Source organism: Ixodes scapularis, unplaced genomic scaffold, assembly GCF_016920785.2.
Source record: "Ixodes scapularis isolate PalLabHiFi unplaced genomic scaffold, ASM1692078v2 PGA_scaffold6__148_contigs__length_123643588, whole genome shotgun sequence".
In the NCBI taxonomy this organism is placed as follows: domain Eukaryota; kingdom Metazoa; phylum Arthropoda; class Arachnida; order Ixodida; family Ixodidae; genus Ixodes; species Ixodes scapularis.
In genome coordinates, this window is record NW_024609881.1 from 98,596,069 (window position 1) to 98,668,157 (window position 72,089).

At 45.3% G+C, this 72,089-nt stretch overlaps 2 protein-coding genes across 2 annotated transcripts; one reads left to right on the forward strand and one right to left on the reverse strand.

Moving 5' to 3' along the window:
* Positions 1-7,262: 7,262 nt before the first annotated feature.
* LOC120849144 lies at positions 7,263-8,750 on the reverse strand. Its single transcript, XM_040221290.1, has one exon. It carries the CDS (start codon positions 8,748-8,750, stop codon positions 7,263-7,265), a length of 1,488 nt encoding a protein of 495 aa, XP_040077224.1.
* Positions 8,751-12,322: 3,572 nt separating this feature from the next.
* LOC115309614 lies at positions 12,323-44,173 on the forward strand. The gene is given in 3 exon segments (XM_040221289.1): positions 12,323-12,331; positions 42,194-42,299; positions 43,815-44,173. Coding segments are annotated over 3 exon segments (474 nt in total).
* The last annotated feature ends 27,916 nt before the right edge of the window (positions 44,174-72,089 follow it).

Here is a 72,089-nt window from a genome sequence, read left to right on the forward strand (position 1 = left end):
GGCTATGCTAAGTCATGCTACCGACTGCCGCATTGCAACTGTCACAGGTTCGGATGTTAAAGATCCCATTTAAACAAACAAATTTGGAATTTGACTTGGCCCGCTGTCCAGGTGTTAGGACCACACCTTGGCGATAGACATCCTGAGAGGCGGGAGGAATTGAGAGCAACGCATGCCGACGTTACGAAAAGTATTTTATGTAAAATAATTCAAAAAGTAAGGAAAGGCGCACAGGACGTACACACAGTCGAAACAAGGAAAGAAAAAAAAATCAAAAGTCGAATCGAGGTTGTCATACAGTTTTGGAGGGGAAGAGCCGAGTCAGCGTTCCAAGGTGCAGGTGGAGGTCCGGTTCGTTCCGCCGCCAGTCGGGGTCGAAAAGCCATGGTGGCTTGGGTGTCGTAGTGACGCACAACACTCACTCACAAGCACTCACACCCCTCTCCGTCGAATACCTTCTCGGTGTTCGAACAACCATGCCGACGCGGACCTGCTCAGCGCCGACCATCCACACCGTCGCAACCTTGCCCCGCGGTGTGTTCCACAAAACCTCGCGCGCGCGGGCTAAGCTCGTGCTCCTGTCCTCGGCGCTCGCGCACCCCACTCACAAACACGGCAACGGACAACAACATAACCATTGAAAAGCAAAAGTAGCTATTGAATTCTGTGACACTACCCCTTATTTCAAAAAATATTCACGCAGGAATATTTAAAAAAATAATCACAAAATTCAATGCGCACTATCTTTTCACGTTTTACCACTGCTATTCCTCAAGCACGTCCTGAAACAATGCAATTAGTAACAGTAATTCACCCCAACCATTCAAAATATATTCATAGTCCACATAAAAAGAAACAGTTTGAATCTGTGCTAAAGAACTAACTCACTCTACAGCTTTCTCAATACACACTAATTCTAGACCAAACAGAAGACACTTCAGTTAGGTACACACAGATTCGAACGTATCAAAAATTACTTCGTGACCCAGCTATCGAGAAACTCCGATTCGCTTTTGAAATGTATTTTCGTAACACATCAGCAATCCGAAAGTTTGACAAGCAAAGATAACACTCAGTTTTGCAATACCATAACAAAAATTAACGAACTTACGAAAGCGAAAACAAAAAATATTTTCCGATTAATTAGCACAACCGGTTACGAGAGAACCCAGTCTTAATCTTTCGATGACATAGGCAATTCACTGATTACTCATCTAACCTCCAAGCCTTGGCCTTCTGTCTTCCCAGCTTACCGTGACTCTGAACCAGATCTCAGAATTAACGGTAAACTTCGCATGATCTCTCCCATTCCAGATGATCCAGATTTTCACGTTAGCATAGCATGTGCTCTGTCTTTTGGATGAACTTTCCACTGCATGGTGGTCTCGTCGCCTGATGACCTTTCCTTTGCGCTGCCTGAGCAACATTCTTTGCGCGTTTGACTTGCATTTCAAACGAAGCACGCGCTTACTTTTTTCACCCATAGATTCATGCTTCCCTCTCTCAGCACTCGTTGTGCTTTTCTTATGATCTCTACCTACAACGACGGGTGCACCTCAGTGTCCCCTGCGTTCGTCAGGCCTGAAGCTTCAGCTTCCGTAGTCGATCTGGGATAGAGTTCTGAATCTCCAACGGACGCATCCGCGCCTCTCATCTGGCCACCAATCTTTACCATTGGATTGAAACCGTTGACACTTGTCGGCTCCAAAGCTTCCCTCCTTTGGGAGCTTTCACTTTGTGCTGTGAAATCCTCAAATGCCTTATCAGCACTTTTTTGTAGGTCCTCCTCAGCTTCCAGAAGTGCTATCATCTCTTCCAGGCGTTTGCACTCCGCCTGAAGACGAGCCGATTCCATCGCACTCTCCTCCCTCCGCTGATGTGCCGATGCAGGTGCAAGAAATAACTGCTCGTTGCCTTGGCACTTGTCACAGGATCTGACACATCGTTTGACGTCCGCCTGGAGTCCGGGCCAGTAAAACTCGCTGACGATACGGAGTGCGGTTTTCTTTGCCCCTTGGTGTCCAGCCAAAATGCCGTCATGAGCCATACGAAGTACTCCGTCCCGTAAGTTCCCAGGGAGCACCAACTGGTAGAATTCCCGCTCTGATGTCCGAAAAACTCGGTGCAACAGTCCCCGGTGCATGACAAACTCTTCTGTGTCCTCCGAGTTTCTGTTGTGTCGGCAACATTGTCATTTTGTACATAGAGCATCCACATCGCGATAAAGATCAGATTTTGGGTTCGAAGCGCGCGGCGTACGCATCTCTTCTTCGTGGTCGCTATGCCGGCGACCAGGGCTGCAACATAATATTGGCGACGAGGAGAAAACCATAAAAAGCCACCATGAACTTCGGGCTCACGCCGCCGCTGCCGTTTCTGCAAACGCCAGGCCAGCCTCCCGTTCCATGGCCGCAATGGGAACAAACGTTCCTCAGGTTTCTTGAGGCTTCTGGCGCGGACGAGTTCAAGGCGTCGCGGCGTGCAGCCATCCTGCTCCACTGTCTAGGAGTGGAGGGACAACGGCAGTACAACGTCGTGGCCACGTCGACACCACCTCAGCAGCAGCCGACCACAGAGGCGGAAGGCAAGTCTGCGACTGCGGGTGCAACGGAAGAAAGCAAGCCTGCCAGTGGGGATACCTCGGACGAGTTCACAACTACGCTCAAGCTCGTAAGGAGAATTTTCGCAGCCACAACTAACGTACTCGTTGAGCGACATCGATTCAAGCAGAGATTACAGCAGCCAGGCGAGCCGATGGAAGGATACATCACGAGCTTGCGCGAGATAGCCGCCAAATGCGAGTACAATAGCACCACCGACGTGATGATTCGGGACCAGCTCGTATCAGGCATTTCATCTGGCAGACTTCGGGAACGTCTGCTGTTTGAAGGAGCACCGCTGACGCTAGAAAAGGCCGTTTCAATGGCAACGCATTACGAGGACACCCAGCGCAACCTGAAAGAATTTGCAGCTGAGGGGGCGGTGCATCGCGTTACTGACAAGTATAAAAAAAATGAAGAGGAGGTGACGGAGCGTCGTTGTTACCGTTGTGGCTCGGCAAGTCACGTGGCAAGTTCAGTGAGCTGCAAAGCGCGACGAGCTATGTGCCGGAAATGCAAAAAGACCGGGCACTTCGAGAAGGTTTGTAAAAGCACCACGACGCAGGACCTGGACGTGAAAGAAATCAGCGAGACTACGAATTGTGACGTCGTGCTTCTTCAGGTGAAAACGGACAGCGGACAACGTGGCATCTACGCCGATCTGGAAGTAGAGACAGTGAGTCTACGCTTTCTGGTAGACACAGGCTCTTCAGTGTCAATCATCACAGAGGACATTTATCGGCAATGGTTCCCCGAGCGACTGGCTTTGGCACCGCCGTCTGTCAACCTGCTGGACTATTCGGGATGCAAGATCGAAGTGAAGGGACGATTCCTCGCCAACGTTCGCTACAAAGAGCGTTCGACTTGCGTACTATTTTACGTGGTGGCGAAGGGGACGACCCTCATCGTATTAGATGCAATCTGCAATTTACAACTTCAGATTGAAGGAGGAACCTTGCAATGTCTGCACACGCGAACCGATGAGAACGCGCTACCTGCTGACATGAAGAAACAATTCTCACACTTATTCACCGACAAGCTGGGTCTGGTGAAGGGCTTCGCTCACCAGGTCAAGAGGCGGGAAACAGTTAAGCCCGTGGCGGCAAAATTGCGGCGGCTGCCTTTAGCATTGCGGGACGCCGTGTCCGTGGAACTGCGCCGATTGGAGCAAGTTGGAATCATTGAACGGGTCGAAGCCTCTGAATGGATATCTCCAATTGTGGTCGTAAAGAAAAAGGACGGCACTATCAGGCTGTGCGTAGATTTGCGCGAGCCGAACAAGGCCATTTTAGTGGATGGATTTCCACTCCCACATACAGAAGAGCTTCTTCACCAACTTGCAGGGTCGACTCACTTCTCGAAGCTAGATTTGGCCTCGGCTTATCACCAAGTTGAACTGACAGCAGACAGCCGGGAGCTGACGACATTTGTCACTCATGACGGACTTTTTCGTTTTCGAAGAGTATGCTTTGGGTTGGCGTCAGCTCCGGCGGCGTTTCAGAGAATGATGACCACGATCCTGGATGGCTGTAAGGGGGTGCTATGTTACATTGACGACGTGATCATATTCGGCAAGTCCGAAGCAGAGCACAGGGGAAATTTGCAGGAAGTTCTACATCGCATTTCTGCTGCTGGACTTCAGCTTAACCAGAAATGCGAGTTCAACGTGCAAGCGCTCGACTTCCTGGGACACACCGTGAGTGCAGAAGGACTAACCCCTCTTCACTCCAAAGTAGAAGCGGTGGCAAAAGCTCCCGTACCAAAAGATGCAGCTGCTTTGCGGTCGTTCTTGGGACTTGTCGGATACTACGCAAGATTTTTGCCAAATTATGCAGAAGTAGTAGAGCCTCTGAGGAAGCTGTTGCGTCAAGAGGTCCCATTTATATGGAACAAAGAAGCACAACAGAGTTTCGAGCAAGTCAAGACATCGCTCTCAACATGCGGTGCTATTAAGATGTTTGATCCTGCACTACCGGTAGTTGTCACTGCAGATGCATCCATGCATGGGCTCGGCGCTGTGCTTCAGCAGGGTGTTGGCGATGACTTGAGAACAGTGGCGTTTGCCTCACGAACACTCTCGCCGGCTGAACGGAAGTACTCCGTGGGAGAGAAGGAGGCCCTTGCCTGCGTGTGGGCGTGCGAGCATTGGCACGTGTTTCTCTGGGGACGGCGGTTCAAGCTATGCACGGATCATCAAGCGCTAGTAACTCCCCTATCCTCTCAAGGGAATGGCCGAAGGCCACTGAGGATCTCAAGGTGGTCATCTCGCCTTCTTTATTACAACTTCGAAGTTGCATATCACCGAGGAAGCGACAACAAAGTAGCAGACGCTCTGTCAAGGTTGCCATTACCTACCGGTGATGAAGAAGAGGAAGAAATTGTATCATTCGTGTCATCTTGCATCACAAGGCATGAACTACAAGAGGCAGTACAGACGGATGAGACATTACAACTTGTCATGAAGTACATTTCAACCAGGTGGCCAGACAAGAAAAGCTTGAAAAGCTTGACTTCCAAGTTACTCGCATTCTTCCGGGTGAGAGACGAGTTGGCAGTGGTGGACAACTTGCTGCTGCGAGGAGAACGACTGGTCATCCCAGCGTCGCTGATGGCCACCATGATTGAGCTGGCACACGAGACCCATCCTGGCATTGTCAGGACCAAGCAAAGGTTGCGCGAGCGATATTGGTGGCCGGGTCTCGACCAACAGGTGGAGCAAGTCATCAGGAACTGCTGTGAATGCCAGTCTGCAGACAAGTCTGCCAAACCCGTCACAGCACCACTTCAGCCAATTCCGCTTCCAGAACGGGCCTGGCAGAAACTGGCTGTGGATATTGTTGGACCATTCAGCAGAACTGGGAGTGGACACGAGTATGCTATTACCTTGGTAGACTTTTACTCAAAGTGGCCAGAGGTATGCTTCGCATCAGTTGTGACAACGCAGACGGTGATTAAATTTTTATCTGCTACGTTTAGCAGAGAAGGCTACTCAGATGAAATTCTGACGGACCATGGGTCGCAGTTCAAGTCGGCAGCCTTTGAAGACTTCCTGAAAGAACGAGGAATTTGTCACCGCTGCTCGTCGGTTTATTACCCACAGTGCAACGGGCAAGTGGAGCGGTTTAACAAGGTCTTCAAGGGGTTCATCCAGACGGCAGCTCTGGAGCACCGGCCTCTTGAAGTGGCCGTCCTGGAGTACCTGGGCGTTTACAGGTGCACACCTCATGCCACAACGGGGGTGCCGCCTGCTCTGCTCCTGCATGGTCGAGTTCCTCGGTCGAGGCTGGACATTGTGGGGTTCCCGTCATCAAAGTTCTTTGTGAACCCTAGCTCTGAATTAGCTGACCTCAGAGCGCGAGTAAAGCAGCGGCAGGCTTACAGCAAGCGCTACACAGACTCCAAGAGGGGAGCAAGGGCGCCCACCTTCAAGCCGGGCGATTTCGTCAGGGTTCGCAAGCCAAGCATACCGAAGAAAGGGACATCGCACTATACGCGCCCAATGCTTATTACTGGTACACATGGACCGAGTTCTTACATCCTCAGCGACAACCGGACCTGGAATGCGTCGAAGCTTTCCGGTTGTGGAGAAGCGGGGAAGCGCCTGTCGACAGCATCACAACAAGCGACGTCAACGCTAGAGTCGCTTGTTGATATGCAACCCGTGGCTTCTTCGGCGACAACCGAGACCGCGGAGATGGATTCCGTTTCGGCTTCAACACTACCGGCGGTACCCGAGACCTCAGTGGCTTGTTCGGAGTCAGAGGCAGCTTCGGCCCAGGTCAATACAAGGACAACGAGAGCACCTCTACTGAGGAGAAAGCCTGCCTGGCAGAGAGACTTTGTAATGAACTAACTATGTTACTGTTATTTTTTTGCTATCAGTTACACTGTTTCCTTTTTTATTTCTTTGCATTTAGTTTCTTGGGTCGTTGTTTTTAGGGAGGGAATATGTTGTGTCGGCAACATTGTCATTTTGTACATAGAGCATCCACATCGCGATAAAGATCAGATTTTGGGTTCGAAGCGCGCGGCGTACGCATCTCTTCTTCGTGGTCGCTATGCCGGCGACCAGGGCTGCAACATAATAGTCCTCCTCAGCTTCCAGAAGTGCTATCATCTCTTCCAGGCGTTTGCACTCCGCCTGAAGACGAGCCGATTCCATCGCACTCTCCTCCCTCCGCTGATGTGCCGATGCAGGTGCAAGAAATAACTGCTCGTTGCCTTGGCACTTGTCACAGGATCTGACACATCGTTTGACGTCCGCCTGGAGTCCGGGCCAGTAAAACTCGCTGACGATACGGAGTGCGGTTTTCTTTGCCCCTTGGTGTCCAGCCAAAATGCCGTCATGAGCCATACGAAGTACTCCGTCCCGTAAGTTTCCAGGGAGCACCAACTGGTAGAATTCCCGCTCTGATGTCCGAAAAACTCGGTGCAACAGTCCCCGGTGCATGACAAACTCTTCTGTGTCCTCCGAGTTTCTGCAGTTGGCTACCTTTTCGACACGGTCGAACAGCCCCTTCAGACTGCTGTCTTCTTTTTGTAGTGTCGCAAGTTCCTCGGGCTTCGCAGGTGCACCTTCAATTATGGGCACTCTCAGCGGGGTGGCGTTCTTTGCCGCCTGTCTCTGGGACCTTGTTTCCATGGCTGCGGTGGCACGAATCTCTATATCTTGCTTCTCATCGTGAGGCAAACCCACTTCAGGTTTCTCCGCTCTATTCCAGCCAGCTTCCGGTTCGCTGGGAGCGCGCACGTTAGGAGGTTACCCAAAATCAGGTCATATAAAGGGTTCTCCATACACTGAGCCACGACGTTCCCACTGTAGAAAGGAGTCTCAACATGCACCCTGGCCTCAGGCAAGACCCTCGCAGTCCCGTCCACCAAGTACACGAGACTCGACGTTCCGGTAAGTTTGTCGTCTGGTACGAGGCTTCGGCGCACTACGACAGTGTTGCAGCCTGTGTCACGTAACACAGTGACAGCTTGTCCGTGTAGTTTTCCGGCAACTACAGGCATGTCCCCCATCAGGCGAGAAGTCCCGGACACTGCGTTTACCACTGGCACCTTGGTGCCGTCCCTTAGCTCGACATAGCCACCTTTCACACGACCGAATACTGCGTCCAGCTCCTTCCTGCTTGCCTGAACACAGGAAACTTGCGATCCTCCGTCCCGGTTCCAACATTGACTGGACGTGTGACCGAACTTTCCGCAATTTCGGCAGGTCCCAGCTTGGCTGCTTGGTTTCTGACCGCTTTTGCACTGTGCCGCTAGGTGTCCACTTCTGCCGCAAAGAAAACATTTCTTAAGAAGTTTACTGGCCTTGTACTGTTGACCGCTCGATGTCGGTCGAGATCCACTTGCCGTAGAGTCTGGTGTAGCCTCCTCTCTCCTGGCCGGCTCCTGTTCTTGGGCCTCCAGATAACGGTCTGCGAGGTCAGCCATTTCGCCTAGCTGTTTGCTCTTTCCTTCTCTTAAGAAAAGCGACATTTTTGACGGAACGCTCCGAACGAACTGCTCCGTGAGCAGCAAATTCCGTAAGGCGGCAAAATCCTTCGCCGTCCCGGACAGGTCGACCCAACGGTCAAACAGGCTAGACAACCTCGCCGCATATTGTGTACCGGTTTCCCCCTTTTCCGGCTTAGCACTTCTAAACTTGTCTCGGAAGCCGTCCGCAGTTAACCGAAACCTCTGCAGGAGCGCTTTCTTTACGTTATCGTATTCGACAGAATCCTCCGGGGTTAGCCTAGAAAAGACTCCAAGTGCCTCCCCTGCCAAGCATACGCTAACCGCAGTGGCCCAGTGTTCGCGGGGCCACATCTGCCCGCTTGCTAGTCTCTCAAAGCGCATCAGGTAGGCATCAAGGTCGTCTTTCTTCTCGTCGAAGGTGGGCAGCCAACGCTGAGGACTCTTCCATAGCGTTGTCCCGGCCCCGTCTTCGGCGGAGCTACTGGTAACAGGTATCGGCGACGCGTTCTGTAATTCTTGCAGCCTGATCCTCAACTCTAGGGTTCGGTGCTCCGCTTCGACACTCCTCTCTTGCTCTTGCGCTCTCGCGGCTCTCGTATTCTCCCTCTCTTGGTCCACCCATTCCTTCAGGGCCGAACCCTTGAGCCCGAGTTCTTTTCCGCAAACTATTAGCTCATGGAGCTCCATGGCTGAAATCGCGCGGACCCTTTGCTGGATAGTCTGACTCTAGAACCTCTCCTCTGCTCCCGATCGGTAAGCCGGGTTGTGTGCTCCCGCAACGGCGTCAGCCTCACAACGCGCTCCCTACGGCATGGCAAACTCACTCGCTCACCCTCCTCCTCTCAGGATAGATCGTCACAGTGGACAGCAGGTCCTGTCGCGGACGCCAGTTTGTCACAGGTTCGGATGTTAAAGATCCCATTTAAACAAACAAATTTGGAATTTGACTTGGCCCGCTGTCCAGGTGTTAGGACCACACCTTGGCGATAGACATCCTGAGAGGCGGGAGGAATTGAGAGCAAAGCATGCCGACTTTACGAACAGTATTTTATGTAAAATAATTCAAAAAGTAAGGAAAGGCGCACAGGACGTACACACAGTCGAAACAAGGAAAGAAAAAAAAATCAAAAGTCGAATCGAGGTTGTCATACAGTTTTGGGGGGGAAGAGCCGAGTCAGCGTTCCAAGGTGCAGGTGGAGGTCCGGTTCGTTCCGCCGCCAGTCGGGGTCGAGAAGCCATGGTGGCTTGGGTGTCGTAGTGACGCACAACACTCACTCACAAGCACTCACACCCCTCTCCGTCGAATACCTTCTCGGTGTTCGAACAACCATGCCGACGCGGACCTGCTCAGCGCCGACCATCCACACCGTCGCAACCTTGCCCCGCGGTGTGTTCCACAAAACCTCGCGCGCGCGGGCTAAGCTCGTGCTCCTGTCCTCGGCGCTCGCGCACCCCACTCACAAACACGGCAACGGACAACAACATAACCATTGAAAAGCAAAAGTAGCTATTGAATTCTGTGACAGCAACTATCGAAAATGTGGCACTACACTCAAACTTCTTTTAGCATACTGACAAAACCGCGGACTCCCCTCATAGCTAATGTGCTGAAAGTCCTGAACGGCGCATGGGCCAGTACGTATTGTCGCACTCTGTACAGGTCACACCCATTGCAGGTACCGAAAACCTGTGACTGGATACAAACGTGTCCTTAAGAGCGAATGTGCAAAGTTGTAGCTTTCTACCTTTCTAAGATAGGTACTCGATGGAGTAATTTTATCTTAAACGTGCTCACGTTATCTTTTTAATTATTATCCAGCTAGGGCCTACGAAAGGACGATTGGTTTGATCTTCGTTCTATCGCTTGCAGTAGCGGCCGAGTTGCCCTGGGTGTGTGGTCCCAGAGAGATCTTCATGGAATGCGTGAGCAGCAGCTGTGCCGAACTCAAGTGCGGCATGGAAGGCATGCCAGAAGCCTGCACCATGGACTGCGCCAGCGGCTGCTTCTGCGCTCCAGGCTTTTACCGAAAGGGGCACAGAGAATGCGTTCCCCGGAGCGAGTGCCAAATCGAGCCCCTCAAGCCCATGCCTAAGGCTTGAACGAATTTCAAGGCCGTTCCGGACCTCACTTAAGAGAGTGAACTGCTCCTAAATAAAACCTAGATTGTAGGCGAAGCATTTGTCGTGCCTCCGTGTTCTTACTTGGGAAGTCGCGCGTGCCGAAGCGTAAGGACTAAGGGCATGGTTGGTTTGTTTCCCCAGAATCACTAAATGTGGCAGATTATTTCTGATCAATGAAGAGAGAACACAAATTCAACTTCTATGGAAGCCTCAAGAACGCCTAGGAACAGAGGCTAAAATCCCATGTGAAAGGACTGCACAGCATGCTTTTCCATGTCAAAACAAGCTATTCCCTCGATACCGTTTTATTGAGATACACGTTTTTCCCGACATCGAACTCAGGCTATGCAATCAGGAGCAAGAATTTGAAAGAATGAAAAGTCTGCATGCTATAAAAATCAAGGGAACCTGTAGGGTAACACAGGCAAGGATAAGAAAGAGTCATGTTTGATTGCGACTCTTCTGTTCCGAATGAAAGAGCTTTAAGCAATTCGAATGTTTAAATCACCATTTATGAGTTAAATGGTCACAAAAATGCACGAGAAGAGAAATACAAAGAACCATGACAAACATGCAGAAATTGTTTCTGAGAAAACTTTCACATATTCCTAAACCTACAGCGCTTCAGCAGAAAAAAAAAAGAGAGACTGCTTCCGTCAACAAACTGAGAGCCACGGCTGACGCCGGGGCGGAGCAGGGAGGGGGAGAATGAAGATAGGAAGTATCTTAATATGCTCTATCACTGTAGGCGCTTGCTTCCAGTATCTTTGTTGTGGCATGGGCTGCGAATAGGCTGAATTTACATTGTTATCTTTATCATTCATTCAATATTGAGAAACAGGGGGGAGGAGAAGACGAGAGGCTGCGGGTACGTCGGAACACCAAGCTCTTATTTGAATGATTAGTGAGCAAACCCAGAGCCGTATATAGAAAGGATTTGGTGAAATCGAGATGGGGTAGAGCCAAGGCGTGCACCAGACGCAGAAAGAGGTATTGCCATTCTATCATGGCCAACCAGAAGCCGAAAATAATCTTCTAGCGGTGGTAGCGGGAAACAGATTTAGTAACTGCGAAGCAGTTGAACGTAGCAAATCTTCATGGCTGAAACTGTGTTATACCTGATGTTTCTATTATGAATACGCAAAACAATTTAAGAAACGAATGTGCCGCTCAAACTCTTGTTTGGTCGAACGGATTTTGTCCGCTCGGACGGCATATTCCCGGCCCTCGACGCTTGGCGTACGGATAAAGTCAATCGTTCTGCCTCTCGCGTACATATTATTTTGTTCTGTACTCTTAACTTTTTATATCCTTTCCACCATGATGTTTTATGACCGGAATTGAAACATCACGCGCACCATATTTTCAGTCACAGTGGTTTACTCCGACGCACATTATTAATTTTGTTCCTCGCGACCTCCGCGGCGTCTGGTTGGCCACATTCGAAAACCTGAATGCGTCCTGAAACAGGCCCTGCCCGCTCTCGGCCAATGGCGCCTCCTCAGTTGCCTCCTGTACTTCCCTATGGATGGCCAAACTATCTGTGTAGACCTAAATGTCTCTACTGCACTCGTCGAATGTGTTTGAATGCGAGAGGCAAACGCCGGACGCCAGCGTTCCGCCTTCTAACGCGTTCGAAGAGTGCAGCGGTGACAAAGGCAGCTATAGCTTTAGGTCTACCCACTAATCCTTCCAATCAGAGTTTGGCGTTCTGACGTCCCCTCTCCTCTTTCCCTTTCCCTCAGTTTTTCGGCGCATATCGTCATCTTGCATTTGAGAACCAAATGGTACAAAACACGTCACCACAAGATAATTATTACGCATAAAACGTATGCTCCATTTCACGAATCCAATCGCAGCAGATACTACAATCGAATAGGGCCACTCAACCAGCGCCAAAAGTGTGTTGTCATTGTGCTGGTCAGCTTCGTGCTTTTTCTATTATTGGCTAAGCCAATCATGTTTAGTGAACGGACCATGACCCTGTGTTGTTGTTTATGTTGTTTTATTTTTTTATATTTTTTGCGCGGGATTGGTTTAGGCGTTGATAACAAACGCACAAAAACGGCGGGCCCTGCGATGATGGTCTCTTGGCTCTGCTTGATTCCCCGATTCGTATATTTAATCAGTCTAGCAACATGGCACAGGTCATTTTGTCCCCAAACTCGAGTTGGAAGTCAGGGACATTGGTCTCAAGTCACCCACTTCTTGGGGGTTGTTACTGAAGAACCCGTCGGCGCTGAAGCATCCGGTCTTGTAGTCCTCGGTGCACTGCGTCCAACGTGTAGGAAATTTGGAGGACAGTTCGGCGCGAGAGGCTTTGTGACAGTCACCCCACCAGCAGCGCACTACAGCAGAGGGTAGAGGACGGACGGCTAATCTGCAATGCAACGAAACGTAATGAACCCGCAAATCAGTACTGTGTTATGAATGTTAAGCATCATATAGTCATCCCAGATAGATTAACATTAATAATGCCACAAGTGTCACTAGTGCTTGGCGTATCGTCTGTTATGGTAAGGGCGGTTGAGTATGTTCGCTATAGCTAGATGATCTCGTAAGCTGAGGTAAAACAGGTTTGGGAACCATATCACGCTAAGTTTACGTAGCTTGATTATTTCAAGGTCGTGGCATTTCTCTTTTATTTAATTCAGATAGGGCGCTAATTTCGGACGTCGAGAAGGAACCATTTGAACGGAGAAGTGCAGCGGGGACGGTAGTCAATTGTTTCACTTGTTTTTCACTATGATGAATCGATATTTGGATGAGTTTAAGGGAAGCCTTAAAGGGACCCTGCAATCATATTTAAGCGTCTACCTTTTTTGCGGTTTCCACGTCCCTCGGGCTTCGGGCAAAACAGCGGGTACGCAGAGAGTAACTAAATATGAGTGCGTGATATTTTAACCGGACGACGCGGAAACCTCCTTGAAGTACGGGGGCGACCCGCGGTGCCGAAAACGCGCGATATGTGACATCTTTGATCCTGGGCTTACTACTGGTCAGAGCCGCTAAAAGTCTCTTTTTAGTCGAAATACAAAATATAAGTGGCGCAAACAGTTTCAATGATTTATGAAAGTAGTTTTTGTTCACTATTTTAGATCAGAAAAGAAACAAATGCAGTTTAGAAAGTACAGAAACAAGAAAGGATCCGTCGACATACCCGCCACCAAGTGGTAGAAAAGGCGGCGCATATAGAATGGTCTAGTAACGATCGACGAGCGTAGAAAGGTCCAAGATGTACGCGGTGTCGCTGCGGTCGTACGGACTGGAAGATCTGACCGGTTCCGAGCGTTCCCAAGGCCTTCGGGGAGCAGTTTTGGCTTACCATTTGGCCTTTTGGCGGTATAGCAGCGCGAAGTGGCACCCTTCTGAACTGCTCTTTGCCCAGTGTTTGCTGTCGTTTGTGACCAATGAAGTGTCAAACCGAATTAGGGTTTAATCGCGTAGCGAATGCAATCCGAGCCGCCCTGGCTACCCGCTTCATACAGCCTAGCCAGAACATGCTTTAGTGGTACCCTCTCGAGCCGTCGACATGGAGTGCCCGCAGCCGTGACCGCTCGTTGAGCTCAATACCCTTCCTCTAGTTCACGGCCTCTCAAGCAACCAAGGACGTCATAAAGAAGGTTAGTTTTTGCTTGTGCCTATAAATATGCCTATAACTTTTAAATTAGAGGGAACATTTGAGAAATAAAAAGTTAATTAAGTTTCTACGTTCAGTGCGTTCAGGTTCACTGTGAATTGAAAACCAGTAAAAAAGTCCTTGCAGGGCCCCTTTAAGGAGAACCTGTTGCCATTCCGATCGGTCACGTTGCTCGAGGTTTGTGTAGGCGAGAGGAAGGGAAAGCGACAGGACCTTCGGGTAATGCCTGGTTTAAGGTACACAGCAAAGTTGATTTAAAGAGTTCGTGCCTAATGCGTCTATCTGAGAGCTCTAGTATTTAAAGAAAACTGGTGATGTAGTTTTGAGCCCAGAAACTGGGCTCACCCAACTGTCGGCAATCTTTTGGGTGCGAGGAGCTTTCCGCGGCAGACTTTCGCAGGTTGTAACGCTGTCTTAGTATGCATCTTGGGGGGGGGGGGGGGGGGGGGGGGAGTGGAGGTGTTGCTGCGGGTGTCGCTTGGGTGTCACACTCTCGGCATGTGTCATGTATTCATTGACGTAGTCGATGCTCTCGCTGAATACCGGGCACGGTGCTGCCGGGCGCGGTGCTCCCGGGCTCCCCATTTCCATTTCCGGTAATGCATTTTTATGGGAAAAAGGGAATGAATTTTCTCTCTTGGCTTACTTATAAGGGAAACTATCACGAATACCTCGTGCCTAATAGGTACACTGGAACATTTCCCAGTCACGCAAAGTAAAGAATTGGTCAGTTAGGCGTTTTATTTTAAATTCATGGCAGTAAAAACGGTGCTAAAACGGCTTTCTACATGTATTCATGCGCACTTTCGGAAACTAGTAGCGCGAACACGGCGCTGGCTTTGTTGAGCGTGGGGGACATATATATGCATGCCAAATGAACGAAGGACATATGAAAAACCGAGAGAGACGGCATGAACTACCCAGTGACACTGGATCAGCAACTGCGTGTGCATGTAGACTAAATTGAAGGTCACGTAATATAGTCCTTTTTGCAATAAATAAGTACTGCTTTATTCTTTCTGCTCATGAATATCTACCAATATTGTTTTTCTGCGTTCAAAACATCACCCGCACGCTCGCGATCTTTGAAACTAGGGAGGATCCAGAAAGCAGGTGCCCGATAAACGCTGCTCGGCATAAGAATTAATAAGAAGACGCACCTCTCATACACCACATACTTTATTATTTGTGGTTTAATTGTTTTAACCGCTCTTAAAGACGCACGAAGGGGTCATTTTTGTCTAGTGATAGGTCGTGCATATCAGCAATATATAAGCGTCACCGGAATTCTGGTGAACCTTGAACACACCCTACATCACTTTTCATTTTTGTTTTGCTTGGCATCTGTTATGTTGTTGTTAGAACGTTCATTATTGCCGTGTTATATATAATATATGTATTTATATATCATACACACAAATAATGCACCACTGTCGTCTCCATCGGTGCGGGCCTAAGGATCTGCCGTTGCCGTCACGGCGGTCTGGGTGGGTGTTGGTCCCAGCACCTTCAGCTTCAGTCGTAAACGAACTCCGCCAGCTTTGTCCACAGCAGGGAGACGATCGCCTTGTCACGACTGCTGGGCAGAATCCAATCGACATACGTCGCCGGTCGGACCTCGTCTGGGGGTTCCTCCAGTTTCGTTTTCCGAAGGCTAGCGTGGCGCTCGCGCTCCCAGACAACATGGGAAGCCGTCGCGGTCCTCCGGCACCGGCGACACGCCCCCATGTCGGGATCGTCACCGGAGAACTTATGGCGCAGCGCTGGGGATAGGACAGTGTTGGTCGCGAGGCGGCGGACGAGGGTCTGAGTGCTCCTCCGTAGGTCATTCGACATCGGAGGAACGGAACTCAACTGCTCGTCAGGGCGTTCCTCCCGCTCCACGCTAAGGTGCCATAGGGTTCGCTGTTTTGCAGTTTCCTTGACGACAGATGGGTCGGCCGAGCCGGCTGCCTCGCCGGCTGATGTGTATTTAGACTTTTTTATGCATTATGTACATAGCAAGCACAGTGTTTCATAGCCGACCTCGCTGGGCTGGACAGCGAGAGTCTGTTTGAGAGCCCGAACGCGAACGCGTCCTCATGTCCCGCTTCGTGGCAGTCTTCACAGTAGTCAGCACATAACATCCCTCCCCCCTCGGTCACGTAGTCTTTAAGGTAGTTAGGAAGTTGGCGTTGGCGCTGGGACGACTCGATTGTTCTTGCACGGGCGCTAAACTTGGCAACACTGCTTGGCGTCGTGGTTCTGAAGCAGGCAGATGTTGTGAAGAAGGTGTTGCCACAGGTGTTTCCTCTGGAGTGGTCGGCTGCGCAGAAAAGCCCGTTTTACTCGTTGAGAGCGGACGCTCTTCCACTAGCTCATCCAAAAGTCATGGCTCGCATGACAAGGGACGCTGCCGTTATGACACCTCTGTCGCAGGCTCCTCCTCCAGATACGTGCTCCACTCCCGACTCCGGATTTGGTCTACGTGTCCCTCCCAAAAACGCCCCTCGATGGTGCGAACCGTGAACGACACCGGACCCGTGATCTCAGTGGCAACACCAAGTAGCCACTCGGGGCCTGCTAGATAATTGCAATTAAGACGGTTTATTGCGGCTCAAATTCGCGTACACCTTGTGTTCCCGCAGCGCTTGTTCTTCTTGCCTGCATACCAACTTTGTTCGTAGGTCTGGGTGGAGCCGGTCCAGCGCTGTACGGAGTCTTCGGCCCATCAACCATTTTGCAGGACTCTTTCTTGTCGTAGAGTGCGGCAGAATATGTTGGCTCAAAAGGAAACGTGCCAGCTTGGCGGCCATGTAACCTCTTTCTATGCTCCTGAGGACCTGTTTAGTATCTTGGACCATACGCTCTACTTGACCGTTAGATGACGGACGGTATGGCGCCACCTTGTTGTGCCGCACTTGGTTACTCAGCGTGAATTCTTCAAATTCTCGCGAGACGAACACCGTTTCATTGTCGGAGACTGTAGTGTTCGGAAGACAATGTGTTGCAAACAACGCTCGAAGCTTTCAACAAACTGTTGCTGAGGACATGGATGACATCTGGATGACTTACAGCCATTCGGAGTGTGCGTCCACCGCAAGAAAAACTTTCCTTTAAAATGGCCCTGCAAAATCTATATGCATCCGGGACCAAGGGTTTCTGGTAAAGTCCCACGGATGGAGCCTTGCGCGTGCAGGTTTTGGCCTAGTCTCCTGACAGGGTAGGCGGGTTCGGACCTTCCTTTTGATATCTTGATCGATACCTGGCCACCAAACTATGGTTCTAGCCAGCGCCTTCATAAGGATGATCCCGGGATGCATGGAATGCAACAAGGGCAAAACCTGGTCTCTGGTTAAAAAGTCAAATTTGGGCGTTTCACGTGCCAAACCTACGACGGGCATCTGGCACGCTTCAGCGGAGGACTGAGGATTAATTTCGACCACCTTGGGATCGTTTGATGTGCAACCGAAAGCTCGCTTACACGGCGCCTTCTCCGCAATTAGCCTCCGTCATATTGAGGGCACCTCGGTCGGGATTCGAACCCGCCACCTGGGTGGTCTCTGGCTTGCCCCGGAATGATAACTCTACTCCCCCAGAGTAGGCATCCCCGATTCTCTGACAACTCATGCTGCCGTCGAACGAAGGGCTTGAACTGGTCCGACAGTTTCTTTTGAGGCATTTCTTTTGAGGCGCTGTTCACGGTGCCATGACGGAAGCCGGCGCCGCTGGCGCCGTCGCTTCCGTCATGGCACTGTGAACAGCGCACTAGTAGGTTCTTCTCTTCGTCGCCAATGTTATGCAGATTTAGACTCTATATACGTTATGTACATAGCAAGTACAGTGGTCCATAGCCGACCTGACTGGGCTGGATGAGCAAGAGTCAGCTCGAGAGCCCCAGCGCGAGTGCGTGCTCGTGTCCCGCTTCGTGGCAGTCTTCACAATCGCCAGTACATAACAGAATTGACACTCGTTGTTACATATCTGCTATTTACAGAGGTTTGTGCCTTAAATATAGCAAAGTTTAACATCGAACACTGGTCAAGAAAAATGCGCTGTAGCTAAGGCAATTAATTTTTTACAATGATAATGAAGCCATATACTATTCCGTACGACCCAAATAACAAAAGTTATCTATGTCATTAAGCGGCGATGAAAAAAAAATGGACGCGCGCTTTCCCATTGGAATGCACAGGAGCATCGCAAAACCAAACTGGTTGCTGTCTGCTTCAATTTGCGTCCGGGAAGTCACATAGATACTAGTGTCAGTTGAACCTAGCGTACATTATACTAATCTATAATGGAATACGTACCTTTGAAAACAAGGCGTCTGATGACGTTCCACCATACTTCATCATCTATGCGACGCACAGTTTTGAAACGAAACTTTAGATGGCGCTTCCAACGAAGGAAGGAGAACTGAAGTGACTAAGGAGGGGAACCCCCCTCCGCGCGATTTGCACAACTGAGGTAATCTAGTAACGTTGCCTATCCACGAACGCGCTGCTGTGACGTCACACGAATCTTGTGGCGCCGGTGTCATAACGGTGCATAGGCGGACGCTTCAATGGACCGATCTCTCTAAGCGTTCCAGGCATGCGTGACACCGCCGTAACTGTAGTTAAGGTGAACTAGAGGAGGGACGGTAAGCTTAGAGAGCGCTCACGGTTGTGCGCACTACGTGTCATTTGCAAGCGAGGGCGCCACTAAAGGTTGGGCTGCAATAGCGCATGCTTCGCACTGCATTTTTTTGAGCTACGTGCGTTGTCGTCGTCGTCGTCGTCGTCGTTGCCGTCGTAGTCCATTCCGCCTTGCGCTCCATTTGACACAAGCGACAGAAAACACTGTTGAAATATCTCACGAAAGTCAATGCGGGCTGCCAACCCGCCAAGCCAAACCTGCTCGCCGAAGGCCTCCTTAAAGCTTGAATCCTTCAGCCCATGCTACCGCAGCGCCGCCGCGTACATCCGGGACCTTTCCACGCTCGCTGCTTCTCAGCAAAGCATGGCGCGCGTCGGCGCCTGATCACATTACCCCTCCTCTAGTTCACTGTAGTGTAGGTCATCGAACTCCAGCTCACGAGACACGTCATGCCGCTCGTGCCCTGCTCGGGCAGACCCTCAAAGAGGTTGTCGCGTGTGCAGAAAATTATAGTTGCCACGATGGATGGCAGAAGTGGCCGTAATAAAACTGGCCGTAAGATCGCCACATTCACGCAACCTTGGTTTCTGTGCTCACGCAGTGCCCATGATCGGGTCTGGATAAACACGAGCTTGTTCGTAAACCGCGTGTTTCGTACTTGCAGACTGGGGTCGCTGCTGCGGCCTAAATGAAGTCTACAAACGATGTGTGGGCAGCAGCGGCGCTGAACACAAGTGTCATGGCCGTGAGCGCCTTGTCTGCACCAATGACTGCTTCAACGGCTGCTTCTGCGCACCTGGCTTCTACCGCAAATGTGACAGGCGTTGCGTTTGCAGAAGCCGCTGTTGAATTCTTCTACACTCAAGATGCTTGTAGACCATCAGTGGAAGCATAGCGCGGAGCTCGACCGCAATGAATAATTTATCGTTAAAAAATATTGCTTCATCATGACATGCTATTAATGAAGTCTCTTATCTTATGTTAGATGTAGTGCTGTTTCCTTGACTCTTTGAGGGAGTCTGGGATTGCGCGATGTAAAACAAAAGGGATGTTTCTTTCCTCAACTGGCGCAAAACCTTAACATTTATATATGCTTGACATGCAGTTCTAACGTTGTTTTTTTTTTTTTGTTTTTTTTTTCAGAAGCAACTTTTCCTTTTATTTTTTTTTAAAGATATCTTTAGAATAACGTGTTTGAAAACATGCGACGTTGGAAAAGCTCTTGCCTACTTGCGAAAATAAAATTCCTCGTTTCTGTGTCTTACAGCAAGTACGTAGCTTGACACATTCTTCTTGTATACCCTAATAATATATGTAACCAAAATAAATAAAACCTAATCGCTAAAAAATGTATGGCTAAGATATAACTTTCTTCCCATGATGGAACTTAACCCGAGACTGGGGTAGAAACAGAAACTTTCTTTTTTTTTTCTGTTTCTGTTTCTACCCCAGCCTCGGGTCAAGTTCCATCATGGTTTCATTAACTTTCTTCGTTAGAGTTGTACCAACCAATTTTATTCGAAGGTCAAATGCACCATACTAAAGAAAATCGAACTCATGCTCAAGCCAATCATCAAAATACATTTATTCGCTCAAACTGCAAAGCTTGAAAGGTCGGTTACTTGGTTAATATTTGTGAGCGTTTGAAACGTTCACAGCTCCAGCAGGTAAAAACATAAAGCAGTTTTTTCCTAGCTCTTGCCGAAATCTAAAATGCAGCTTGTTTTTATCAACACAAAGTCATCAATGTCTCGCAAAAAACCTAAAGTTGAAACTTTTTGTTACCTACCCAAACACCAGTAGAGCGCATAAACGTTGCACGCTCGCAGTTTTTAGTTCCCGTCACCTTGTTCCACTTTTAATTCTTTATAAGCTTCGTTTAATTGACAACATTTGAATGTACACTAAACTCCAAACACATTGCTTGTAAGTCTCTGGGAAGAAGACGCATGTTGCAACATAAGCTTTCCTCCAACAATATAATTCGCACGTGATTTAACTTGCGAGACTTATTTTAATTCTCGCTATATACACCTTGAACATGATTTGGAAGGTTTTGAACATCAATCTTGATCAAGATTCCGAAGCTTTTGAACAAAAATTATGAGTAAGGTTCCCAACATAAATCTTGCCCAAGATTCTCGAGAGTGGGAAGATATTGAAAATTAAGCTCGCAAAAAATTTGCAACGTAAATCTTGCACCAGACTCGCCAGAAATGACAAATAAATATTCCGTGCTTCTGGTTCGTGATTTATTTCAGGTTAACGTGCGAAGGAAGCAAGTTTTTATTCGCTTGAGACTCAAACTTCTTCTGATAACGTGAATATTGCACGGAACACTTCGTTTCAGCGAATGTTGTTCTTTAAACTGGCGTGTGCAATCCAGGCACGCAAACAATTATTTTTGAGGGAAGTGATCAGTGCACCAGAATTTTTATTTTGTGAAATGCGTTTCCTAACCAGGTAATCTACACAAGCAATTTTGGTGAGGTAAGTGGAATATACTCTCTATAAATACTGAAGCTCCTAAATGTGTACATATTAACCGCGCACCTCCGATTTGTGTTCTGATTCGAAAAGTTTTCCTCCCCACAACCTCAAAATATCAAGGAAAAACACTGATCTGTACCGGAATCTTTATTTTGTAAAATGCGTTTCTGAACCAGGTACTTTACACAAACAATTTCGGTGAGGTCAGTGGAATATACTCTCTATAAATACTGAAGCTCCCAAATGTGTCTACATATTAACCGCGTACTCCCGATTTGTGTTCTGCTTTGTAAGGTTTCTCATCCTACAACATCACAATATCGACCACGCTTTACTTTTTCTTTTATTTCACCATACTTTGACTGTATTTGAGGGACAACTTATGCACTATAAAAAAAATATTGTGAAAACTTTCAGGTTAAGGTTCGTAAACCTATCAGTCCTTATTTCAGCGAACCAGCAGAAAAAAAAAACACACGGATGTGAAGATGAAAAGTTTTTTTTTCTGTTTTCTATTCTCTTTTTCAGCCGGCTGCAGATCTTTACTTTAGATCACCCCATATCAGGATATCAGTGAGACCACAAGTTATCTGGGGCGCCCGTCCGTTGTTTGATCTTAGAAGCTCTTGAGCCGGAAAACCCATTTAATCAGGCACACAAGTTCACTAGGAACAAAAGCGTTAAGAAACTCGTCCCGTGATAATTAGGTTGGGTTTTTCCTTTGTTTCACCTCTTCTTTGTTCTATTCGGCTTAAGCCATTATCCTCGTTATCGGTACGGGAACTCTAAAATATATATAAAACCGTCGATTAAGTTCCAAGACTATAGACAGCGGTCGAAAATTGAAACATGAAGGCGCTTCAGCTCTCCGGTTTTCTGGCTCTTATGTCGGCCTCTGCGTCGTCTGCAAAAAGAAAGACGTGTTTAAAGCCGGTTCTCTTTTTACTTTCTTTAAACTCGTATACCTTTACTGCTTCGCCAAAGAAAAAAGAGGTTGAAGACTCAGTTCAAAGTACGTGTAAATGCTTTGAGCTGCGCTCGACAAGGTACATGGAGTGGCGCCGTTTATTTGTACTCCTTCTTGCATTAAATCTAACCGCAATTATGACTACGATACTATGATGGAAACCAAACAGCGCCGAAGCTGCATCATCAACACGTTCAGCATTTTGTGTATTTCCCATCACCGTCTAATGCAATCATTCACAGTGAATGCGGAGAAATCCTGCAGTCTTTTGTGCGCTTGATTGCTTGAGCTGTCTTCATCAGACACATAAAGACGGGTAGCGTCATAAGGATGTGCACTTTCGGCGCAGCACGAGTGGCTGTATCGAATCATAGCCTTCGTTGGAGGCGGACTTATGCTGAAATTGAGCACAACCACCCGAAGATTTAGATTTCTTAATATGCAGGAATAACGTTTTACCCCATATGGTGTCGACCTTTTGCTCCGCGCTGGCCTCAAGTATATTATGTTCAAGAACTCGGCACTGAGGCTCTTTTATCTATAAGATGTGGACAAACTACTTGGTGACATCACAAGATCACGAGAAAACAAACAAATTCAAACCTCACCTGGCATGTTTTTCTTTAGTAATTCTGAGCTTTTACAAGCACTGCAGTAGTCTCCAGTCGCTTGGTACATTTTCGTAGTCTGTTTAGTTTCTGCTAATAATATTTTTAATTGACCATTTCTGTTTACATTAGCCTTTTTTTATTGTAATACTGCGGGAACAGATGTTGCTACAGTTTAGTGCTCGCTAAATGGTGTTAAATGCCGCATGAGATGCTTTCCCCGCGTTAAGTCATGCAGCCAACTGCCACAATGCAACAATAGAAAATGGGGAACTACCCTCCAACCTCTGTTTTAGCATATTAGCAAAACAGCGGGACTCCCGTTATACTTATGTGCTGGCACTCCTGAACTGCGCATGCGCCAGCTCGTAATGTCGCACATTGTAGAGATCAAACCCACTGCAAGTACCGAAATCCTGTGACTGGCTACAAACGCGCCCTTAACAGTAACAGTGAATTTGTGTCAACAGAATCTCTCAAAATGCGGCAGATTATTTCGGTTAAAAGACGATCTTGGAACATAAATGCAACTTCTAAGAAAATTTGAAGGACGACTAGAAACAGAGACTAAAATTCCATTTGAAAAGACTGCACAGCATGTTTTTCTGTGTCAAAACGAGCTATTGCCTCGATATTGTTTTTATCGACGTACACGTTTACACCGAAATCAACATCAAGCTATGCAATAAAAAATTTGCTTTATAAAAATCAAGGGAACTTTTAGTGTTACACGGGGAAGCATCAGCATGAATCACGTTTAATTGCAGCTCTTTTGTTGTGAGTAAGAGTTCTAAAGCGATGTAAACCTTTAAGTGACCATTTATGAGTTATAGTCACAAAAATCCACGAGAAGATAAACACAAAGGACCATAACAAACATGCATAAATTGTTTCGGAGCGAACTTTCAAATATTCCTTAATATCAGAGACTCAAATCGTAACCGTAACCTTAACCCTAAATTATTTACTGGTAACCAGTAGTAACCAATATTAACCGAAAAATCACAAGATTTTTCTTTCTAAAGAACAACCTCGTGGAGAGATATTTAAATGTCGTGGCAATTCGCGAATGTCAGTGAATGGTACATCTTTTAATGCATTTCCGTTCAATCTGAATTGAGAATTAATTGAATGCTTAGTTGGACCCAGTGGTCGATCTTATAATAAAAAGGCCCTATTTCTAAGTCTGCCACACTCCTAAGCCCGCTACATTTATTAAGCTAGTGTGCCCCTTAGTCTATTAACTAAAAAGTTAGAATTGTGAGATGTCCATTCAGCTGGGTTCTTTCAAAACCACTAATGTTTCTGACCTGCCGTTGCAAGTGTGAAGAAAGAAGGTAAATTGACCATCATGCAGAGCTGGCGGAAAACAAAACTTGCTATTAATTTCGTCTTTGACTATGTTGTTTGTCTTTGTAGTATTTGTCGGTTTGTAGCTCTAAACTCCACCAACGACGAATGGCCTCGGTTTTCTACACAAAAGATAATCATCTTAGCACCCCTTCCCCGTCCCCCTCTCCACCCCCCCTTGTCCAGTCGCCTCATAAACTGCGAAGGGGGATAATACGAACCAGGCTATGAAAGGTGAAGAGGGTATGGACGAGGATGTACTGCGCAAACATTGAGAGCGCGATGTGTTGTACTTCGCTCAGTCGATTCTTTGAGCAACCTAATCCAGAAGCATCATCTGAATACGGATGGCTTCCTGGTTCCGAAATGCTCTCTCTTTCCCCTCGATTCACTCTAGTTAATTAAAAAGTGATGTTGTGTTCGCTGCAAAACCCAATACATCTTTCTCCCTAGTTTTTTTCCCAGTTTTCCCCGGCATCCAAACGTGATGTCGCCAGCGGGCAGCGAGGCGCGCGGCCGGCAATCGGGTACGCTCACGCCCGCCTTTCTCACGTCAAACAGCGAGAAAACAGGAACGTTCGTGCTGTCTAAAGTTGATATTAATCTCGATTTGCGCTAAGTATGACCTTCGCCTACGGGCTGAACTATGAGAAAGTAAAAAAAAAACTGAAGCAAATGGGATTTTGAGAAAACCGTTTTTGCACTCTGTACGCTTAAGCCGCTGGTCGCTAGTTTCGTGATATCGCTAGTAAATCCGTTCCCCTGCTATCAAAACTGCTCAGTTACGCTGACGAAGAAAGGCCAAAGAGTTACGCGATACATTTTTTGCCCAATTACCCAAGCACCACGGAGAATGCTCGGAATGTGGGTACGGGTACCACACACGCTCGTGTTACCTGAAGGAATGTGCCATTTGCTTTAGATTCTCATTACAAAAGTTACTTTCGCAAATGCCAGCTCGTGTAACTACTTTTGTAGCATGCGTACGCTCCTTGGTGCTTAAGTAGTTTAGCAAAATATCTATAGACGCTTTGCAGCCGCAGCAGAATATAGCCGTCAATGCTGACATTCTGTTGTCTAACCCAGATCTAGTGAAGCAAGCTTTGACAAGCTTCTACAAAGGCCAATGCTGGGGAGATGGACACAGTAGAATCAAAAATGGCAATGATCTGTACTGCTTTGGTCATTATGAAGTAAGTGAACGTAATAAGAGGAAACAAAATTGAAGGTAGGTTACGGCGGCGCCCATGCACAGGTGCTACAAAGCGTCTATAGACCATTCCAGAAAAGCGCTTCTGGTCGGTGCGATTTTCAGCGTTCGTTAGTGTGGTGCGTACTTTGCTCGCCTTCTAAAGCGGCGAACATACGCGTGCTGGGCTGTGACCTAACACATCTAAACTGTGATTCTCGTAAACGATGAAATCTATCCAATAAAATAAAGCGCTGTTGTGTAGGCCAGATGGCAGGTTCATGAAGATCGTGCTAAAATGACAATGTAAAGAAATCCCCAACCACCAGGCAAGACATCAAGGTGCAGACAATGGCATATAAATTACACAACACAAATACACTATCTCGAAGATAAAATAGTGCATAAAGTACTGAAATGCATCATAAAAATTTAAATTCCAGATCAGTTAATAAAGGTAGCTCAAAGAAAAATGTTTACCCATATTTCCCATTCTTTTTACTGTCAGAGCATAATGCAACGCGTTCAATCAGCGAACCACGAGTGCGCATGGAAAGGAAGCGATTCTTTATAACTATTTTTAAATCAAGTGTTTGTTTTGCGCAGTTTCCATCAGCTGTAAATTTACATACCTCTCCCCTCAACGACATTGATATTTTGATGGCTTTAAAATCGTTTTATCCCCATATAACATTTATCCGTAATAGAAGAAAATAAAAACGTTTTCACCTCCTCTCCTGCGAGAAAATATTGAACACCAATCATTTGACAAACCAGGCAACGCTTCTATTTTATTTTAACGGAACTCAACAAGTTCTTCATTGATCTCTGTAATACCAGACACGAATACCAATGTTCCAAAAGTCACGTCTAAACTCCGACTTGAACTTTGTTTAGACGTCTCACTTCTCATCTACAGATCGGCCGCGTGAGAAAACTCCGAGAGCAGCCCGAGCTAGATTGGATATCCAAAACGGATATGATGTTTAACAAATGCGACTGCCCAATGTGTCGACTATAGTGCTAGAATGTACACTACTTTTCTCGATCTTATTAGCGCTCCTCTTTGGACGGATGCCGTAGTAGTCACGGCCGGCTTGACTCTGCGCTTGCCGCTCTTGGAGCTGTTTCAACTGCAGAAGGATACTCAACTCGCAGCACGCCGCAATAAAGTACTCCGATCATAACTGAGAATGTTTCACCTGACACTAGTTCTCTCGGCACACAGCTCGCGCAAAAGCCATTTGACGTTGCTGGCCTCTATCGCTGCCGGAGAGCGCTTTTATTTTGCTCCCATGAAAACAAGGAAAAAAAAATTTTTTTTCTGGCACTGGTTTTACAATCTACCCATTGCTATGCTACCCATGGCTATCCATTGCAATGGCTATTTCAGCCTAGAAGCTACGAAAAAATGATCTCGATCGCTGCGCCCGGAAAGCCACTTCGCGACTGCCCTGGTAGCTCGTACTCCTGCCGCCGGTGACGTACGCGGCTAGGGAACAGCAGGGATATTTCTTTGTTGCCAGTGGAGAGTCCCCTCTTGCAACTCTCGCGGCCGGCGTAACTTTAAAATTCAAAACTTTGAAGGAAAAGTTTTTTGGTCTTTTGTTTTTATAAAATATTTTGGCTATCAGCTGAGAAAGTGCTGTTGGTGCGGTTTGACGATTTCCACGAACCGGTTGAAGTTTAAGTTAGACCAGGTTCGACTTTTTCGAACGTTTATTGGAAAGTTCAAGAAAGTTCGGCTAGGGTTCGAATATTATTCGCATACGCGAAGGGCTGGTTCAGTCGGCTTTGTATTGGACGGTGATGACCGAATGATCAAGTCAAACATTCTACTTTTAGTAAGGGCAAAGCAGTTTGGTCGTTTTGGTAATATGGCAATAATAAATTATTTTATTAACTTTTAAGTTACTAGAAATATGTTTCGTTGATTTTCAATATTTATCAAATAAAACAACCTATTCCGTACAAACATTTTCTCTAAACCTAGGCATGCTTGTATCAAAGGCTAATCACATTGCCCACAAAGTCGAACCTTGTAGAACCTGGTTTAAAGTCGAAGGATCGTGGAACCAGTCAAACTTCGAGTTTAAACGAAAAAATCTGGTTCGACGAAAGTTCGCGATACCCCTTGTTGCAACATATCTCTAGGAGAGACTCCACCTCCAAACCCCTAGACAAATGGCGTTAGTATATAAATGCGCAATTTTTTCTAGCATCACAAAATCGGACAGGGAGAAACGGAGAAACGTGCACTTCTATAACCAGATTCATTTGCTTGGAATTAGCTAACACGACGCGGGTATAACAGAGAGCAACTACGGAGATTAGGGAAAGGAACAAAGAACACAGGACATATTGTTACACCTTTCTGTGTTGTTCGTTCCTCTCCTTAGCCTTCATTGTTTGTGCTATTGAATTTACATTATGTTTGATCTTCACCAACTAGCCCAGCACTCAATTTTATTACTTCATTCCGCCTAGCAGTATTTTGCTAGGGGATGACTATAGTTCTGCTTCTTCCTTCAGTGTGGGCGAAGCCTCTTTTGCATATCTTAGGTTTGAATAAACTATGGCGACGAGAAGGTACGTGTGGTTCTTCCGGCACCCAGTGGGAACTTTCTCTGGGTTGTTTACAAGCGCTGCCGAACAACATAGTAGTGATGGTTGTTTTTATTATAAAGAATGCGATGATCCCCGAGTAGCGGGGGTAACGTGTATGCTTCGGTATCAAGTTATATAATGCGCATAGATAAAACCAACAACTGTTTGAGCTAGAAATGTGCGCAACTTCTGACCAATTAGAAGACTACACCGTTCTTGATTTTCTGTTATTTTGTATGTTACGCTATTGAATATCTGTTACAATACGGCTATTTAGCATTTTAATAAAGCAAATTACTGTAATTACTGAACGTGTAATTGATAAACGGAACCATAAAAATTACAGCCGTAAAAACCCGAAACGAAACCAATATAAACAGGAAGCGGTAACCGTAACCGTAACCGAAACGTAATTTTTTTTCGGTTTGAGTCCCTGCTTAAAACAAAGCGTTTCAGAAAAAAAAAGAGAATGTTTTCGTCAACAAACAGATAGCCACGGCTGACGTCGGTGCGGACCAGACATGGGGAGACTGAAGATAGGAAATACCCTATAATGCATTCTTTATTCTAGTACCCGTTTGCTAACCGCTATCTTTGTGGTGGAATGTTCAGCGAACAATTTGAATTTCCATTGTTCTCTTTATCATTCGTTCAACACCCATGCTCCGAGCAACTGGGGGGAGGAGAAGACGAGAGCTCGCGTGGACGTCAGAACGCCGTGCTCTTATTTGACTGGTTTGTCCGCACACCCAGAGCCGTATCTGGAGAGAGTTTGGTGACCGGGAGTGGCGACCAGAGCAGAGGCGTGCACTCGACGCAGAAGGAGGGATTGACATTCGATTGTGGCCAACCAGGAGCCGAAAATAATCTTCTAGCTGTGGTAGCGTTAAACGCATTTAGTGAGTGCGTAAGAGTTAAATGTAGCGAATCTTCGTGGTTGAAATTGTGTTACGCGTAATGTTCTGATTATGAAGATGGGAAAAAATAAAGAAATTAAGAAACGAATGTGCCGCGCAAACTCTGTTTTGGTCGAACGGAGTCTCACCGCTCGGACGGCACATTCGAAGCCCTTGACGCCTGGCGTCAATGGCTTCGACTGTCAATAGCATCTTGATCGCTTTTTTTTTCAGACTTCCCATAGAACTTGGTTTATAGAAATGGGAGAAAAAATGAATAGATATTTTATAGGAAAGAGATGAAGATACTAACAAGGTTTGTATTTCCTTTGTATAAAATTTTATTGTTTTGTTGAAAGATCTTAACATAATTTTGTTTTTGTTATAATAATTGCGTAAAACATTCACTTGGCACTTGCTTTCTGCAGGTACGCAGACATTGGAAATACACACGCCACGGAGCACTGATAACCCTAGCAATTAAGTAGTGTTGCCTGCACCACATACACCCTACATTGAAAGACAATCATTTGAATGAGGACCAAGGAAAAAAAATGCTGCTTTGTTCTTGCAAGTATTTTTATGGGGTTATAAAGGTTGCTCAACTGAAATCTCCAACTATAAAGTATTGAAAGAAACTATAATTATTTAAAGGGCTATGCAACATTTGGTTGTGAGAGGACGAAATAAAGAACAAAACTTCTAGTGCACAATCTATGAAGATTCTCAATAATTACGTAAAAACAAAACGCGCTTTCAACTTTTACCATAGATGTGTAGCCATACATTTGAACTGTGTGGGAAATAGCATTTTGTTAACAAATCTTTGTGAGGCATTAAAGCTACAGAAGATTGCGATGAACAGAATACGGCTAGGCATACCTGTCATCGTAAATGTGATGACGGCCGACTTCACAACTTGAAGAACCACGCAGAGAACACTGGCTCAAATTCATGTCGTTTTGGGATGCCTGGGGGTTTTTAAATTCATATTATACTAATTTCGCGATCATTACCGGCACTAGTTATTTTTTATATCAAATATAAAGATTAAAAAAAGCATCAGAAAACCCAAAATTACGTTTCCTTTTTTTTTTTTTTTTTGAGGGGGGAGGGCAAAATATTGTTATTTTTTATCCCGCAATTTCGCCGTTACACAATCGAAAGTAGGAACCTCCGCAAGGAGGTTCCAAGTGGGTGTGATGTCGCTTCTCCGTTTCGCATCTCATAATTCTATCTCTCGCCTCGTTCGAGAGAAATTTTGAAGCACATCTATCGTCCGCACTTTATTAACTTTTGTTGAAAGTAAAAAGCAACTATTGAAAATTATCGATACGACAGGACTGGATAGGGAGCGAAAAGGTTCGTTTGAAATGTGGTTAAGATTTCTAGAGACTGGCTGAAATATTTTTTGTACTGGCAGGTTAGTTCAACGGATGGTTAGGGCCTTGAGACGTGCCTCCGCTTACTTAATAAAACCCATGAGAGCGTCACGATAGCTTTTCGGCGCTCGCGTGAACCTCTTTGTTCAAAAGGGGGAGGGGAAGGGTTCTTCCACAGAGACTGGCTTAGATCACCAAATGAACACATTGTTATTTCGCGGATGGTACTAGGCTTTCTAACAAAATATTATTTAGAGTAGCTCCCGCTGACACGTTACCGATTTTTTATAAAATCGTTTTCGTTGGAGAAATAAGGCTCCAGGCACGTGATTCAAACGACGCTTCGGATGGGAGGCACGAGCTCCCGGTGAAAATACCGATTGACAAAAACGCGATCTGCTAAAACGTACCAGTAACTAATCTTGTATTATGCTCTAGAAGCGCTAAACCAACGCGGATATTGCGATTTTGATTGATACACTCTAGATAACGCAAAAGAGCCAAGCTACATTTCATCAGCACGATCAGTAGTCGACGTTGACTCCTGGTCGTCAGGGGTCCATAACAAACAGAACGACGGCTTCCGTGAGAAACGTCCGTGCTCATTGCGTAGGTTTTAGAAACAACATCGAGAATAGCAAACTATACGCCTTAGATAAAAACAAAATGGTGAACCGTGCATGATACGCCAACTCCGTGACCTTATCTGGCATTGACAAGTAATCAGGATATTGAGGACAAAAGTACATCGTCCATGTTATCTGGATTCTCGCTCTGTATAAGGAACATTTCCCTCTAGGAGGCATCTCAAGAGGGTGTACAAAAGCTCGAGCACTTCACACTCATGAGGGTCCTTCTCGCCACAGCCTTTCTTCTGCTTCTTATTGGGTCATCGCTTGCTCTAGGAAAGAAATAGAGTTTTTATCTCTTTTTAATTATCCTACGTGTCAAAAGTAGCGGCTGATACATAAGCGATCGATATCCTAACAAACGCAAATTAATCACCAAACAACAAACAAAAACATGAACAAATTTAGGAAAGTGGTCTCCAAGAAAATGCATAGTTAGTTTCAATTTGTGCCACTAAAACTAAATTTATTTACATGCAAAAGTATGTTCCTGAAACGTTGTAAATAGTCAAAGCAGGAGGTTTACATGGATGTTGGAAAGCGACATGGCTCGAGAATAGCAAGCGTTAAATGCCAACACAGCTTAACCACGCCTCATCACGAAGCCACACGTAACGCCCTATTGATTATGTTTTTCTTGATATTATAACGAACGCTTACATTTTACTAAAGCTATCCTACTACTCATTGCGAGGAGATAACAAACAGGTGCCATCTAGCGGCTAGCCCTGGCACTGTGTATAGCTTTCTAATCATTTACCCGTCTATTATTCACCACGGGCTTCAAGTAATTCGGATCATGTTACGAGCGACACTTTCTCGTAAGTAGTGCGCACATGTTATCTGTAATTTTACGAAGTCTTCAGTCAACCTACACAAAAATCGATAAGTGTTCCATAATTGACTGAGCGCAGATGTGCCAGTACAATTTTTCGTCGTAAGCGCTGTTAAGAGGTTCCGAGACGGCGGCCGATCAAACTCGAACTCCAATCTGTGAAACCTGCCCTAACTTTCAACTTCACGAACGCTTAAAACCGCTCAAATTATTGTACTCTCACCTTGCAGTTGCCTATACCAACATTGTTAAATTAGTGCAATTAGAAAACTGCTCATGGACACTGCTTGCACGGGCAATACCCCCCACCTGTTTTTCCCCCAGGACTCGCCTCACGTCGTTCGACGTGCCGGACAGCTGCCATGGTAACTGCATGGTATTCTATACACTCTTAGACAAAAAGGGACCAAAAGGAGGTAACAGACCGCCTTTACCACCCTCCTTCCGGCCAGGGGGAAAGCGCTCCACTAGTTACCGCCTCAGGCGCAGCATACACTAAGACTGCGTTGCTCTAAGGTGAAGTTCGCCGCGAAGGAGCAGCAACGAGGTAAGTATTACCTCCCAGGGGGTGCACCTGTTTGGGCGCTGCCAGAGCCTGGGCGCTGCGATTGGCTGAGGGAAGGCGCAAACGAGTTCGCTAATTGGTCTCCTCGTATAACACGTCATTCTTCGCGCATGCGTGGGGGAGCGCCTGCCCGTTGCCGTCGCGCTCCCCGCCGACGCTCCGCTCCGGTCATAACGGTCTTTCTTCTCGAACTTTCGACGGAAGCGTTCCAGCGCAGAAACGTTCTTTATTCTCCTGTTGGGCTCAGTCTCTTCTTACGAAGTCACCGAGAGCGCTGCATTGACTTCAGTCGAAGATCCCAGTCGTGTGCACCATATGTAGGTAAGGAAATGCTCTGTGTGCACGGCAGTTGGCGTCGGTTATGACCGCCCCGGGAAGGTGACCCCCGTCTTCCTTAGACAAAGGGCTGGCGGACATGTTTGCACGTTTGAAGGCGTCCAGCGTTCGATAAAGTTTGTGTGTGGGGTGAACGCAGACACGGTTTATACCATCGAAGTTCATAACGAGCAAGAACAGAAATGACTGTCGCTTGTGCTAGCGCATATTTAGAAGGTTGACATACGCTAACCAGTGGCGTAGCCAGGAGCTTTTCCCGGTGTGTGTGTGTGCGGGTGGAGGAAGGGGGAGAGCGGCGGCCCTGCGAGCCTGGAGCCGGGCGACAAGACGCCTTTTGAATCGGGGGTCACCTACGTTTGAGGCGTGAGGGGTAGGAGATTTTTTCTTTTTAGGGCCGTTGGTGTGTCGCGTCGGACGTTAAATTGAGGATCTGATCAAATATTCGAAAATCTCATAGGGTGGTGGTTTTCTTTTCTTTTTTTTCGCAGAGCGGTAGTCGATCAGGCATTCATTGGAGGCACCGGCAAACCGGCGCGATTAATTCTCAACGTCGTTGATATTTGTAAAACTCAGTGTTTAACACTGCCAGAGCCTGAATAAACGAGGTTTATTAAATAGTTTTGTAAAATGCCATGTCACCTTGAAATACCGAATGTAAATGACTCAGCTAATTATTCGTGCGCTTCACAAACATTAATAGTAGTATATTACAGAATAAGGTCATGAAGTTGTTACCGAAGGCGAGACCAGCTTGGCATTTTCGTTGCCTGTGATCAGGCATTTCTAAAAGTCTGATCATTCAGTAGGCGAGTTAGATATGGCTCAAGTTTGCAAGTTTGCATTATTTGAACTTGATTGAATATATTGCATTCGTCCTGCGGCAACGTTGTAGGGTGATTTCGTCAAGGGCACTGGATGCCTGCTACCTTGGACGCACCTCGTGAGAGTTCTTAACACTGTTTACTGCAGGCAAGCGTAATCCGATATTTTATTTCAATTTTCTTGATCCCATTTGTGCACTTGAAATGGGGCTCTTCATCTTTATGTTTATTATGTGTGTATGCTGTTTGTTCATTTCCGAGAGAAAATGGAGTGTATACTTGGAGCAAACAAATTGGAGTAAGACACACAAGGCGCTTGAGTGTGCCTTTTTTTGTGTTCTTTTTTGTGTTTTCTTCCTTGTGTGCTGTTCTTCTCATGTCAAAATAAAATATGCATTCAATTGTAATCTGACAAATTACTTCGGCAAAAAAAGTACGTATTTGCCGAGGTACCACATTCGGCAGTTAGAAATTATTCCTGTGGTTCGCAAACATGAATAGTAGTATATTCCGGAATAAGGTCATTAAGTCATTGCCGGCAGAGAGACTAGCAAGTATATTGTTGTCTTCGGCATTCTATTTTTTTTGTGCGTGTGATCAGGCATTTTTAAAAGTCTGATCATTCAGTAGGCGAGTCAGATGGCTCAAGTTTGCATTATTTTAAGTTGATTGAATATATTTCTTTCCTCCTGCGTCAACGTTGTAGGGTGAATTCGTCGAGGGTACTGGATGCCTGCTACCTTGGACGCAACTGCAGGTAAGCATAGTCAGATATGTTATTTGATGTTCTTGTTCGCAATTGGGCACTTGAAATGAGGTTCTTGATTTTTATCTTTTATTTGTGTGTGTAGCGTTCGTTCATTTTCGAGAGAAAATTGAGCGTATACTTTGAGTAAATAAATTAAAGTAAGACACACAAGGCGCTTGAGTGTGCGTTTTTCCGTGTGTTTTTTTTTCTGTCTTTCTGTCATTGTGTGCTGTCCTTTTCATGTCTAAATAAAAAATACATTCAATTTTAATGTGGCAGAGTACTTCAGCAAAAATATTTGCATATTTGCCGAAGTTCGGCAGTTAGGGTTGGTGGTCATGGGAGTCTACTGTGGTGCTGAGTAGCTAATGTGGTGTAGCGCTCTGTGGTTTATGTTCTTCCTCTGTCCTTGTCTTAAAGCGCAATTATGTTTTTTCACGTACAATACCAACTCCCCCAACAATCAGCGCTTGTATATACCAACCTGCTAAAATAGTTGTGCCCCTTTGACAAAGATTTGTTAGTCACCCAAGTATATCGGGGTGACAAATTTAAACATGACCGGCGAATACAAAGTGCTTACTAATCTGCGATTACCACCCGCCATGTCATAATTTTAGTCAATGGTGGTTAGTCAACAGTTAAACTGGTCACGTCTGGTAACTGTGGTTGATGTTTTATAATGCTGGAATCAGTGGCCCATAGAATGTTCCATATGCGTCTTAGAAAAATCTAATATTTTTTCCCAGTTTCTTTAAATTGGGGATGATAGGTTTCAATTTCATATCACATGATTTTCACTTTTTTTTGGTTCCAGGTAGGCAGTGTAATCTACCCGGTGGCTGTCAGATCAAGCCTAATTAATCCTGAGGCGCCCAGCTATGTGGAAGTGGAGGGAGACCTCGAAGCCGCATCGTCTGCTGGGGGAGTCCTGGTTGCATTTTGACTCTCTTTCATCTTTAACTACGAGTACCATCACCAGTTCAGGCGAAGATTCATTGCACTAGAGTACTTAATTGATCTGAAACGCTCGAACATGGAGACACATGCAACACATCGCTTTCAAACCTAAAAGAAATGCCAAAAGTGTTTTTTTTTTTAGTGTCCTTTTGTGTAGGTTTAGGAAATGTTTTTATGTCGTTTGTTTAATGTTTTTTTTTTTTTTGACTGACATAAGGCAGGATGGTTTATTCTGGAAGTTACAGAAGGTCAATGATATTGCATTATATTTACATTTTTGTAATTTCCAACATCGCAGCATTTTGAATTGTGCAGCCTTGGCATACTTATGTTATTTCAGTCTACTTCATACTCGGTGTCTGAAAGCATTTCAGGGCTGTGGTTCCATGTTTACAGTGATTTGTTCTCGCAAGATTTAAATACAATATAGTTTTTGATGGCTTGAAGGGTTTAAAAACAAGAGTGTAAAAACCAATTTTTGCGATTCATTTGAAGTGCGTTACATCCCTTTGGCCCTCGCGGTAGTTAGTTGCAGCTCATTAGCAGCAGGAGATACGAGCCCTTTTTTCTTTACACATGAGAAGAACAAATCCCGGAGTCTGCTTTCCTCTACTCCAGCGTTCATTCCACTACTGTGGATAGGACAGGCATAGTGTACTGCAGTCCTCGAGTTGCAACGCACTAGTCATTGCTAGTCGTGTCTTTGTTTGTATCGCTGTTTGCAATATGTGAGATGCAGAATCTATGTTATATCACAGTGCATTCATTTTGATTCTGGTTTGTACGAGACTCAGTCATTGGAGTTCACCCCGGTGAAGCTTCGCTATTCCAAGCAGTGTTTCAAGCAGTCACTGTTATTTTCCGGGTAGACATTGATTGTTTATGCATTTTTGTGAGAATTTTATTGACTTTCGCGAACTAGAGCCCCGAAATTGTTGTTCCAAATGCTTTTATTGCGCTTAGTGGCTTCATCTTAGAACTTTTATAAGATGTCTAGTCATGCCATTGAGTTTTCTGCCATTTTTTGTGAAATCCACAATAAAACATTGTCATTTTGCTTTCATAACTAGGCGGTTTTCATTTATTATAAGGCTCACCCTTGAGGCATGTACTATCACACCCACAAAGGGCCATAGTACCTTTCTTTATGGGGTAAAAGTGATTCTATCAAGTGTACGTTTAACTTGTAATAAGGTGGTGAACTGGGCCAGTTGGTTGCTGTTATACATGATGGGGAAAACAGCTGGAGCGCGGACTACGAAGAACAAACACGACAGGACAGCACTGTCCTGTCATGTTTGTTCTTCGTAGTCCGCGTTCTCTGAGCTGTTTTCCTCATCGCGTACATTTACCCCAAAGTGGATAATAGTTCCCTTCAAAAAGGGTAAAAGCAGTGAACTCAATTATGTCGTCTTACCTCTCCAAAAGGGTTGAAGATCCCCCCTAAAGGAGGTATAGGCTGACCTTGAAAGGATCCACTTTTAACACCAAAAGAAACTAAGGTTACCTCTAAAAGAAGACAGTGTTGCACCCTAACCCAGGGGTAAGCTTGCACCCTCGTTGCAAGGGGTAATGTTATTTCAAAAAGGGGTTGCCCTGTGTACAAGTTGGTTACCCCCTCAAGGAGGGTACTACAGTACCCTTTTATTAAGAGTGTTGAATACATAGAGTTATTTTACTGTACGCTAGAGCTTCAACTGGCGCTAGTGTGCTGTTGCAAATTGAAGCAGCCAGCCACTAGTCGAAAATTGACTTCCTCTAGTGCATTTCTATAGGAAAAAACAAGTGCAGACCTAAGGTTAGCCGCCTTTGTCTCCACTGCATTAGTTGAACACGTAAGAACGTGAAACGCCGGAGTCCGGCGTTTGGTTATCGCATTCGAACGCGTTCGACGAGTGCAGTGGACAGAGAAGCAGCTAGCTTTAGGTCCAAACAGAACGGTATATTAAGAGAGTTCGTCCATTCGTTGTGAAATGAGGAGGCTTCGTTGGCCGAAAGCGGGCTGGCCGTGTTCCAGGGCACGTTCGCAATTTCGGATATGGTCAGCAAGGAAGAAGCCGCAAATATTACCCTGGCGTTGGTCGCGAGAAACACGGTGCAACTCACGGTGACTGAGAATATGATGCACGTGATATTTTCACCAAGGTCATCAAAAATCATGGCGGAGAATATATAAATATGTAAAAGTTATATATAAAAAAAACGTGCGCGACCGGAAGAACAGTCGACATAATCCATACGCCAGGCGTCGAGGTCCGGGAACCTGCCATACCAGTGGTCAGACTCCGGTCGAGCAAAAGAGAGTTCGAGCGGCACGTTCGTTTCTTAAAGGGGTACTGACGAGTAGAAATCATTTTTATCACCCCAAAGCTATTGAAGACGATGCCTGAATATTATACTCAAACTTCGAAACTTGGGAACTCTGTATTTCTGAACTAAAAGAGCAATTTCCGAACGCCGAATTTGAAGTTCCCGCGCGATCCGCGTCAGTGGAATGACGTCAAAGATTGAGTCGTTCTGCAACTCGTGATTCTCTCGCGCCTCCGTGTCGTGTTCCGCACACGTTCCGCGATCAACCCCTACGTGCATGCCGCCAATCGCTGTGAGCCGACGACGCTTCACTTTCGAGTTTAAGGCTCTTTTAGGGCTCTTTCAGCAATCTCAAAGTTTTTGGGACGGTGTGAGGTCTAAGAGAACGCGCTGTGGAATATTGTAAGCGATGTGAGGGGCAACGTCGCGCCGGTCTTTCGTAAAAGGCAGAACCGGTGCTGCGGCAAATTGAAGGAGATAGCAACCAGTCGGAAATTGACTTCAGGTAATGCAGTCCCAAGGGAAAAAGCGAGTTAATTTTCTATCTACGCTTGATTAAAACAACAAATATCGCAAATAACTTGTACGTGCTAGGTAGACTGGAATAATTGCCAGACAGGCAGATAAAACAATTGGTCAGTTACGAGTTTTATTTAAAATTCAGAGCATTAAAAGCGGTGTTCGAACGGCTTCGTAGGTGCATTTATGCGCTCTCAGACACTCGTAGCGTGAACACGAAGTTGGCGTTTCCAGCATGGGGGATATACGTGCCAAACGAACGAAGGACATATGAAAAACTATGAGAGACGGCTTGAACTGCGCAGTAAGACTGTGTTACTAATTCCGTATCCATGCATAATAAATTGAAAGTCACGTCCTATAAACTGATTTGCAAAAAATAAATACTGCTTTATTCTTTCAGCTCATGAATGTGTGCAAAGATGCTTATTCTGCTTTCAGCACATCACCCGCACTATCGATATCTTTGAAACTAGAAAAAAAAAACAGAGAACATGTGCCCGATATAATCTGGCCCGGTATAGGAAAAATAAAAGTACAATAACTTTCATAGCCCACATACTTTGAACGCACTCTACATTACTTTCGATTATTATTCTGCTTAGAGTCGTTGTTTATTTTTAGATATCTGCAATGAAACAAAGGTCTGGACCTTACATATAGCTAAAGCAATTACTCTTTCACAATGATAATAAAGCTAGCATACTATTAGGTTAGACACAAATAACAAAAGGTATCCATGCTATTTTGAAACGGAGAGACAAATTTGACGCTCGTTTTTCCTTTAGCAATGCACAGTAGCACCGCAAAAGCAAACTGGTTGACGTCTACCTCGATTTCCATCTCGGAAGTCGCATAGACACTAGCGCCAATGGAACGTTTAGCGTAGAGCATATATGTCTATAATGGAATTCGTACGTTTTAAAAGAAACCATCCAGATGGCGTTCCACCGTATACTCTATCATCTATGGAAAACACAGTTTTGAAACGAATCTTTAGATGGCGCTTTAAACGACGGAAGGCGAACTGAAGGGACTGAAGTGAACTGAAGTGAAGTGAAACGAGCTTGAGGTCCTTAGAGTGATAAACTGGCAGCTGGAGGTGACCCCAATTCGCCGACGCCATTTTGCACATTTTTGACCACTAGGCACGTAACCTTATCATTTGAAGTCTAGATTTCAGCGAAATACCGCCCACAAATAATTGCTTTTTCATCAGTACCGACGAGATACGTTATGGAACATAACGTTACATTCTGAAATGTGCTTTCACGACAAAAATTCCGGCAGCTTCGCAATGCCTTCGCTAGATGCCGTTAGCCGCGGTGCTGTATTTTGCGGTTTTATCGTAGCTAGGCACAGATCTCTAGGGCTAGGGGTATTGAAAAACTAGTTTATCACGTTTTTTACAGCGATCGCAATACAAATCTAGGCTCAGATTTGCGAAAAAGCCTGAGGATTTGTTACGGTCGCGTGTCCAGCGGCTAAAATTGTACAACATGGCGGCAGCCAAGAGAGGGTCCCTTTTGCCCGGTGAACGGGACACCAGTTTGTCGCTCTCAGCCCCTCTACCTCATTGGGTACCCCCTCCTCGGGAGTTCCACAACTGATGTGACCTACAACGTTGCCTATTCACGAATGCGCTGGTGTGACGTGTGAGACCGATCTAACTGAACGTTCCAGGCATGCGTGACTCAGCCGCAACTGTGCAGTTAAAGGGAAGTAGAGGAGGCATAGTGAGCTCAGAGAGCGCTCACGGCTGCCGCACTTTGAGCTAATGGCTCGCGAGGGCGCCACTTAAGGTTGGGCTGTAGTAGCGCATGATTCGCACTGAATTTGCTGCGCTACGCGTTTTGAAGTCGTCGTCGTCGGTGTTGCCGCCGTAGTCCGTTCCGTACTGCGCTTCATTTGACACAAGCGAGAGAAAACACAGGGGAACGATCTGAACGAACGCCAGTTTGCGCTGCCAAACCGCCAAGCCAATCTTGCTCGCCAAAGGCCCTCGAAACGCTTGGACTTTCCAGCCCATGCTACCGCAGCGCCAAGGCGTACATCCGGGTCCTTTCCACGCTCGAAGCTTTAAAGTAATGCATGGCACGTGTCAGCGCCTGATCGCAATACGCACCCTCTCGTTCACTGTATTGTAGTTCATAAAAGTGCAGTTCACGAGACACGTCATGCCGCCCCGTGTCCTGCTCCCGCAGAACCTCCGCGGGGTTGTGGCGCGTGCTCAGTTCCCAAAATGAATGGCAGCAGTGGAGCCGTAATGAAACTAGCTGTGAGATCGGTGTATTGACGCAATCATGGTTTTTCCGCTCGCACAGTGCCCCCATCGAGACTGGGTAAACACAAGTTTGTTCGTAAACCCCGTGTGCGATACTTGCAGGCTGGGTCGCTCCTACGTCCCAAAGGAGGACTAAAAAAGATGTGTGGCCAGCAGCAGCGCTGAACACAAGTGTCACGGCCGTTAGCGCCTCGTCTGCACCAACGACTGCGTCAACGGCCAATTCTGGGCACCTGGCTTCTACCGCAAACATGACTGGCGCTGCGTTCGCAAACGCCGCTACTGAGGTCTTCTACACTCATGACGCCGACATCGGAAGCATTGCACGAAGCCAAACTGCAATAATAAATTTAATATATGTATATTTTTGGGGAGCATCAGGACATGCGATTAATAAAGTATCTCATCTTGTTATGTTAGATGTATTGTTGTTTTCTTGCATTTTAGAGGGAGTCTGGGATTGCACGGTGAAGGACACAAGTAATGTTTCTTGCATCAACTGGCGCAAAAATATAAACAAATATATATACTTGACATGCTGTGCTAACGCAATTGTATCAAAATCTTTTCCCCTTCAAATTTTTTTTGTAGAAAACTTCAGAAGAGCGTGTTTGAACACATCGGACATTTGAAACGCTCTTGCCTTCTTCCAAAAAACGTAATTCATCGTTGGTCGTTATACAGCAAGTACGTCGGTTCACACTTTGCTCGTGATTACTGTATTGATAGATGTAACCAAAATAACTAAAAATAATCGCTCAAAAATGTATCGCTAAAATAAAAGGTTTTTTTTTTCCTTTTTCGGTTAAAGTACTACCAACCAACTTTATGCCAACGTCCAATGCACCATACTGAAAAAATTCAAGCTGAAGTTCAAGCCAAGCATCAAAATAGCTTTATTCGTCGGTTACCCGGTTAATATTAACGGGTAAATAAACCCGTTTTTTCAGCTCTCGCCAAAATCTAAAATGCCGCTTGTTTTTATGAACACAAAGTAACGAAGGTTACGAGAAAAACAAAATCAACCGTTTGCCACATTAGGTTACATACACAAGAACCAGTAGAGCGCACAAATGTAGCAAGCTGACAGTTTTTAGTTCCGCGTTCAACCTGTTTCAAATTTTAAGTCCTGATAGCCTTGAAGTTACGCGACGACAATTGAATGGAAACCGAACTCATAAAAAAATGATTTTTTAAGTCCTTGAAAAGACGACGTATGTTGCAACCATAAGCTTTCCTCCAATAAAATTATTCGCACCTGGCTTACTTGGCCAGACTCACCTCGATCCTCGCTGCATAAATCTTGCTATGACTCGCAAGGTTTTGAACAAAATTTTGCTCAATTTGGAAGATTTTGAACGTAAATCTTGAGAAACATTCGCAAAATAAATATTGCCCAAGATTCTCGAGATTGGGAAGATTTTGAAAATTATTCTTGCGCAAGATTCACAACGTAAATCTCGCCAGAGATGGAACATAACATTTCCGTGCTTCTATTTTGTGACTCTATATCGGGTTTACACGCGAAGGAAGCAAGTTTTTTTTATTTGCTAAACCAGTCACATAAACAAATATTTTGAGCGAAGTGATCAGTGCGCATAAGATCGTTATTTTTATCACTGATCACCTCGGGGATCTTTAGTTTATGATATTCGTTTCCTAACCAGGGACTGTGCGCAAACAATTTCGGGAAGTTCAGTGGAATGTACTTTCCCTAAAGACAAAAGCTTATGAATACTAAAACCACAAAAACACGGAATATCGTCCACATTTTTTTTCATCAAATTTTGATTGTTGGTGTGACAACATCTGCGCCATAAAAATACAAGACATTGTGAAACTTTTACGACAAAGGTTCGCAAAACTATCAGTCCTTATTAAAGTGACCCGGCACAAAATAAATAAAAATGAAAAAGGCATGTGAAGAACAAGAGGTTATTTCGTTGTCTTTTTTTTCCATCAAGCCGCAGACGCTCAGCTTTGATCACCCTATATCAGGACATCAGTGAGACCACAGGTTATCAGGGGCGCCCGGCCGTAATTTGACCTTGGCAGCTTTTGCGCCGGAAAACCCCATTTAATTAATCTGGGAGACCTGTCACAAGGGGCGAAGTGTTAAGGAGCACGTGAGGCGATAATTCCGTTGAGTTTTCCCCATCTATCACCTCTTCTTTGTTATATTAGGCTTACACCATTGTCCTCGTTATCGCAACGGAAACTCTAAATTATATATAAACCCGTCGATTAGGTTAGAAGTCTATAGACGATTGTTCAACAGCGATCGAACATCGAAACATGAAGGCGCTTCTGCTCTCCGGTTTTCTGGTTCTTCTGGCAGCCACTGCAGCCTCTGCAAGAAGTAAGACATCTTTGACGCTGATTCTTCCTTTACATTTATTATAGTCGAATACCTTTTCTGCTTTGCCGAAGAGAAAGCCGTTGCTGACTCGGCTTAAAGAACGCGTAAATACTTTGAGTAACACTTGACTAAACACGTGTAGTAGCATCATTTATTCATGCACTAAATCTAACCACAACCATCACTACGATACTATGGTGCCAACCAAGCAGTGCCACGACTGCATCATCGAGACATTCATCATTAACGAGAAAAGAGTCAAAGTACACGCTAGCTGGTGGAAGTCAACCATTTCGTCGTTTACCCTGAGAATGGGTTTTTTTTTTTGAAGAGCAGAAGTAACAGAAAAAACAGACAGGTCGGTCTCTATTGAGACCTGTCTGTTTTTTCTGTTACTTCTGCTCTTCAAAAAAAAAATCCCAGTCTCAGGGTAAACGACGAAATGGTTGACATTCATCATTTTTGCGCATTTTCTATCATCGTCTAATGCAATCACGCACAGTGATTGCGGAGGGATCCTGCGGGGTTTCGGTTCACGGGATTGGTTGAGCCGGGTATATCACACGCACAAAGGAGTGTAGAGCCGTCAGGATATGAGCATTCGTCGCAGCTTTCATGGCGCCATTGAATCACAGCTTTAGTTGCAGTCGTACTTAATCTGAAAGGGAGTGGCGGCACCCGAAAATGCAAACCTTTTTTGATGCAGAAAGAGCGTTTTACCCAATGCGGTGTCGACTTTTTTCCCGCGCTGGCCTCGGGTAAATTCGGTACAAGAACTCAGCACTAAGGCTCTTTTATATATAAGGCGTGGAGAAAACCACTTTATGACGTCACAAGATTGGGTGTACGGAGTCACCATCATTCAAAAACAAACAAATTCAGACCTTACCTGGCATGATTTTTTTTATATATATAATTCGCTGAGCTTTCACAGTCATTCCCCAGTCGCTTGCATTTGCTTTTATTCCACTGTAGGTTTATAATACAGTTTGAGTTCCTGCATAACAAGTGCTTTCTGGAATTACTATTTCTTCAGTTAAATATTTTTGTATGATTTAGCCAAGCGTTTTTGTGACTCTTTCAGACTAGAGTAACGTAAGTTCGCCCCGTTTAGTGCCATGGGCTTCTTGGCTAATGCTAAGTAATGCAACCGACTGCCACATTGCAACTATAAAAAAATGTGGAACTACCTTCTAACATCTTTTTTTAGTATACTGACGTAACCGCGGGACTCCCCGCATAGCTTATGTGCTGCAAGTCCTGAACGGCGCATGGGCCAGCACATAATGTCGCACCCTGTACATATCATACCCACTACAAGTAACGAAAACCTTTGACTGAATACAAACGTGTCGTTTAAAGTGCTTCTAGAGAAATTAGCCTTCATACCTCTCTAAAATAGGTACTCAATGAAGTAAATTTATCTTAAACTTGCTCACGTCATTTTTTTTTATTGTAATCTAGTTAAGGTGTCGAGAAAGATGCATGGTTTGATTTTCGTTCTATCGCTTGCAGTAGCGGCCGACTTGCCCTGGGTGTGTGGCCCCAGAGAGGTCTTCAAGGAATGCGTGAGCAGCAGCTGTGCCGAACTCAAGTGCGGCATGGAAGGCATGCCAGAAGCCTGCACCATGGACTGCGCCAGCGGCTGCTTCTGCGCTCCAGGCTTCTACCGCAAGGGGCACAGAGAATGCGTTCCCTGGAGCGAGTGCCAAATCGAGCCCCTCAAGCCCATGCCTAAGCCTTGAACGAATTTCAAGGCCGTTCCGGACCTCTCTTGCTAGAGTGAACTGCTACTAAATAAAACCTAGATTGTAGGCGAAGCAATTTTCGTGTTTTTGTGTTTTATTCGCGAATTTGTGCGTAGCGAGGCGTAGAAACTGAGGGCAAGGTCGGTTTGTTTCCCCAGAATCACTCAAGATGTGGCAGATTATTTTTGTTCAAAGAAGAGGACAAGAAATTCAACTTCTATGGAAGTCTCCAGGACGTTTAGGAACAGAGGCTAGAATTTCATTTGAAAGGACTGCACAGCATGCTTTTCCGTGTCAAAAAAGCTATTCCCTCGATATCATTTTATCGACATGCGCGTTTATCCCGACATCGAACTCAGGCTATGCAATAAGGAGGTTGGACTTGAAAGAATGACAAATTTCCATACTATAAAAATAAAGGGAACGTGGGGTGTGCACAGGGAAGGATAAGCACGAATCATGTTTAATTGCAGCTCTTCTATTGCGAATAAAAGTGTTTTGACGTGATATGAATGTTTAAATTACCATTTATGAGTTAATGTTCACAAAAATGCACGAGAAGAGAAATACAAAGAACCATGACAAACATGCAGAAATTGTTTCTGAGCAAACTTTCACATATTCCTAAAACTACAGCGCTTCAGCAAAAAAGAGACTGCTTTCGACAACAAGCCGATAGCCACGGCTGATGCCGGGGCGGAGCTGGGAGAGGGAGACTGAAGATAGGAAGTATCTCATATTGTTCTATCGCTGTAGGCGTTTGCTACCACTATCGTTGTTGTGGCATGTGCTGCAAATAAGCTGATTTACATTGTTATCTTTATTATTTGTTCAATACTTATCCGCAAAGAAACTGAGCGAGTACAGAAGACGAGAGGTCAAGGAGAAGTCAAAACGCCGAGCTCTTATTTGAATGATTAGTGAGACAACCCAGAGCCGTATAAAGAAAGAGTTTCGTGAACTTGAGTAGGGGCAGAGCCATGGCGTGCACCAGACGCAGAAAGAGGAATGCACATTCTATCGTGGCCAACCACAAGCCGAAAATAATCTTCTAGAGGTGGTTGCACGAAAGAGATTTTGAGTGTGCGTAAGAGTTAAATGGAGCAAATCTTCGTGGTTGAAATTGGGTTACACGTGATGTTTCGATTATGAAGATGCAAACAAAGTTAAGACGTGAATGTGCCGCTCAAACATAGTTTTCGTACAACGGAGTCTGACTGCTCGGACGGCAGATTCCTGGCCCTCGACGCCTGGCATAGCAATCAAGTCAATCGTTCTGGCAATCAGGTACTTAATAATTTTTATACCCTTAACTTTTTATATGCCCTCCACCATAATTTTTATGACCGTGATTCAAATATCACGTCCACGATATATTCAGTCGCCGTGATTTACTCCGACCCACAATATTCATTTTGTTGCTCGCGACCTCCGCGACTTCTCGTTGGCCACATTCGAAATGCCTAATGTGCCCTGTAACAGGCCCAGCCGCTCTTGGCCAATGACTCCAACTCATATGCCTCGTATACTTTCCAATGTATGGCCAAACTCTCTGTGTATACCTAAAACTAGCTGTCCACTGCACTCGTCGAGCGTGTTTGAATGCAAGAGGCAAACGCTGAACGCCGGCGTTCCGCGTTCTAAAGCGTTCGAGGAGTGCAGTGGAGACAAAGGCTTTAGGCCTAATCGCCAGCGGCGTACCAACCACTTTTTGAGTGTGGGGGGGGGGGGGGGGGGGGCAAACCAGCACACCCCCCCAGGGCAGAGGGGCGGTGCCCTTGGTATCCCTCGGGCGCCGCCGGCCAGTGTTTGCCCTGCCAGTGTCGGCTGTTTCAGGGGGGGGGGGGGGGGGGGGGGGGGGCACACATGTTTTACCCCCCCACTCTGAGAACTGGGGGCGGGGGGGGGGGGGGGGCAAGCGCCTCTCTTGCCCCCCCCCCCCCCCCCGGTCGGTACGCCCATGCTTGCCGCTAAGCATTCGAACCAGAGTTCGGCGTTTTGGTGTCCCCGCGCGGTCTCGTCACCTCTTTCCCCCCCGTTTTTCGGCGCATATCGCCATCTGGCATTTCAGTACCAAAGGGTACAAAACTCCGCACCACAAGGTAATTATTACGTTTATACGTACAGCTCCATTTCACGAGTCTAATCGCAGCAAATGCTACGAACGAATAGAGGCACACAACAAGCGCAAAAAGTGTATTGTCATGGCGCTCTTCTGCTTCGTGTGTATCCCATTATCAGCTAAACCAATCACGTTATGTACACAAGCCTTAAGTTTTAGTTTTACTTTTTTTTTAGCCCGTGAATGGTTTTGCCGCTGATAGCAAACGCACAAAAACGGCGGGGGCACCGATGACGCACTTTGGGCTCTGGTTGATTGACCGATTGGTGTATTTAATCAGTCTCGCAAGATGGCAACGGTGCTTTTGTTCCGATACTCGTGTTGGAAATCAGGGACACTGGTCTCAGGTCAGCCGCTTCTTCAGGACTGTTACGGAAGAACCCGTCGGCGCTGAAGCATCCCGTCTTGCAGTCCTTGGTACACTGCGTTCAACATTCACAAAATTTGGAGCACGGTTCGGCGCAAGAGGTTTTCTGGCAGTGCTCAAGCACCCCGCCAGGAGCGCACTACGCCAGAGGGTAGGGGAGAGACGGGTAATCTGCAATGGAACGAAACGTAAAGAACCCGAAAATCAGTACTACGCTATATATGTTAAGTACGCCCTCCCGCGCATGAGTCGTAGAGCCACTAGATATGTAAGCTTCTCCTAGACTTTAGACCATTGCAAGCATGGCGCCTCATTGGTGCCCCACGCGGTAAATGGGCAAAAGCTCACCAGACAAAAGCTCACAGGACAGAGGCTCTCGATACCGAAGCTCACCGGAGAAAAGCTCACCCGTTTTTTCACAAACTGGGACAAAAACAGATTATTTATGTTGCTACCCGGGCGAAACACGGGCTGGGATAAAGTGCGGACGCGATGGACATTACACCACTTTTAGGAGAACTGATACCCCATCCCATGCAAAGGTGTCGACAGGTAAGTCACAACAGGCATAGGAGCGACGATTTGGGACCAACATTTAGGTCACCGAAACTCAGTGGAGCTTATTAGACCAAGCTTGCTTGACTCAACGTATGCCGGAGCACCCTTTTGCCACACCCAAAAAATATCGCGAACCGAAATTTTTGAACCCGAAGAGTGACCGAAGAAGCGAAGTCACCCTTTAATAACCTCGCTTTTTTAATGCGCTGATGTCAAGTAAACGCGCACATAAAGGTTAAGCACAATGTCTCTTCATTTCTAATGCATGGGTTTTCTTGTTGTTCGGGGTAATATTTGAAGTCAATCGCTAATAAAATTAAATTGTTTCCCTTATTGTGCGTCGTAAATGTATTTGAACTCAAGGATTATCTCAGGGTGAAGTGAAAGGGAAACTGAAGCAAAACAATAATATTCAAACCCTTGAGTTGCGAATTTCTCGAAATATTTTGAAGGAACGGGATTTGGATCTTACGGACACGTACGTACAAGACCGATGACCAATTTAGAAAGCTGAGCGGGATTTTGGATTGGCTGGCGCTTTTTCCACCACAGCTTGTGACCGAAGGACTAACCAACATCAGGGAAAGGTTTACCGGTGACATCGGTGATATGATGGACTACTTTGATTGCATGTATGTCAAGGGCCCCTTCCGTTATGCTTCTGCTCCTTCTGTGGTGGAACCCAGTGCGAACTCTTCCCTTTGCACGACTGTGCGCCGACGACGACCGCGGTTTCCTCAGGAAAGGTGGAATAAGTACGACGCCACTCTTCAAGATAAAGAGCGGGCGAACAACACCTGCAAAGGATCGAATACTGGGTTCCAGACGCTTGTCAGCCACGTTCATCCAAGCGTCTGGAGGCTGGTTGAATGCCTACACAAGCCCAGAAAGGTGAGCCCTCAGTGAAGCGGGTGCGAAAAACCACACTGCGCTTGCAGAATCGTCTGAAAAATATTTGCGAGGGGTTCCAGGTACACCGAGATTTACCTAGACTGCTGGTAGAAAACTGTAACCGCTTCTAAACAATCGATGAATGAATTTGTTTTTACACGAATCAACAAACCCTGCGCCTGTCAAATTTAATTTATCGTTGCATTTTAGTGTCGCACACAAGCTCCTAAGTCGTCCCCACTCATGGTAAGACCAACATGAAATTTTCTCCTGGCGATGTTTTGTCCGGGTCTGTAAATAAATGGGTGAGCTTTTGTCCGGTGATCTTCTGACCGGTGAGCCTTTGTCCGGTGATCGTCTGTCCGGTGAGTGTTTGTCCGGTGAGCCTTTGTCTGGGATTCGCCCCACGCGTGCTAGCATGTGCAGCGCGCGAGTGAACTTAGCTTTGACGAGTTTGCGATTGCACGTACTTGCCCGCATGAGCAGAAAGATGGCGGCTGCCAGATTCCCTGCTTGCAATCGTCTATAGGCAGTCATTCTCCCAGTATCTTGGGGGCGCCGCCATTTCGGTGCTTACCGCAGAGCGGGTGCAAATTGGCAATGGGTGCGCTTCAAAAACGAGACTTGCTGAGATTTAAAGACGTCGTTAGGGACCTGAGGCGATATTCTCTGCTTCTTTCACAGACTGATGTCACAATCCTAGAGGACGCAAAATCGTATTCTGCGATTTCAGGTAAAGCTTGAGTCAACTGGCAATGATGATTTCTAAGCACTATAGATATGTAAAGAGTTTTTACTCTGTAGCGTATACAGCGGCACTAAACAGTTGTATGCAATGGTCAGATTGTTAATATTGAAGATTCCAGATCAAAATGTGAAAAATATATCATAATTTATAAAACCACTAGATAACATTCGTTTGCTTGAAATTTTATTTTTTTTATTTAAATTTGATTCATTTCATTCAAATTAAATTTATTTGATTTATAATCAGAGTAATTTTATTTTATTCAGTTTAGGTAGAAAATAGTGATTGCTTATCACTAGATGTATATTTCAAGAAGGCACACGGATAAATCAATTCATTCTATCACTGATAATAATAATGGAAAAATAATTACATTGAGTTTAAAGTACAGTTCAATAAAGAACGTTGTTTTTGACTTGATTGCAGATGGTCATTACTCCTCTAGTTTTCGTTTCTTTCTCTCTTTTATTTTTGCGCTCTGATTTTGTTTTAGTAGGAAGTTACATAAGTGACAAAGAAAATGTAGGATAGAAATGAAGCTCAACGACCCAATTTTCTTAGTAGAGCACTTCGTTTAGCTCGTGTTCGGTAAATATAAATAGATCTTGCTTAATTATTCTTTTGCCTAAATTAAAGCAAATGCACAGAAAAAGCATGGAACGATAGGCAAACGTTAAGTAAAAACTATATTTCGGTTTATTCTTGCAGAAAAATGTTTGATTTAAATCATTATGGTAAAACATGTCTCATTTAGATTGAAATCAATATTGAAATCACGATTTCAAACATTCGGGTATTTATTCTCCATCATGCTCCAGATGCCATCTTGAGAATGAGTGATTTTCAGCTTTCTTAATTCTTTCATTTGTTAAGCGTTCTATTAAAAGAAATAATCATGAAATTTCCGAACAACACATGAAGATAGATGAAGGTAACGGGGAGAGTTTGAAAAAGGAACATTATTGATGACTGCGAGTAACAGCCGAAGATTCGCCAAGAGTTACCCCCTTGATGGCTGCGTTTTGCTCAGAGACCTACCTAGCCATGAAGAAATAGTCTCTTAGCAAGAGGTTGACTGCCGTCATGCGGCGTTTGCGCATTCTTTACAATGAAGCCCCTTGATGTTGGAGTATGTCTTGCAAGTAGCTTCGAATGCGCCAAAACAAGAGGTCCGTGCCTCGTGCAGCCCTTGAGAACAAACGGCCGCGGAGCATTGAAATGAGCGACCCTTGGGACCTAAGGGGGGCAAACCACTCGCTCGAGGCACGTATTTCTCCCGTTTGCACAACAATGGTTGTCGCGACTTGAAACCAACGCGGTGCAATAAGATGATAAAAGAGCTTTTGTTTTAACAAAAGATGGATCGCAGTTGATGTGCTTGATCGGTTATCTCGCAGAACGCTGCTTGATCTTTGTAAGCGCGTTATATAAATAAGAACCGAGGCTTTCTTTGTTATCATTTGTTAGCCCCGATCAGTCTAATAGCGCATCAGCACGCAGTTGGATGAATGAACAGAAACGATCTACCTCATATGCTAAAGCATTCACAAGATTTTTCACGAAAGCGCAATGAAAAGTTAATGAGTTTCTAAAAGCACACTCTAAAAAAAAAGGGCCTCGTCTTAAACCCTTTGTCCCATATAATGCACTCCAAAACTTCAGTTCTACGTACAGCGCACTGACGTCAAACGGACGGCACTAACTTCTACGACTGGCTTGTTAACGGAGCCATATAACCTAATAAACATCTAAAGTATGTATGAAATACTACAGAAAGAAAATACTGAAGTTTCGCACTAGGGACAAAAAGAAACTCCGATTAAAAAAAATGACCGCATCTCCACGTGGTAAATGATGTTGATTGGGGCGAAGCTCTGGTGGTGCTTGTCTGCGTAAACGCTGAGCCGCAGCATGCTGAGCCTTTCGTTCGTTTTCCTCCATGTCAGAAAAAGAATGTGTGGTATGGAACGGGTTATATACGCATTTGAGCATTTGACCACAGCGCCCTCTCGTCTAAAAACGTTCAGCCAATGCATGCAAAGTTTAACGGAATTATATACGCATTTGACCGCAGCGTCCTCTCCTGTATAGACGTTGAGCGGCTACATGCAACGTTTCATTCATGACATCCCCAGCTCTTGAGCTACTACCACATCTCAGAGACCCCTACTCGTCCCGCAGTCGTGACCGAGTGGTTAAGGCGACGGACTAGAAATCCATTGGGGCCTCCCCGCTCACGTTCGAATTCTGTCGACTGCGCAAAAATGTTTTTATCATTTTTTTTTTGCCCTACACGAGCACGTCAGCACGTGCTTACGAGCACGATCACGGGAACCAGCAAGATCGATGTGAGCACGGGCAGACAAGGCTAGACCCTCAGGAGCTTCGCCCCTAAACTTTTTTTTTTGTAGTCAGTAGCACTTACATTAGCTATTTTAATAAGTCTTAACGCTCGGCTATGAAGCTGCTCGTGAAAGTTGGCACCGTCGGTTCGACGTCTGCGTGCTGCATGTCGAACTGAAGTTTTCGGGTCTCATATGGGACAAAAGTTGTTAGAATATATTCTTTTTTTTTCTGATAGTGCTCCCCATCAAGTGTCTTCATGAGCCTTGAACGAATGGCACTATGAGCCAACTTATATTGATTCTATAGATGTTTGAAAGCAGCCGCGCTTCGAGAGCTAGTCTGGACACCGTGGATAGAAAACGCTTTGTTTGGGCGCCAATCTGGAAACCGTGGTTACGCCTCAGCAATGAGCATAGAGATAGCAATTACAAGTCAGAGGCCTTTACGCGTATCATTTTTGGTCATCAAAAACATATGACAATGGGAATCAGGAAAAGCTTTGGGACCAACTGTAGGGATATGGGCTAGGGTAAACCATGGTTAAGTTTCTAGAACAGGTTTATACGGAGAATAGGGTGGTTATAACATGGGCAGCCGAAACTACAAGACCGGCAGCAATAAAAAGAGGACCTAGACAAGGTTGTCCATTGTCTCCTTTGCTCTTTATGATATACCACAGTGAGATGGAAAAAAGATTAGAGCAGTGCAACCTATGTTTTGACTTGACTTACATGGAGGATGGTCATAAAGTAAATAAAGTATTGCCAGGGTTAAGGCTTGTAGACCCCATTGTACTCGTTGCAGAAAGTCGTGAGATAATACAGGAACTGAGTAGGATTTGCAGCAGGGAAGGAGGCAGTTTAGGCCTAAACCTCGGTAGGGACAAGTCGGGTATAATATTTTTCAACGAAGATAAGATGAAACCCCTGGGAGATACAGGAAACAGTGATAGAACACGTAGAAAAGTACAAATATCTGGGAGTATGGTTAAGTCAGAAAAGAAAGTATCTAAAAGAACATGAAGATATTGCAATAAAGAAAAGAAAACGAGATTCAGCTAATAGGAAACACAGGGCACTCTGGAATTATAATAGATATGAAGTCATTAGGGGTGTATGGAAGGGAGTCAAGGTGCCAGGACTGTCATTTGGGAATGCGGTATTGTATATTGGGTCAGAAATCCAGGCAGGTTTAGATACAGCGAAGAAGTGTAGGTAGTTTAGCATGGGGGGCACATGGGGGCACATGGGAATACACCAAATGAGGGAGTACAGGAAGATATAAATTGAGCATCAGTCGGGAGTAGAGAAGCGATCAGTAAAAGAATATTTGAATAAAGACTAGCTGAAATTGAGGATACATGGTGGCCAGGGAAAGGAGTACAAGCATCTATATATGAAAAGACTAATCACTAAGTAGACAAACCGAACTCGCAAGCTGAGATATATATACATTCCACCAGATGGGACCTATCAGAGCATATCAGTAGAAAAGAGAGTAAAGCAAACAAAGAGGAAATTGTGGGAAGAGAGAATGCAGAGAAAACCAGCTTTAACAATATACAGGGCACGAAAACAAGAAATAAAGAAGGTACAGTTGTATGATAATTCATTGGGGAGCTCATTGCTGTTTGAAGCTAGAGCAGGGGTGCTAAGAACGAAAACACATAGGGCTAAATTCAAGGAAATAGAAACGCAATGCGTCATATGCAAACGCAAAAGGGAAACTATAGACCAACACGCGCCCCTGACGTGACGCCGCTGCGGTGGCGCTGTCGACGGCACTGCGCATGCGCAGACGCTTCGCTTCATGCGAACTCGGTTTCTGCGCAACCGCAGTGCCCACACCTGGTGTGGGCAAACACGCGCTTGTTTGTAAACAGCGTGTGGGTCTATAGGACATGAAATTTTAGGTTCACGGGGCTTCGTCCCACCCTCTTGGGGGGGGATGATAGTGGATGTGGAGCGGGCACTGGGTGGACGAATGGATAGGGAAAGAATTGCGGTAACCAAGAGGAGATTTAAAGATTAGTGTAAAAGATCTAGGAAGGGGTAAAAATACAGATAAAAATAAAAAATGGAAATTCTTTAAAGGGGGGGGGTGTTAAAACAAAATTTATACAAGTTAAAAAAAGACGGTATGACAAAATGTTAGGCTAGGTGGCGCAAGCTGCCGCCCGTTACAAGGGGTATAGCCATTACCATCCATCGATCCCTCCATGATTGACTATCCGATGATCTACTCACACCAACACCAAGATGGCGGCATCCAATGGCCCTATACCTTTCAAACGTCCACACAAAACGCTCCTGGCGATGCTTACACGTTACACGGGCATAAAAGATACCGAAACATTACTAATTAAACAGATACATCCAAAATCACAATAATATTTTTTCGAAAGTTGTAGCGTTCCAACCTAGAGCGCCTGTTTTTATCCTTCTGTTTTGTCAGCACTTCCAAATTCACCATTAGTGGAGAGAATTCAGAAAAATGTCGACCTTTCATAGCAACCGTGGAAGCTCTGACTGTGTTTTTTTAGCAAGTTTCGCCGATGCCTTATTATAACTCGTTACTGATTACCAGTGGACCTTTTAACTCCCGTCCGTGCTTGGTACCTGCGGCCGTTTAGAAATCTGTGAACAGCGATCAAGACTTTGGTTCTTTGGCATTCTTGTCAGCAGATGCTTCAGTCTGACTGGCCGCAGAGAGACAATGAGATGCTCGGAAGTCTCCAGTCCCCGCGTGTCTTATAGCGGTCATCCAATGACTTTTGGAGTGCTCTGAAATCGGCGTTTTAACTCGAACGTACAAAATGCGGAGGAAAACGTTTTCCCGTAAATCACATAACTTCGGAAGTTATGAGCAAACTAAGTAACAAGAACAAGCAAAACATTTTTGCTCGGTGAACCCTTAAGGAAGAATTGAACGATTGGTGGGTTAAAGCGAAGTGGCTGGGCCAATTGGCTGTGGGTTAGTCTCACGGCTGCTCCGCTGAGGACCGGTACGGATTGTCCCCAAAGCCCCTTGCATCGTCCTAGATTCAGGCTCCGAACGCGATCGTTCCGACTAGAGCCACTGAATGAGCTACGCTTAGATCATCAGCACTTTTTTCCCCGATAATGTTTTGGGGGACGTCATCTTGGAAGAGAGCAGACGCAACTGGCGATCGTCGTGATTCGAATGTGCGACTTCCTCAGCATTAGGTTTGGTGTCAGGAAGCTCATGTAAAATTGCTTTGCTCCATCACGAACTGTTTCAACATTTGTAGGACGGAAAAGCGTTTCCTGCAATTTCACATAAAGCTTCAGATAATTGGAAACATGCATGATTTTGAGCCCCAAGATGGGTAAGTTTCGTTTGTCTGAAGAGTAGTTTATTTAGTGGCAATAGTTCTACGGAGTCCACTACGCCGCGCCTCGCTGGCGCCGCCTAGCGGGCAGTCCTTGAACAGCGCATATTTCCTATCTGTTTATGCGCCATTATTTTACCGTAGATTCATAATAATATTGGGAATAATATGAGCCACGATGTCTTATTAATAGTGCGAGCATTGTATCTGGGAAATATTCTGAGCGTCTATTTATATAACAATCACAGCTACTCCGAGTTGCCTGTTAGATACGGCACCAATGAGCCATTGCCTTCTCTCCTTCTAAACGGGGATAGGAGCTTGCAACGTGGTCGATCGCATTCCAGCACAAATTTATTAACAATATCTAACTTTCAACCACCCGAACGCATAAACAGCTCACATTATTGTAGTCTGAGATTGTGCTTGCGTGAACTCCCAGACTGGGGTCACTCCTGCGGATCCATCGAAGTGTGCTTAAGACGACGTATGTTGCAACATAAGCTTTTCTCCAATAAAATAATTCCCGCATGGTTTACTTGCCAAGACTCCACCTTAGTTCTCGCTCCATAAATCTTGCGCACGATTCGGAACGTTTTGAACAAACTCTTGGTCAAGATTCGTAAGATTTTGAACATAAGCCATCAGTGAAATCCGGAAAATAAATCTTGCCAAGGATTTTCGAGATTGTAAAGATTTTGAACATTAATCTTGCACAAGATTCGCAACGGTAATCTTTCGTCACACTCGCCAGAGATGGAACATAACTTTTTCGTGCTTCTATTTTGTGATTCTATTTCGGGTTTACATTTGAAGGACGCAAGTTTTTTTTTATTTGCTGATCCAGGCACATAAACAAATAATTTGAGAGAAGTAATCAGCGCCCTAATCGCTTGGGGATTTTTTTTTTTTTTTTTGTGAAATGCGTTTTTTATTTAGGGATTTCTGCACTAACAATTTTCGGAAGCTCAGTGTAATATACTTTCCCTAAAGACTACAGCTTATAAATACTGAGACCCCCAAAACACGCAATATCGACCAGTTTTTTTGCTTTTTTTTCGCATTTTATTAAATTTTGATAGTACTTGTGGGACAACATCTGCACCATTAAAAATACAAGTTATTGTGAAACCTTTACGCCAAACGTTCGTAAAACTTTCAGCCCTCATTTAAGTGGTCCGGCAGAAAAAGAAATAAAAATAATACAGGCATGCGAAGATGGAAAGGTTTTTTCGTTCTTTTTTTTTTACCAGCCGGCCCCAGATTTTTATTTTTGATCACCCCATATGAGACCACAAGTTATCTGAGGCTCCCGGCCGTAATTTGACCTTGGCAGCTTTTGCGCCGTAAAGCCCCATTCAATTAATCTGGGAGACCTATCACGAGGAACGAAGTGTTGAGAAACTCGTGTGTCGATAATTCCATTGGGTTTTTCCCATCTATCACCTCTTCTTTGTTATAAACGGCTTGCACCATTGTCCTCGTTATCGCAACGGAACTCCAAAATATATATAAACCCGTCGATTATGTTAGAAGTTTCTAGACGATTGTTCAACAGCGATCGAACATCGAAACATGAAGGCGCTTCTGGTCTCCGGCTTCCTGGTTCTTCTAACGGCCACTGCAGCCTCTGCAAGAAGTAAGGCAACCTTGAAGCTGGTTCTTCTTTCACTTCTTTTAGATTTGTATACCTTTGCCGCTTCGCCAACTAAAAGGCATAGAGGTCATACATACTAACTCTAGAGGAAAAGGTCTGCCATTTTCCCATACATTCTGGCTGCCGCAAGCGGCGGAGCATGCAGGCAGACCCTCGGGGTCCCAAACACGGTTACATCATCAGAGCAGTTTCGTGAACTTCAACAATCCACGAACTTACCGGTGGAAAGATATTCGCGTTCCTTTCGAAGCTTTCTTTTTGCATAGCGCGCAAATGTGCGGCCTCGCGTTAACGCTAAACTAAACCATTAACACGGCTTCGCCGGTGGGGCGCGGGTGGGCGCGGTTGAGGAATACGAAACTGCGCAACTACCATATTTCCGAGATTTCGACAGAAGGGAAGTTAATGCAGCGTAATGCCTTTATTGCTTTTTATAAGCGTTAGAATAGCTCGGAATTTAGTTTACAACGTTAAATTATCACTGTTTATATTGCTGAGAGTTTTCACTCTTCGCGTTTACTATTGCGACTGCCGTCCTTCAGCTGGCAACTTTGCTTTCTTTCTCTCGAGTTCTGTCGCTCTCTTTTGCGATCTTTCACTCGGGACCCAGGGTGTCGGCGCACGGAATTTGCCGCTCCTCCTCACCCACCTTTACCCCCCTGCTAAAAGGCCGTTGCTGACTTGGCTTAAAGAATGCGTAAATACTTTGAGCAACACTTGACTAAACACATGTAGTCGCGCCATTTATTTATACTCCGACTTCCATTAACTCTAACCGCAGCCAACACTACGATCCTATGGTGTCAGTCAAGCAGTGCCATGACTCCATCATCAAGGCATTTATCATCTTTGCGCATTTTCTATCATCGTCTAATGCAATCACGTACAGTGATGGCGGAGAGATCCTGCGGTATTTTGTGCACGGGATTAGTTGAGCCGGATATATCACACGGAAAAAGGAGTGTAGAGCCGTCAAGATATGAACTTTCGGCGCAGCTTTAGTTGCTCCATTGAATCACAGGTCTGGTTGCAGTCGTGCTTAGTCTGAAAGGGAGTGAAGGCACCCGAAAATGCAAACTTTTTTTGATGCATGAAGATCGTTTTACCCAATGCGGTTTCGACTTTTTACCCCGCGCTGGCCTCGGGTAAATTTTGTACAAGAACTCAGCACTAAGGCTCTTTTATATATAAAGTGTGGACAAAACTACTTTATGAGGTCACAAAATTGGGTGTATGGAGTCACCATCATTCAAAAACAAACATACCTTACCTGGCATATTTTTTATATATATAATTTGCTGAGCGTTCACAGTCATTGCAGTAGTCTCCAGTCGCTTGCATTTGCTTTTATTTCACTGTAGGTTTATAATACAGTTTGAGTTCCTGCATAACAAGTGCTTTCTGGAATTACTATTTCTTCTGTTAATCATTTGTGTATGATTTAGCCAAGCGTTTTTGTGACTCTTTTACACTACAGCAACAGAAGTTGGCCCAGTTTAGTGCCATGGGCTTCTTAGCTAATGCTAAGTCATGCAACCAACTACCACATTGCAACTATAAAAAATGTGGAACTACCTTCCAACATCTTTTTTTAGTATACTGACATAACCGCGGGACTCCCTGCATAGCTTATGTGCTGCAAGTCCTGAGCGGCGCATGGGCCAGCACATATTGTCGCACTTTGTACATATCATACCCACTTCAAGTAACGAAGGCCTGTGACTCAATACAAACGTGTCGTTTAGAGTGCGTCTACAGAAATTAGCCTTTATTCCTCTATAAAATATGTACTCAATGAAGTAATTTTATCTACAATTAGCTCACGTTATATTTTTATTATAATCCAGCTGGGGTGTACGAAGTGATGCATGGTTTGATCTGTGTTCTATCGCTTGCAGTAGCGGCCGACTTGCCCTGGGTGTGTGGTCCCAGAGAGGTCTTCAAGGAATGCGTGAGCAGCACCTGTGCCGAACTCAAATGCGGCATGGAAGGCATGCCACTCGGTTGCACCAAAGACTGCGTCAGCGGCTGCTTCTGCGCTCCAGGCTTCTACCGTAGGGGGCACAGGGAATGCGTTCCCTTGAGCGAATGCCAAATTGAGCCCCTCAAGCCCATGCCAAAGGCTTGAACAAATCGCAAGGCCGTTCGGAACCTTACTTACGAGAGTGAACTGGTACTAAATAAAACCTAGATTGTGGGCGAAGAAACTTTCGTGTTTTCGCGTTCTTACTTTGGGAATTCGCGCGTGCCCAAGCGTAAGGACTGAGGGCAAGGTTGGTTTGTTTCCCCATAATCACTCAAGATGTGGCAGATTATTTCTGTTCAAAGAAGAAGAAAAAAAATTCAACTTCTATGGAAGTCTCCAGGACGTCTCTTAAAGGGACACTGACAGGGTATTTATGCTCGCCGAGGTTTTTAGTTGTACGTGACATATGAGAGCTCAACTACCCAGAACAGAATTTGCGGCTCGAAATTCGGTTTCTTTCCGCCCGAAAACCGCCGATCAAGAACTGGCCGGTTCGAGTCTCGCTCACTCTCTTTTTCGCGGTCACGGGCCGTTTTCTAAGGTATCGATGCGACCACCAAATTTAATCAAAGTCGTGGGTCACTGAAGGCACACACTACATATTAAAAATAGAAAAAAATATGAAACCCATTTTTTGTGGCTTGTAAAAAGCTGTAAATACGTTGATTGAAAAAAAAAAGTTCCACAGACAACCGGAAGCATTCTGTGCGTTCGTCGTTTCGCGTATCGTGGGACTCGCGGGGACGGCGACGGCAGCGGACGACGGGCGTGGGACCTCTATTTCAGAACTGTCGTTCGTGGTACCGGCGAATTCTGTCTACCGTTAAAAGAGAAATTTGGGACTGATCAAAAGAATTGGTATTCATCCCGTACGACACGCCCGGCCACCAAGCCTATTTGCACGAAGACGTCGCAGAGCCGTCGCTCCCTTCTCGTGGCTGAAGACATCGCTCGCGCAAACGTCAAGCACGACGTGTCTACTTCGAGTTGAATATGCACTCGTTCGATTTCTTTACTAGGTGCGAATGTCCCCAAAGCGTGGTGCTTCCCGACTTCGACCCGGGAGTGCTTTTGCTAGAGAAAAATCGACAGCAAACTGTCCAACTTACAGTTTACCGGCTGTACTATTACTAAGGAAAGAGATCCATCCGAAAAGAGATGCCCCAGTAGCTCAGTGGCAAAGACCTCCGGTTGACACGCGGAAGGACCGGGTTCGATCCCTCTTGAAACATTATTATTTTTTTTTTTCAAACATCTTCCGATGTTTACATACCTTTTTCTTTTTTTTTTTTTACAATCGTCACTGAAGAAACAAACAAAGAAATAACAAACAAATGTTGTGAACGATACTTCGCTGAATTAAATGGTATGGGATTTCCGTTTTGACACCTGCGAACTCAATGTAATCACTCTCCACAAAATGCAAGGAGCATATAAATCAGGTAGCGTCCGCTTTCCGAGGTGCCCGTATATGTTCTACAGGAATTGCAGCCAGCCATTGGTCCAGATCCCGTTGATCTTTCGGAAACTCTGTCGCACAATGCCACTTTTTTTCGGATGCAGGACATGTGAGCCAGCTCTTCACGCAACATCTTGGGTGTATTCTTTTCGGGGCCGATCATGGAAATTCACCACGGGCACTCACTACTCATCTCCAACTCTTCAATGTACAAAACAAATCTTGAGTACAGAACAACGAGCGGAACAAACATAACTGCAAAAGAATCGCACGCCGCATGCCGTGTCGTGTGCTACGGAAAGGAGAAAAAAAAAAAAAAAAAAAAAAACGCACGGTCGGGTGTTGCCACGTGACTTCCGCCACTCACTCTCTTCTTTCCACTTCTCCAACCTCCGTCGGGTTTCGGTTTCGGTTTCGAGCAGTTGCGTCTTTTGGCTTTATTAGAAAAATACGCTACTCTGTTGCAAAATATTAATTGGGTAGTCCTCCGACACCATAATGAAGCGCCTGGCAAAAAATGAAAAAAAAATTTGGGGGGTGTCAGTGTCCCTTTAACAGAAACTACAATCCCATTTGCAGGGGTGGAAGCAAGCTTCAGTCTTTTAAAGCAGGTCTGGGAGCAGCAAAGATGCCCCTTTAGAGCATCTTTGGAGCAGTAAAAGTTCAGCTTTGGAGCAGCTCAGGAGCAACAAAAAGCGAGTTTCGTAGCAGTATAAGCATATCTTGGAGCTGGTAACCTGAGCGAAACTCGGTGTTATAAGCAAAGATGTGTTTTTCGAAATACAAAAAGAAATAAAAATAAAAAAGCCTCTCCATGTGACGTTCCAGAACCATTTCCAAACATGACTTTTCCTTAAATATATTCCAGCCCATAGCAAAACAAAAATATTTGATTCGCTGCCATTGAGAACTGTTCTGGTGGTAACGGGTTGGTTCCTTTCATGGATTTTCAATAGTAGGCATAGGCAACTAAAGAAAAACAACTTAAGCCTCATGAAAACCAAACATATTCACTATTAACAACCTAAATCGCACGTTCCATAAGTTAAAAACAAACCCATTTCGAGCTGCAATAGTATGGTATGAAATAAAGTACAATGCTGACTACAGTTCATTATTAGGAAATACAAATGTTTCAAGTCCCTGGTTAGCAAATAGAAGTATTCAAATACTCATACTCAACAAAGTACAAATCAAAAGCATTCCAATACTGAACAGAGTATAAATCTACTCTATCTGATAAAAGTACAAATGCAAAATATTGAAAGTTTCATGATACCACCTATATCATTCCTGCTCGTACATATGCACTTAATTAACCCTTACTAAAACAGATATCACTGACTAAAAAGAAACAAGAAAGCTTGTTTAGGAGTTTAATCAAAAGTTGACTGACAAAACTACTAAGACCATAAAGCGGAATGTTTTCCTTAAGTCAATGGGGAGTGCAAGTTTGTGTACTTCTTGCACAGGGGTTGCGTGACGTCAAAAGGCCGAGCTCTTATTAGCTGATTAAAAAAATAGTGGGTATACGTCAAGGCACCTAGCATTGAGGTCTACCCACTATCCTTTCAATCAAAACCTATCAGAGCTCAGTGTCGTTCTGAAGTCCACCGCATCTCCTGTGCAAGAAGCAGACAACTTGCTCTCTGCATTGCTTGGATGCGTTCTATCACAACGGTTTAGAATTTGCTTCGCTCAGCAGGACATTCCCACTGTTTTCTTTGTCCTCCCGCCGACTTGCTGCTTGGGTGCCAGAAGGTGTATTCGCCGTGTACGTCATTTACAAGAAACTCCGCAGACGATCGAGGCAACCAATTTAGCTTCTTTATGTTACGTTTACGACACGAATGAGGAATGCGGAAGCAGTCTCAGCAAAAGCACTTACCTCAAACATGCATAAATAAATATATACAGTACTATGCCAAATGTTTAATTTTATAGAGTAGTTATTGCTTGCCCTAGAAATTAGATGATAGATGAACAAATGACAGCAAGATCTTACGTACATTTATATACCATAACGTCGTAAACAATGCCCATCCAAAGTGAAAAGGTAAATTGTGTGTGTGTGCGTGTGAGTGCGTGTGTGTGTGTGTGTGTGCCGGGGGGCACTAGAAGCTACGTGAAGGGAGAACTCTTCAACTTCAAAGTTTCTTAACTTTTCCCTCACCACAGTCCCGGGTTTTAAATATAATAATTAACTATCGCCAGCTCGCCTGCGCACTCACTGTCTTTTCGTTACTGATACATATCGCAGACACGGCGAACTCGCGTGTGCAATAAGTAACTCCCCAGTCACGGGTACGGCAGCAGAATGCGGACGCAGCGCATTCGCTCTTCACAGTGCGGTATAGACGCAAGAACCCGGCCCCCTTATACTCGGGTGTCAGGGGAACCGATATCGCGCGCAAAAATCAAACAAAAAGAACAAAAAAATGCGGGAACGATTTTGGAATTTTCATGTCATGTCACCCCGCATAGTATGGATGCTGCAGTTTCGCCTGTCATGGTGCGATAAGCACGAGAGAACCTGCGGCAAGCACGCTTGTCACGTCCCGATACCGATGATCACGCAGTAAATGCTAATAATAAAAAAAAAAAAAGAAAACAGGATGTGCGATTATTTGGGGGCGGGCGTTTGTACGACAATACGGCGATTCAATGCCGTATGTGTAATATTTTGTATATACTCGGTCATGCTCAATGCCATTGTGCAAAAAGAAAAAAAAAAGATGAAGGAAATGACGAAACGATACATCGAAGCATCGTTTCCACGTTTGTCAGAGTTCTGAAGCGACCTGTGCATGTGCCGTTTTACCCCATTCACACGACCGTAAATGTACCTTCAGCTAAGGGACCTTTTATTCTCTGCGGCCAATCAATTCACGGTTCTCAACGCGTGGTGTGTGCTCGCGAACAAAAAGCACGGACTGATTCGCCGATTGCAAAGGGACCTATGTTAAAGGTACCTTTATGCTGGCAGTGTGAAAGCCGTTGACACGCGCGCGCGCGCCCCGTGGTCCTGGTATATCCCTCGGGCGCGCGCTTAAAAGCATGCTTCGAAGGCTCCAATAGTGTGCGCTACGAACAAACGGTTTGCTAAAAGGCCCTATACGTTCAGGATTACCTAAACGAACACAACACGGTAAACCACTGTGGCCAATAAAGAAGGGTACTCAAATAAATATAGCCTTAAAAAAAAACATTGTTTGGATAGTTTTGGCGCAACATGTGCCCTTGGGCGCAGCATCGCGCAGCGAAATTACTTTGGCGCACAATGGCGCAATCGGCGCAGCGTTTCCACCCCTGCATTTGAAAGGACTGCACAGCATGCTTTTCTGTGTTAAAACAAGCTATTCCCTCGATATCGTTTTAGCAATATACACGTTCATCCCGACATCGAAGTCAGGCTATTCAATAAGAAGGTTGGATTTGAAAGAATGACAAATTTGCATACTATAAAAATAAAGGGAACGTGTGGGGTTACACAGGGAAGGATAAGCAAGAATCATGTTTAACTGCATCTCTTCCGTTGCGAATGAAAGTGTTTTGACGCGATGTGAATGTTTAAATTACCATTTATGAGTTAAATAGTCCCACAAATGCACGAGAAGAGAAATTCGAAGAACCATGACAATCATGCAGAAATTATTTCTGAGCAAACTTTCACAGATTCCTAAAACTACAGCGCTTCAGCAAAAAAGAGACTGCTTTCGACAACAAGCCGATAGCCACGGCTGATGTCGGGGCGGAGTAGGGAGAGGGAGACTGAAGATAGGAAGTATCTCATAATGTTCTTTCGCTGTAGGCGTTTGATACCACTATCGTTGTTGTGGCATCTCCTGCAAATAAGCTGATTTACATTGTTATCTTTATTATTTGTTCAATACTTATCCGCAAAAACACTGAGCGAGTACAGAAGACGAGAGGTCATGGAGAAGTCAGAACACCGAGCTCTTATTTGAATGGTTAGTGAGACAACCCAGAGCCGTATATAGAGAGAGTTTGGTGAACTCGAATAGCGGCAGAGCCAGGGCGTGCACCAGACGCAGAAAGAGGGATGTACATTCTACCGTGGCCAACCACAAGCAGAAAATAATCTTCTAGGGGTGGTAGCACGAAAGAGATTTGAGTGTGCGTAAGAATTAAATGGAGCAAATTTTCTTGGTTGAAATTGGGTTTCACGTGATGTTTAGATTATGAAAATGCAAACAAAGTTAAGAAGCGAATGTGCCACTCAAACTTTATTTTGGTCCAACGGAGCCTGACTGCTCGGGAGGCAGATTCCTGGCCCTCGACGCCTGGCATACCGATCAAGTCAATAGTTCTGGCAATCACGTACCTAATATTTTTTATACCCTTAACTTTTTATATGCCTTCCACCATGATTTTTTTTTATGACCGTGATTGAAACATCACGTCCACGACATTTTCAGTCACCGTGATTTACTCCGACCGACAATATTTATTTTGTTGCTCGCGACCTCCGCGACTTTTCGTTGGCCACATACGAAATGCCTAATGTGCCCTGTAACAGGCCCAGCCGCTTTTGGGCAATGACTCCACCTCATATGCCTCGTATACTTTCCAATGTATGGCCAAACTCTCTGTGCATACCTAAAACTAGCTGTCCACTGCAGTCGTCGAACGTGTTTGAATGCGAGAGACAGACGCTGGACGCCGGCGTTCCGCGTTCTATTCCGTTCGAGGAGTGCAGTGGAAACAAAGGCACCTAGCTTTAGGCCTAGCCGCTAGGCATTCCAACCAGAATTCGGCGTTTCGATATCCCCGCGCGGTCTCGTCACCACTTCCCCCTCAGTTATTCGGCACATATCGCCATCTGGAGTTTGAATACCAAATGGTACAAAACCCTATACCACAAGATCATTATTACGTTTATACGTATAGCTTCATTTCACGAGTCCAATCGCAGCAAATGCTACGATTGAATAGAGCCACTCAACAAGCGCAAAAAGTGTATTGTCATGGCGCTCTTCTGCTTTGTGCGTTTCCCATTATCGGCTAAACCAATCACTGTTTAGTAAAGAAGCCATGATTCAGAATTTTTTGTTTTGCGCGTGAATGGTTTTGCCGCCGATAGCAAACGCACAAAAACGGTGGGGGCACCGATGACGCACTTTTGGCTCTGGTTGATTGACCGATTGGTGTATTTAATCAGTCTCGCAAGATGGCAACGGTGATTTTGTTTTGAAACTCGTGTTGGAAATCAGGGACACTGGTCTCAGGTCAGCCACATCTTCAGGACTGTTACGGAAGAACCCGTCGGCGCTGAAGCATCCCGTCTTGCAGTCCTTGGTGCACTGTGTTCAACGTTCAGGAGATTTGGAGCATGGTTCAGCGCAAGAGGTTTTCTGGCAGTCCTCAAGCACCCCGCCAGGAGCGCACTACGGCAGAGGGTTGGTGAGGGACGGGTAATCTGCAATGCAACAAAACGTAAAGAACCCGCAAATCAGTACTACGCTATGCATGTTAAGCACGCCCTCCCGCGCAAGAGTCGTAGAGCCACTAAATACGTAAGCTTATCCTTGACTATAGACAATTGCAAGCATGGCGCCTCACTGGTGGCCCCCGCGGTAAACGGGCAAAAGCTCACCAGACAAAAGCTCACCGGACAAAGGCTCACGGGACCGAAGCTCACCGGACAAAATCTCACCCGTTTTTTCACAAACCTGGACAAAAACTCAGCCTTATTTAGGTTGCTACTCGGGCGAAACACGGGCTGGGATAAAGTGCGAACGCAATGGACATTGCACCATTTTTAGAAAAACTTATATCCCATCCCATGCAAAGGTGTCGACAGGTAAGCCACAAAAGGCATAGGAGCGACGATTTGGGACCAACATTTAGGTCACCGAAACTGAGTGGAGCTGATTAGATCAAGCTTGCTTGACACAAGGTATGCCGGAGCACCCTTTTGCCACACCCAAAAAATTTCGTGAACCGAAGTTTTTGAGTCCGAAGAGTGACCGAACAAGCGAAGTCACCCTTCAATGACCTCGCTTTTTAATGTGCTGATTACAAGTAAACGCGCGCATAAAGGTTAGGCGCAATGTCACTTCATTGGAAGAGACATTGTCGGCTAAAAAAATCAAATTGTTTCCCTTATTGTGCGTCGTAGATGTATTTGAAATCAAGGATTATCTCAGGGGGAAGTGAAAGAGAAACTGAAGCGAAACTGTAATATATAAACCCTTAAGTTGAGGATTTTTAAAGATATTTTGAAGGAACGGGATTTGGATCTTACGGACAATTACAAGACGGATGACCGATTTAGAAAGCTGAGTGGGATTTTGGACAGGCTGGCGCTCCTTCCACCACAGCTTCTGCCCGAAAAACTAACCAACATCAAGAAGAGCTCTACCGGTGACATCGGCGATATGATGGACTACTTTGATTGTATGTATGTCAAGGGCCCCTTCCGTTATGCTTCTGATCCTTCTACGGTGTCACCCAGTGCGAATTCTTGCCTTTGCATGACTGTGCGCCGACGACAACCGGGGTTTCCTCGGGAAAGGTGGAATAAGTACGACGCCACTCTTCAAGATAATGAGCGGGCGAACAACACCTGCAAAGGATGGAATACTGGGTTCCAGACGCTTGTCAGCCACGTTCATCCAAGCGTCTGGAGGCTGATCGAATGCCTACACAAGCCCAGAAAGGTGAGCCCTCAGTGAAGCGGGTGCGAAAAACCACACTGCGCTTGCAGAATCGTCTGAAAAATGTTTGCGAGGGGTTCCAGGCAGACTTGGACGTAGTTCAACTACTCTACTCAAACTACTGTATAGTTTAACTACTTTTCCGAGTAACTTGGTAACTTTCAATTACAACTTTATTTGGGTAATTAGTACTTTAATCTAACTACGTTTTTCGGGTAACTTCTACTCAAATTACTAACTACTTTCAAAATATAGTGCTAATTTTGCTCATCACGAAAGTTTGAGCGCAGAAATAAATAAGTCGCCGGCAGATGAAGTGGCATTCCCAAACAAGGGGCCCCCTCACATTCCGTTCCCACGCACTTATACTCGGCAGCCGTAGAAACTGCATCACAGGCGTCCTTGGGCCAAGGTGGCGACGAGCAGCCGAAACATAACACCTTCGCGCACGAACGTAGGCAGAGATGTCGGATATTGACCTAATCCGGTAATGCACGCAGGCGCCGCGCCTCCAGCTGCAACCGCGAAAGGCGGGGACACTCCGAGGATTGTTGTTCTCATGTTGTCTGCCTTTAGTGAGCTCTGCCTCAAGCGGTTTGGGGGTTCCATGGGACGCACCACTGGAATGACCTCGCAGTTGGGCGCCTTTTCCCATGGCCGCCTCGTCGTCAGCGCATACTCCCTTGCAAAGCCGGGCTTAGAGAGCGCTCACGGCTGCCGTCCTTCGTGTCAATGGCAAGCGAGAGCGCCACCAAAGGTTGGGCTGTAGTAGCGCATGCTTCGCACTGCATTTCCTGCGCTACGTGCATTGTCGCCGTCGTCGTCGTCGTTGTTGCCGTCGTAGTCCATTCCCGTTGTTGCCGTCGTAGTCCATTCCGTTTTGCGCTTCATTCGACACAAGCGACAGAAAACACTGTTGAAATATCTCACGAAAGCCAGTTCGCGCTGCCAAACCGCCAAGCCAAACCTGCTCGCCGAAGGCCCTCTTAAAGCTTGAATCTTTCAGCCCATGCTACCGCAGCGCCGCCGCGTACATCCGGGACCTTTCCACGCTCGCTGCTTCACAGCAATGCATGGCGCACGTCGGCGCTTGATCACACTGCCCCTCCTCTAGTTCACTGTACTGTAGTTCATAGAACTTCAGTTCACAAGACACGTCATGCCGCCCCGTTCCCTGCTTCGGCAGACCCTCAAAGGGGTTGTTGCGTGTGCAGAAAGATTACAGTTGCCACGACGGATGGCAGAAGCGTTGCCGTAATAAAACTGACTGTGATATTGCCCTATTCACGCAATCTTGGTTTCTGAGCTCGCGCAGTCCCCACATCGGGTCTGGGTAACCACGAGCTTGTTCCTAAACCGCGTGTTTGATGCTTGCAGACTGGGGTCGCTCCTGTGGCCTAAATGAAGTCTACAAACGATGTGTGGGCAGCAGCTGTGCTGAACACAAGTGTCGTGGCCGTGAGCGCCTCGTCTGCACCAATGACTGTGTCAACGGCTGCTTCTGCGCACCTGGCTTCTACCGCAAACGTGCCTGGCGTTGCGTTCGCAGAAGCCGCTGCTGCGTTCTTCTATACTCAACATGCTCGTAGGCCATCAGTGGAAGCATTGCATGGAGGTCAGCCGCAATGCATAATTTCTCGTTCAAAAAAAATTTTTTTTTTTCAGTTCATTACATTATGCTATTAATGAAGTGTCTTATATTATTATGTTAGATGTAGTTTTGTTTTCTTGCATCTTCGAGGGAGTCTGGGATTCCGCAATGAAGGACACGAGCAATGTTTCTTTCCTCAACTGGCGCAAAAGAAAATTAAACATATAAATATACTTGACGTGCAATGGTAACGTAATTATTTCAAAAGCAATTTTCCTTTTAAATATTTTTGCAAAATCTCTGGAAGAGCGTGTTTGAAAACATGGGACCTTGGAAAGTTTCCTGCCTTCTTGAAAAAATGAATCTCCTCGTTTATCTGTTTTATAGCAAGTACTTAGCTTCACACTTTCTTCGTGTATGTTATAATAATAGATGTAACCAAAATAAATAAAACCTAACTGCTAAAAATGTATCGCTAAAATATAACCTTTTCCGTCAGAGTAAAACCATCCAATTTTGTTCATAGGTAAAATGCACTAAACTGAAGAAAGTCGAACTCAAGCTCAAGCCAAGCATCAAAATACATTTATTCGCTCAAATCGCAAAGCTCGGAAGGTCGGGTACTTGGTTAATATTTGTGAGCACGTGAAGGGTTCACAGCTCCTGCAGGTGAAAATATAAAGTCGTTTTTTTAGCTCTTGCCAAAATTTAAAATGCCGCTTGTTTTTATCCACCAAGAGTAATCAAAGTCACTCAAAAAATCGAACTTTTGCACTTTATGTTAGATACGCAAGAAACAATAGAGCGCTTAAATGTTGCACGCTCACAGTTAAGTTCCGTCCACCTTGTTCCACTTTTAATTGTATATAAACTTAATTTAAATGACGACATTTGAATAGACACCTAACTCCAAAAACATTGTTTTTAAGTCTCTGGAAAAAAGACGTATGTTGCAACAGAAATTTTCCTCCAATAGAATATTTCGTGCATCATGTACATTGCCAGAGTATTCTTAATTCTCGCTGCATAAACCTTGCGCGTGATTTGGAAGATTTTGAACATAAATATTGCCCAAAATTCTCGAGATTGGGAAGATAGTGAACATTAAACTTGCAAAAGATTCACAACGCAAATCTTGTCCCAGAGTTGCGAGGAATGAAAAATAAATCTTTCGTGCGTCTAGTTCGTGATTTTATTTTGGGTTAACGTGCAAAATACGCAATGGTTATTATCCGTTTCAGGCTCAAAATGGTTATCATAACATGTGTATTGCACGGAACACTTCATTTCGGCGGATGTTGATCTTATTACCGGCGTGTGCAATCCAGGCACAAAAACAAATATTTTTGAGGGAAGTGATGAGTGTACCAGAATTTTTATTTTGTGAAATGCGTTTCCTAACCAGGTAATCTACACAAACAATTTTGGTGAGTTCAGTGGGATAAACTCTCTATAAATACTGAAGCTCCTAAATGTGTGTACATATTAACCGCGCACTTCCGATTTGTGTTCTGATTCGAAAAGTTTCCCTCCCCAAAACCTCAAAATCTCTAGCACTTTTTTTTTTACATTTTATTATATTTTGACTGTAATTGAGTGCCAACTACAGCATGTTAAAAGGAAATTGTGAAAACTTTCAGATTAAGCTACGTAAACCTATCAGTCCTCATTTTAGAGAACCCGCAAAAAAAAAAAGGCACGCATGTGAAGATAAAAAGGTTTTTCTGTTCGTTTGTGTGTTTGTCTTTTTTGTTCTTTTTTTAGCCGGCGGCAGATTTTAATTTAAATCACCCGATATCAGCATATCAGTGAGACCACAGGTTATCTCAGGCGCCCGTCCGTAATTTGACCTTAGCAGCTCTTGAGCCGGAAAACCCCAATCAATTAATCAGGCACACGAGTTCGCTAGGAACAAAAGGGTTAAAAACACGTCTGGTGATAATTCGGTTGGGTTTTTCCTTTATTTCACCTCTTCTTTGTTTTATTAGGCTTAAGTCATTATCCTCGTTATCGCAACGGGTACTGTAACATATACATATAAACCCGTCGATTAGGTTCCATGATTATAGACGATTGTTCAACAGCGATCGAACATCGAAACATGAAGGCGCTTCTGCTCTCCGGTTTTCTGGTGCTTCTGGCAGCCTCTGCATCGTCTGCAAGGAGTAAGACCTGTTTGAAGCTGGTTCTTCTCTCGCGTTTTTTAGACTCGTATACCTTTACTGCTTCGCCAAAGAGGAAGCGGTTACAGACTCAGCTTAAAGTACGCGTAAATGCTTTGAGCAGCACTTGACAAGACAAATGGAGTCGCGTCATTTATTTGTACTCCTTCTTGCATTAAATCTAACCGCATCCATCACTACGAGCCTGGTGGAAGCAAGCAGCGCCGAAACTGCATCAACAAGACGTTCATCATTTTTGTGTATTTCCCAGCAGCGTCTCATGCAATTATTCGGAGTGAATGCGGAGAGATCCTGCTGTCTTTTGCGCACGTGATTGCTTGAGCTGGCTGCATCAGACAAACGAATACGGGAAGCGTCAAGAGGATGAGCACTTTTGGCGCAGCTCGAGTGGCTGAATCGAATCATAGCCTTGGTTGCAGTCTGACTTATGCAGAAACGGAGCATAAGCACCCGAAGATTTAATTTTTTTTTATATATGCAGGAAGAACGTTTTACCCCATGAGGTGTCGACTTTTCGCCCCGCTTTGGCCTCAAGTAAACTCTGTTCAAGAACTCGGCACTGAGGCTCTTTTATCTGTAAGATGTGGAGAAAACTACTTCATGATGTCACAAGATTGAATGCATAGAGCAACCATCGCGCAAAAACAAACTCAAACCTCACCTCGCATGTTTTTTTTTGTTTTTTTTTTATAATTCTGAGCTTTTACAAGCATTGCAAGAGTCTCCAGTCATTTGCATTTTCTTTTATGTCACCGTACGTTTATGGTACATTTTCGGTTAAGGTTTAGTTTTTACTGTTATCTATACATTTTTTAATTGGTCATTTCTGTATGCATTAGCCGAGTGTTTTTTTTTATTACTGTACATACTGCGGGAAAAGATGTTGCTACAGTTAAGCGCTCTCTGAAAAGTGTAAAATGCCGCATGGGATGCTTTCCGCGCTTTAAGTCATGCAGCCAACTACACTGCAACAACAACAAAAAAATGTGGAACTACCTTCCAACTTCTTTTGCGCATGGGCCAGCTTTTAAAGTCGCACCCTGTACAGATCATACCCGCTGCAAGTACCGAAATCCTGTGACTGGCTACAAACGGTCCTTAAAAGTGAATTTACAAAGTTATGTCTTTCTACCTTTCTAAAATAGGTGCTTCATAAGGTAATTTTATCTTAAACTAGCTCACGTCATCTTTTTAGTTACTATCAACTAGGGCGTATGGAACGATGCGTGGTTTCATCTTCGTTCTATTGCTTGCAGTAGCTGCCGACTTGCCCTGGGTGTGTGGCCCCAGGGAGGTCTTCAAGGAATGCGTGAGCAGCACCTGTGCCGAACTCAAATGCGGCATGGAAGGCATGCCAGAGGCCTGCACCATGGACTGCGCCAGCGGCTGCTTCTGCGCTCCGGGCTTCTACCGTAGGGGGCATAGGGAATGCGTTCCCCGGAGCGAGTGCCAAATCGAGCCCCTCAAGCCAATGCCTAAGGCTTGAACAAATTTCAAGGCCGTTCCGGACCTCACTGGCGAGAGTGAACTTCTCCTAAATAAAACATGGATTGTAAGCGAAGAAACTTCCGAATTTTCGTGTTCTACTTGGGAATTCGCGCGTGCCGAAGTCTGAAGACTGAAGGCAAGGTTGGTTATTTTCCCCAGAATCACTCGAAATGTTGCAGGTTATTTTTGTTCAAAGAAAAGGGGAAAAAATTCAACTTCTATAGAAATTTCAAGGACGTCAATAGGAACACAGGCTAAAGTTCGATTTGACAGGACTGCACAACATGCTTTTCCGTGTCACAACGAGCTAATCCCACCATATCGTTTTAGTGACGTATACGTTTATCCCGATATCGAACTCAAGCTCTGCAATAAGGTTGGGTTTGAATGAATGAGAAATTTGCATACTATAAAAATCAAGGGAACATGTAGGGTTGGACAGGGAAGCATAAGCAAGAATCATGTTTAATTGCAGCTCTTCTTTTGTGAATGAAAATGTTCTAAAGCGATGTAAATATTTATGTCACCATTTATGCACCATTGATTGGTTAGGAATTAGTACAGAGCAAATATA

Bases quoted from the DNA above. Each gene is read 5' to 3' on its own strand.
- LOC120849144 (XM_040221290.1), bottom strand. From the start codon at position 8,750: ATGGAGCTCCATGAGCTAATAGTTTGCGGAAAAGAACTCGGGCTCAAG.